The following is a 72,089-nucleotide window of genomic DNA, read 5'->3' on the forward strand; positions in this document are numbered from 1 at the left end:
TTTTGAACTCTTCCATTTATATGCAAAATTGAAGAGAGTCTTACGACTTAAATTGGACTGCTGTATCATGGGGAGATAAGTCAAAAAGAGTAATACTACACAAATTCATGGGCTAAGTTGAAAATGGCAGAAGACTTAAATCTCGAGAGCAACATATATATTTGTGTCTTAGTTTTTATTTGTGAATCGTATTTGCAATTGATTTGTATTTATATTTATTGTTATGTTTGTTTGCTTAAGATAAACAGTTCAAGAAGACAAATATTTTCATATTGACAATATCAAAATTTTTTAATTCAGTACTTATTAACAGTGAGTCATTTTAAAGTTCTAAACAATCTCTTACTTGGCTATTAGCTAGATGATAATTTGTTTAAGTAATGCTATATTATGCAAAAAATAAATATTAATACACCTTGCAAGGTCTATTCTAGGATTAATTTTAATATTGAAATACATCTACTAAAAATTACAAAAACAAAAAAAAAAAAGGAAATTTGTGGTCAATTTGGCTTAATTACTTAATTTGCCCGGTAGGTAGGTAGACGTTGCCATTTGCAGCCTAGTTTAATTTGAAATTATTAATTGGAAGTACTAATTAATTAATCTAATCACATGATCACATGGCTAATGAAACGGTAATTTAAAAATAATAAAAATAATGCCATCACACATCATATTTTATGCAAAAACGCATTACATACTGCTTGATGGTTAAAATAACTTCCAACATATAATCTTCAATCCTTACTTTCCCTTAGATTTGGACAAAAAACACTTACTTTCCCTAAGATTTGGCAAAAAAAGATATTGACCTCTGTTGAAGTTTCAAAATTTTACGGACATCCCGTGAGATTTTAAGAATTTCAAGAACTTCTTTTGAAGTTTGTCAAAAAGATACGAACTTTATTTTGTGTTTGGTAAAAGACATGTCTTTTAATGAGAGGTTTGCGTCTTTTTTGAGAAATTTTATCATTTTTGAATTTTTAGGAAAGGTCAATAAAATTTTTAAAACCTTTAAAGAGATTTGTTTATTTTTGTCAAATCTCAAAAGAAGTTTATGTCTCAAATTAAAAATTAAAATAAAATCATTCCAATCTTAATTAAATATAAGATCAAATACTACAATATGCCCCGGTGCAGTTTGTCACTTTGCATCTTGACCTAATTAATAATTTTTAAAATGCATGAGATGCTGGCAAGTTCAGAACTAAAAAATAGCAAATTTTTTTTTTTTAAATATTTATGTATTTCCCTCATATTTTACTGTCAAATATTAAATTAAAACAACTAAAATGCATGTCCATATTTTTTTTATATCAATATTGAATGCCCCACACAGAAGGAATTTCCATACCTAACCGTGCAAATGTGAACATGAATTAGTTTAAGTGCCTTAATTAAAATGTGGACCTGTTGAGATATAGAGATGAGGATAATACGGTAAATATTGAATTATTCGAATCATTTTGGTTAGTTTGGTTCAATTAAAATGTAAATTGGTTTGGTTCGACTTTTAATTTCAGTTAAATATTGGTTTTCGGTTTCCGATTTGATTAGAAAATTATTTAATTTTAGTTAATTGAATTAATCGAATTATATATTAATAAAAATTATAAACTAAAAGAATTCTTTTAGTTATCACGTAAAAATAACTCACTAGCTATCCGTGTAGTAAATAAGAATAAAATAATATTTTATTATTTCATTTTATCATATTTTTATTCAAATTTTCATCCTATTTTTTCCCTCTCTTACTAAATAGGACCTAAAAGAAATATTAAAATTAATTTTAAAAAATGGGGGAAAAATTATAATAATCGTAAAAAAAAAAAAAAACAAACAAACAAACTACGGGGCATGCGCACACGATTTCGGTGGGGATGGATGGGAGCAAGGACGGCGGAGCCCGTCAATTCACGGCGTTGATCGCGGCGATCGGCGCTGTCAGCGGCAACTGTGGGCCATGGAATATCCAAACCGCCGTCCTCCCTAATGAGTAATTACAAATCCCGAGTACCGTCATCGGCGTCACGCGTAATAAATAAAATAGATGCCTTGGCCAAAACTCCGTGGGAGCGTGCTTGCACGCGCCACACCCTGAGTTGGAACTTGTAAATTGGCCCATGAGCAAAGTATAATGACTCCCGCCATTTAATATTTTGCCATTTAGTCATTTTCTCGAATTTTTTTTTTAAGTTTGAATAAAAAAAAACCAAAAATCATTTAGAAACTAAAGAAATGATAATTCTTATGATCATACGGTTAGTTTCACGGGAAAAAATAGAATAAGTTATGGTAGTTTTAGAGAACATGCATTTCGGATCTTAGTCTAAATTTATGTAAATTAAAAAAAAAATGTAACACAAAATTGTATCGACTTTCTTACAAATTTATAAAAATTCAAATCTAAATCTTAAAATTTGTTTTCTTAAATTATATTTCATTAAAAATTATAGAAAAAATTTTAATTCAAATCTCAAAATTTATACCTCCAAACAGAAGATTGCCTTGCATATATATATTGACACAAAATTTAGCTAATTTTTTTGCAATTATTTGATATATTAAAATAAAAAATAAAAAAATATCTTTTACAGCTAAACGAATCCTTAGACTTTTTAATTTGTACTATTTTTTGGGATAGTAAGATATTATGGTATAACTAGTAACATTGATGATGATTGTTCTATGGTAGTTAATAATACAATATACCACTACTTATCTTTGTAAACAATTATTAATATTTTTTTAAGAAGAAAAAGAAAAGGATGCCCTTTTCTTAATTGCCTAAATGAATTTTTAACAAAAAAAGAATTGTGTAGATAAAAGAATACACAAATTAAAAAAAAAACATATAAATTCTTGTATTTCAAGTTCTAATTTAGAGAGAAATATGAAAAGATGCGAGATAATAATGAATTAAAATATGGTAGTGATTAAAAGTTTGTCATCTTTTAATTTGTATAATATTCTATGACCATGAGACCTTTTCAAATTTAGCACAATTAATTCTTATCATTTATACTAATTTTAATTTTTTTTTATACATACCATTTTTATCTGAAAGTGTGTCTTGAATTTAATAACATAACGTGCTATCAATTATTAAAAAGCACAAAGCTATATTAGAATAGTGAAGGAGGCTTAAAGGCTAAATTGTAATTGTATCTCTTCCCCCCCCTCCCCCCATTCCAATAATTATTTTGTGATGGATTGTGCCTATATGTCATGGAAGGAGTAGGATTAGAGTTCAAAAGTTCTTCATCTATGCGTGGAATTTTTTTTTCTTTGCAATAATTTAATGTAAACCTTTATTGGTTAAACTAAACCCACCCATGCATTAATAATCATCCAAGTTAAAAAAAAATATTTAGGACTAATACAAGTAAAAATGATATGTTCATTATCTATTAAGAAATACAAATTCAGATGAGTAATTTGACAGAATTTACGAGGTGTAAATCTACATTTTACTATCTGAGAAAAAAAATGGATACATAATTACATTCTATAAGCTATTTGGAATTAGTTGTTTGATCCTCCTCGCTGAATTGCAAAAAAGTACGTTTGAGTAGATGGAGCTGTCTTTTTAGTTTTTATTGGTAAGTTCATTGAATTAATTCTAGTCATTTCTTTAGTGCTGCTTAGATGTGTTACCATATTTGTAGATTCATGTGGAATGAAACAAAGTTCTTATGGTATTATGATTATTCTCTATTGATCATTGTCTTAGAAAACAAATGTTTTTTTTGTTGTCAGTACCTAATTTGCCATGTGCTTATGACTTAGTAGCATGGCCATGAGAAAATTCATTCATGACTTTCAATGATAGCTAACAAAGATATTCTTATGCTATTGGGATTCTTGTGTTTGCCTATTCTAAAGGATAATAGTTTTTATATTTATTTTTTGGCAAGGCTTGTGCTTATGTCTTGGTATTATTCCTATAACATAGTGAAATTTCATTTTTTGAAATTGTTTCTTTTTTTCTCTTAAATCATGTTGGTTAATTTATAATTGATTTTTAGAGTCTTATTCAGATGATCCATGTTATGATTCTATAGCTCTCGATGGTAAAGAGGAAATAAGCTCCCGTATTGTTAGGGATTCCTCTGTGAGGAAGCGAATTTCTTTGTTTAAGATTAATTCGGTTTTACTCATTGAGGTGGGAATACCTTTTTGGTAGTGATACTTGAGCTTTGAATGATAAGCAATCAAATGTTTTTAGAAGGTCATTTTTTTTGGAGAAAAAAAAATTAGAATGTAATAGAAACTCATTTCTCAATTTTTTTTGTCCATCAATCTTTTGCTAATTCCAATAGCTTTTCTTGGAGCCTTATTTAGTTTATGTCTATTGTGATATTTGGGGGCTTGAATGCTAGGAAAAGAAAAAAATTCGAGGGTTTCTTTGCTTGAGAAAAGACTGTTAAGGGTAGGTTGCTTGGGTTTTAGTAAAGAAAACATGTTTTCTTTTTTTTTAGTTTTACAGTGACATTTGATTTTTAAATGATAAACAATAACATGTTCCGCCAGTACTTTTTTTCTTTCCAAGAAAAAATTTATTTTTGATACGTGTGGATTTCTTTGTTTTTCCTTTATATTTTTAAGGTGGGACCTTCTACTTTTTGATGTTTTCTTTGTTCTAATTTCTTTTTTAGATAAAGAGAAACAAAAAAAAAATTCCCTCGCAGGCATGATCGAAAAAAGGCAAGCACAACACAACTGCACAAGTAACTCTTCTTCTTCTTCTTCTTCTTCTTCTTCTTCTTTTGATAGTATCAACTTAAAACAAAGATGATTTCTGTTAATTATCAATGAAGGGTTCATCTTCTTCTTTCATTTATTAAAACATGAATAAGCAAAAGGAAGCTGAAGCAAAATTGATGGATGAAGAGCATAAAGGAGTCAAAAGGAGCATGTGTTTGTGATCGATCTAATAATGCAACAAATCTTCATTTTGACTACCCAAAGGATAAAAATTCCCTAATTATCAAACGTGTGTAGGTTTTAATTAGCCAGGTTTGTTGCTGCCAAAAGTGTCGATTTGACTTCCAGCGAGCTTTTCGATGCCGATCACTTGAAAAGGATGAAAACAAATGCAACTTGGAGGACCCGGGGTGTACTCCGGGGGATATCTCTGATGCCTAAGTAAGAGAGTGCTTTAGAGAGATTGTAAGTAATAGTGAAATTGGGTTAGAATGAGATATCATGGCCTCTCGCCCAAGTCCTTATTTGTAGTGGCAGAAGTTGACCTGAGGATGTATGACCATTTATTAGCGAGTTATGGCGTGGGCGTGAATTGCTCTAGCCTTTAAGGAGCTAACACCAGCTATTTGTGGCGCGAGCGTGGATCGCTTTGGCCTATATAGGGTTGACCCCTTCAGAGCAGCTGTCCTTGAGTGATGATGGTTTTGATTATTGTTGTGCCTTAATGATGCAGATTGACTATTTGACCTTGGTATATTTAAGGTATATTAGTTGCCCTCCCTTTTAGTTTCGAATTTATGGAGCACTGCTTTTGAAATTCGAAAGTTTTTTTTTTTTTGCCTTGAAATGTGCTTGGCTTATCTGAGCAGAAGAGGGGAGCTTGGCTGATTCGAGCTAACATATACCTGCTCGGCCTTTTCGAGCTAACGGGCTACATCATTAATTGTCAAGCCGAACTCGAAGGAGGTCGGTTAGGGACCTTCTTGCCAAGCTGCTCTTTGTGGCTTTTCTTGCCGAGTCATGTATGCCAATCTGCTCTCTTTGGTAATTCTTACCGAGTCGTTCTTGCCTTTGAAATATTTCTTTTTCTTCCCTTTTCCTCTTCTTTATTATTTTTATTAATTAAAATTTTCGGCTTGTTACATGCATTATTACGGACCAAAGATATAAAAAATTAAATGTAATACAATTAAAATCAAAATGTCTTCTTCTTTTGCTCTTCATTTCCCATGGAATTCGCCAAGAGTGTGCTTTATGTCCCTGCTGGCTTCCATTTTCTGGTATCTTATGTTCGTGCTGAAATGAAAATATGTTCACACACTAAACACACACATAAGATACACATGCTTTGTCAGCATCAAAACATGGATCGGACTCAAAAAAGTCAACATGTTCACTATAATCTTACAACAGGAAAGGGATCATAAGGAACCTACTCTCATCCTAACCGAGTAGAACCTGAGTCAATTGAGAAAATTGTAGTTCCCCCAAAAGTCATTGATAGGGCTTCTGATCTAGCAAAGAAGTTGGAGGACGTGAATAACATAGTCGTTTATGAACAACAGTCACACGAATTAGAAGAAAAATTTTTTAAAAATTGATCAATTGGAGAAAATGGTGAAGGAAGCTCGCAGCAACCTTTTCACTAGAGAGTCATTGGTCAAATCTTCAGATCCACCTTTTACTAAAAAGATAATGGATGTTCCCCTACCTAGTAAGTTTAAAATGCAAATATGGAAGGGTGCGATGGCTTGATCAATCCTGTTAATCACATGGACACCTTTAGAGTATTGATACAATTGCAAGGCGCACCAGATGCAATCATGTGCCGAGCATTTGCAGCCACTTTAAAATGGAATGTCAAGGCATGGTATCGAACCTTAAAGCTTGATTCCATTGGATCTTTTTTCGAAATGGAGTAGCAGTTCGCTTGTCACTTCATTAGTAGTCATAAAATAGCAAAAACTTCGGCTTAGCTAATGAGCATTGTTTAAGGAGAAAGGGAAAAGTTAAAGAAATTCATGCATCGTTTCGTCAATACAACCTTGGAGATTTGAAACTTAGATCACGGAGGGCAGTATTAGCCCTGACAATGGCTCTCTAGTTAAGGGATTTCCTAAATTCACTAGAAAAAAAGCCCTTGGTCAATATGGGCAAGTTGATGGCACGTGCCCATAAATACATCAACCTAGAAGAGGTGATGACCACAAGAAGGAGTCGAATCGACTTGAAAAGGAAGGGCCCAATTGATGAGTACAGTTTATGAGACTTGAAGACTGACCCAACAGATGAGGACCGCTCATGATGCCCAAATACTAGTCCATTTGATGAACACAACTCATGAGGCAAAACAAAGACTTAGCACTACTCAATTGTGTGGCCCAACTGATGAGTACAACTCATAAGGCCTGAATATTGACCCAACAGATGAGCACCACTTGTGAGGCATGAAAACCAACCCACTTGACAAACACAACTCATGAGGCAAAACAAAGATAGAGCACTACTCAGTAGAGTGACCCAACTGATGAGCATAACTCATGAGCCCTGAAAACTAGCCCAACAAATGAACACTGCTCATAAGGCCCAAAGTCTAGCCCACTTGATGAGCACAACTCATGAGGCAAAACAAAGACTGAGCATTGCTTAGCAAAGTGGCCCAATTGATGAGCAGAGCTCATGAAACCAGAAGATCAGCCTGCCTGATTTGTCAGGGCATAGCTCGAAAGACCAAAACGACTAGCATGCTTTTGATGAATAGGGCTCAAAGTTTGGAGGAAGTGTTAAAAATTCACACAAGATGCAGTTCAGATTATTCCAACAATAGCAGCAATACTGCTTAGATGAAACCAAACAACAGTGGGATATTGGTCTAAACAAACTAACCAGAGCAGCATGGTGGTTCAGACTAAACTGTCCAGAGCAGCATAAAAGGCTCGAGTGATGTAAAGTGCAATGACGAGTAGCTCAGATTGAGCCGATTTAAGAATGGCTCGAACAGCCAAGTGTCAGCCCTTTGATGGAGCTGAAACATGAAGAATTAGGCTAAAAAAAATGCACATCTAAGATAGCTAACCTCAAGGATTCAAACTTTTGAAACTTGCTTCAAAAATTCGAAACTAATAGGGGGCAATTGATATACCTAAAATCAATACTCATAAAGGGAAAAAGAGTTATGAATCTACCATAAAAACATCTCCATATAACCAACGTGGAAACTTTAATACATATACTTTCATAAGAGAGAACCATTACAAGACTACAGTAAAAACCCCCATATAAATGCCTATAAAACTTTGTAACCCCCATAAGCGCAATAATGCACTCATCAATGCCGGGTCAATGGAGGATCAACCTCCACCACAATAAAAAAGGACTTGGAGAAGAGGTAAGACATCTCACTCATACTCACTCTTTCTATTGTTGTAATTCAGAACCTCCCATTAGTCCCCTACTTAGGCATTAGAGTGATTCCCAGAGTATATCTCGGGTCCTCCAAGCCATCCTTGACTTTTTTCAGGTGGTCGTGATCAGAGAACGATTCACGAAGATTGTTTGATTTTCAGGCAGTAATGGGATTCTTTTGGTGCTAACACAATCCATATCCCTAATCTATCTTAATATAAAAACATAAGACCTTCAATGCATAAATTTTAAGCTTCAAAATTTTGAAATGTCTTGTAGAGGACACTAGTAGCATTAATGTAATAAACTCATAAATACTTTTTCATTACCTTGAATACAAAGCACGCGCATTATTGGACAAAAATAATAACATTTTAAAATTACCTTAAATCACGGCTTTAATGCAACTATAGGTATAAAAGAACAAATATAATATTAGTAATTAAGAAGACCCATAGGTAGTATAATTAGAATATTCAAGTTGCTGGCATATAACTCATCTAGCTCGATATGTCAATATCTTGAACATTCAAGTCGCATGGTATGATGAAATACATTCAAATAGTCTATTGCGAAGACATTGGTCTTGGCTGATAGATTAGGTTTAGTCAACATCTCAAATTTGAAAATATCAATGTATCAGGAGGTGGAAGGATAATTACACATTGTCTAAATAATTAAATATCTAAGTGATTTTATGTAATTTGAAGGCATTTCAATTTACAAAAAAAAAAAAATGAAGTCACTAAACCTTCTTAAATTTTGGCGTACAATGAAAAGTTTAAGTTTTTTTTTCTTGTCCAAATTGAAAGAGAAATATACAAGATACATGTGTTGTTTTAGTTTTCACATTCGATGATAAAGCTTGTTAATTTCTTTTGATTTTAAATGTTGTTCCACAATATCACATGCAAATAGGAAATTTTACGGTTGTAGTTTATTCTACTTGTTAGACAGCAAAATCATTAAGATTTTCTCATGATAATATATGGTGTTTTTAATCTTGAACCCCATTTATAGGCACTTCCATAAGTTAGTCTTATTGGTTGTAGCGTTTAGCTGAAAGAATTTGATATGATATTATTCATAGTAAATGTTGCCTTCTTTTGTCTTTAACTTTTTTATCTAGCGCTACTTTGATTTAGATTAGTTTCCAATATAATGATATTTTAAAATAGAAATAGTAACTGTTATTTAAAGATAATTGTCATATTATACATCTAAAATAGAAAAACAACACCGCGAAAAATATATAATATAACATATATATATATATATATATATATATATATATATATAGGTAACTTGGATGTTTGCTATAATCATGCTTGCTTCATTAATTTAGATTGGTAACAAAAAAAAGTTTCTTATATTGTCAAAATCACACGTATTTTTAATTAGAAATGCTCACTTGAAATTATCTAATAAATAAATTGATGAGGTTATGAGTCACGGTGACAACTACAAATTTTGGTTGACCTATTTAAAATAAAATTCAAAAGTAATTAATGTAGCACTTTTAAAGATTGGAATAAGCAAAATTAAATTAAAATAACCCAAAATTAGAACAGGGGGAAGTGTAATTAAGCACCTCCCCAAAAAGAAAAAAAACAGGGCACAACGGGAAATGCAAAGCTCCCTTCATGAACAGGGTCGAAGGGAAATCCTCAAATCCTGCGATTTGGGCATCCGACCGCACGCGTTTTCATAAATGGACCGAAACACGAAAACCCGCTTTTCATTGGAGTCGGTTGAAACAAGGGCTAAACCCAAAGACCACCCTCCTCCTCCTTTCTTCTCGCAATCCAATCATCTCTGACCTTCTCCGGCAATTCCTATGTTCGTCGCTTCAAGTCCTCTTAATTCCACTCAGTCTCGCCTTCTTCAATTTCATGTCTTTATATTTTCATTCAATTTCTGGGGGAGGATCTAGTATTCTTGAAGTTCACGTAGAAAGAGTGCAATCTAACAGTCTTTCAGCATTGACGCTTTCTCTGTAATTGTTTTTATTATTGTTATTATTTAGATATATTCGGGACAGCCTGTTTCTTGTTTAGGCCGTTGTGCTGATAGTAGGTTGGGTCATCAAAGAGGTTTTGACCTTCTGGGGTTTTTCTGAACTGGGGTTTGATTTTTCTGGTCTGGGTTCTTCTTCTGGGCGATTATTTCTCATGGGTAGACTATGCTGTTCATTTTAAGATCTTGGATAATCGCTGAGCAGATTAGTTGACCTTCAGAGATGTTCTTTATTGAAAGATTTTCAGAAACTTTGCTCGGTATGACTTGAATTATTCGTTCTGTTTTGGCATCAATTACAGCCCATTTTTAAGCTTTTTGGAGTTTTTGTTCTCTGCGTTTGAAACAAGTTTGGATAAAAAAATTAAGAAGTTTGACTTGTGCCCAGAATAGAGTTCGTGGTCTGAGCATCAGATCTTGCTGGTTCTGTCAATTCCATCAACAGATTGCAGTAGATATTTGATGTTAACTTTAACAGGAGAGGGAGTATTTAGAAGGGATTGAGCGGTGAATCAGATGGGGAATACTTGTGCAGGACCAAGCATTTCTAAGAATGGTTTCTTCCAATCTGTGTCTGCTGCAATGTGGCGATCCCGATCGCCGGACCCCTCGGTTTCATTTGCTAATGGAGAAAGCGTCACTGAGGCACAGATGAATGGTAAAGAAGCTGAATCGCATTTACCAGTCCAAGATAAACCTCCAGAACAACTCACGATTCCAAAAACAGAAATTAAAACGGAAGAAGGGGTGAAACCCAAAAAACCCGATCATTTAAAGAGGGTGTCCAGTGCAGGGCTTCGGACAGATTCGGTGTTGCAAACTGAAACAGGCAGTATCAAGGAATTATTCAATTTTGGGAAGAAACTAGGACAGGGACAGTTTGGGACAACGTTTCTTTGCGTTGAGAAAGCCACAGGGAAAGAGTATGCTTGCAAATCTATAGCAAAGAGGAAGTTGATTACAGATGAGGATGTAGAGGATGTGAGAAGGGAAATTCAGATAATGCACCACTTGGCAGGGCACCCAAATGTTATATCCATCAAAGGGGCTTATGAGGATGCCATTGCAGTTCATGTTGTGATGGAGTTGTGTGCTGGAGGTGAGCTCTTCGATCGGATTGTTCAACGCGGCCACTATACTGAGAGAAAGGCGGCTGAGCTGACTAGGACTATAGTTGGGGTTGTGGAAGCTTGTCATTCTCTCGAGGTCATGCATCGGGACCTTAAGCCCGAGAATTTTCTTTTTATCAGCCAGGAGGAGGATTCACCCCTCAAAACAATTGACTTTGGATTATCTGTTTTCTTCAAACCAGGTAAAACAAAACAGAGTTCTTTTTGTATCTATAGAAATACTCAATAGACTGCTCTTATACGTGTTCCTTGATCATCAATGCAGTTAAGATTTAATCATTTGAAATTTGGGGAATAGCTGTCAATGGAGCTTCATGACAGAAACTTGGTATACATAAGCATTTGCAATCAATATACAGCTTGGATATATTATTTCCAAATATGTGATAGCTCATTTAATATTTGCAGTAGTCTCGCATCATCAGTATGGTAAAAATCGGTTTTACCATATCTCTTCCAACCACATTCAATTAGTCAAAACATGGTAGCTAGAGAAAATTTGCTGTTCAATGTTAACTTTTGTTTACAAGAAAGGTTCATAAATTTTATTTATTAAGTAGGTTACAAGAATGTCAGCAGTATAGGCCTTAGAATGTGTGGGAAATGCTTAGATTGACTGTAACTCATTGTTTGATTAGTATTCTTACTTTTTACATGATTTTCTATATTTATGTGGAGTTTATATGAATTTTATGCCATATTCATATATAAAAATAGCAATTGTGCTGCCTAGTTGGGTTGTAAAGTACATATGTGTCTGTGTGCGTGTGCATGCATGTGTAAGTGATTCTACTCACCACATATGAGACCCATAAGCATGATCTCATCTTAAAGAACCATGTGGTGGGCAATCCTAGGGTTATTGCACATGACTCAAACCCAGGCATCCCAGCTGGAATGCACTGTCCCTGATATCAAGCTACAAAGGCCTGGATAAACTATGACATCATTTTTCATTCCAAGAATCATTTCCTATATTGTAGTATCATATAAGAAATGTAATGGGTTTTGTTTATTATTTTTATGCCATTTTGTGAGCATGTCTTTGCCGTGCGTTGTCTTTGTATCTTGAAAGTAGCAATAATTGAAAATTATTGGCTTCTAGGCTTCCAAGTTCCAAGTAAATTGACCTTGCAATAGCATAAGTAGCTCTCATGCAACCATTTATGGATTTGAAGACCTATAAATGAATGGTGCATTGCTTCTTGAACTAGCATTGAGAAATGGCATGCACACAAAATTTCTCTGGTATTTCACTAAAGAGAAGTGTCGTCTTTCTTCAGTTTATGTGCATATAAGCTGCCTGGGTTTCCAACTTAAACCTAAGTGGTAGGTAAACCAGTAGAATTGCCATCCTTTAGTCCCAAGAGTCTCCATGCTAGGTACCATGCATGCAACAGTGCCTCAAATCTCTGTTTCCTACTTGAAACCTTGTAGATTTTATGATCTCTTTATCTTAAGATCAGTTCATCAATCTTTCATGAGATTGTGCGAAATTTAAAATTCTCAATTTATGAAATAGTTTGTGATATCAAAAGTGTATCCCTCTGCCAATGCTGAAGTGAGAAGTTTAAGAGAAGTAATAATGAATAAGTGTATTCTTGTCAACTATTTCAATTTTAAAGGAAAGAATTGTTATTTATTATTTTTCATACAAAAGGAGGTTATTCTTCATTAATAAATAATAATATTGCCGGTTATGTTCATATATTCCTTGCCATTAATATTATTGCTTAATTTGAAAGCTACTTCAGTAAAATAGTAAATTGTAACAGTTAAGAATTACATCTTGTTAACTTTTTTGGATATCAGTTTATTTTATTTTCACAATGAGTCATCTAACTTGTTTAGATGGTCAAATTGTTTTCCTTACAGATCATTGTATTTATATGTTGGAGAATGATGTAAGCTTGAAATTTTGGATGTTACCTTTTCATAATTAAAGTTTTTATATAGGCCTCATCATTCTAAATATGTGAATTGTGTGGTACGGTTGTTCCTCAAAATAAGTTTGTCAGTTATTCAATACTTGTTATTTACTCATCGACAAAGCATGATATTCACCAGTACAGTCGTTGGCATATGAGATTATTGTTTCAAGTATAACATGTATATTCATGTGCTAAAATTAATTCCAGTTAATTAGATGTAACCCCGCATGTTTATAACTTTTTATCAGATAGATTTGGAATGTTGAAAATAATAACCTTCTGGGGATCTTGGTAGCTAAAAATTTTTGTTATCAAAGTCAATTAGTTAGGTTCTCTGGTGAAATATTTTTTGTATTTAATGGGCCCATCTACAGTATGACTCAGTCTTATTTAGTACAAATATTTATCATTTTATCCACTAAAATGGTTGCTTTCAATTATCCCACTGCGTCTATGGTGCTGGCCATTTAAATTTTGTTTGAATTATATATATAGTTGTTCCAATCAATTGGGGTTTATAACTAGTTTTCTCTTTGATATTGTATGGTCCTATATCCAAATGGAACTTGGAGAAGTAAATGACCTTGAAAAATAATGCTTCACGTGGTTTATGCACGGTTCACTCTTTTTGCAACTTAAAAATTGGGTGCTTTCCTTTTCATGTAAAAATGTTTGTGTTTCATGAATTGGCCTAGAGTACACTGGATTCCAATCTATAAATGGCCCAATTGTTCCAACTTCCAGTATGCACAACCACCTGGTTCTTTATGGTTTTTTGCCAGTAATGACGGTTATTATATATCAAGAATAGGCTTTTGTTGTTGTCATTTATAAGTATTGTGGACTATTAATATTTTATCTTTTACTTCTTTTAAAGCATTTTATTGACCTGTTTTGACTGTTTGGGTTTTGTCAAAACCCATTAGGGATTTAAGTTCATAACATGTCCATTTATTATTGGGTTAAGTTTGATTGGTGGTTTATAACCTGCTAGGGATTTACAGAGATATCTCTGTTTTAGTGTTGCTTAGGATCTTTTTATCTGTTCTGTTTGTGTCATGGTTTATGACCTGGCTGAATTACTATTTAGTGTCTGTACTTGCAATCATCGTTGACATTATAGTAGAAAGTCTTGTGCCCAAGTAATATATGTTTGCTTTTTAACTTTCTGTGTCATTACAACGTTTGATTCTTTTTGATCGAATATTATAAGCAAGGGCCAAGGCAACAAATTCACCAGAGGAAGACCAAGATGGAAGAAATTTGGTTGAGAGGGTTTGAACTTGTAGAGAGTTGAACAATAGATGCATCAGTAAGAAAGAGTGATTTGATTGAGGCAGAGGGAACTATTAGGAAAGAGGAAGGTTAAAGAAAACAGGAATTGAGTTGGTAAAAAAATATTCAGTTCAATAGAGAAAAAGGAATCTGCAGAGTGATTGCATATAGATAGGGTTAATGGTGAGTTGAAATTTTTGTTGTTGTCATTGTCATTGTCAATGTTTTTCGTGGTGGTAGTGGAGTTATTACGGCAAGGCATTTATGAACTTACAGGATGCATGTGTTTGCACGTGCACGCAAACATTCATGTGTGCGCATGTGGTGTTGCTTAAATGGGTCTACTCTCTGTGCCCTCTTTAGTGTTTAGTGTCTCTGTGGGTCTCTCTCTTTAGTGTTTCTAATCAGGAACTTATCTCTTTTCAGGTGAAAAATTCTCTGATGTGGTTGGCAGCCCGTATTATGTTGCACCCGAAGTTCTGCGAAAAAGATATGGTCCTGAAGTAGATGTCTGGAGTGCTGGGGTGATCCTTTACATCCTCTTAAGTGGAGTGCCTCCTTTTTGGGCTGGTTAGAAATTTTGGAATCTATTGATGAAAATTATTTCTGCCTTGTCTTTATATGTCTAGATGTTATATTTTCTGATTATGATCATCTTTCCCCCTTTTTCTTGTTCTTCCTTTCCCTTTTCATGATCATATAGAAACTGAGCAAGGGATTTTTGAAGAAGTGCTGCGTGGTGATCTTGATTTCTCATCACACCCATGGCCTAGTATCTCAGAAAGTGCAAAAGATTTAGTGAGAGGAATGCTTGCTCGAGACCCCAGAAAGCGGCTATCTGCACATCAAGTCTTGTGTGAGTGATTTCATTATTGATTATGGCTTTTAATGATCCTTGATTCATGGTTGGGATCTGGTTAGTGGAATTCAGCTCCTCTTTTAACGCTTGGGGTGCTAAAATGGGCCATTGGTCTGTCCCACCCATTCTGGAATTCGTTTGGGGTCATTGCAAAGAAAGATGTAGATCCTGGTGGCTCATAGTATTGTGTGTCTGTAATTTAAAAGCTTTCCCTTATGTTTTAGTTTGTGATGTAGTTAGATGCCCTATGTTTTGCTTGAAATCTCAACTACCTTGTTTTCTGGTTCTTCAGGGCCAGACAGGTTGGATGTGCCTGTGTTCTTGTTGTCGCCATCACTGCTCTCATTTTATTCTATCATAAAATGGTTTCAGGCAGGATATTTTGCTACATTAATGACATGCATTTAAATTATTTGCAGGCCATCCTTGGGTTCAGGTTGATGGTGTCGCTCCAGACAAACCTCTTGATTCTGCAGTTCTAAGTCGCATGAAGCAATTTTCTGCCATGAACAAGCTTAAGAAAATGGCTCTGAGAGTATGTGTCTATTTGCACTGAACATGATCCAAAAGGCTGTGTGAAAGCTTCTCGCTATTAAAACATCAGAAAGCTCAATTTTTGAAGTCAATACATGGATTATTTGTCTAGACAGTTTTCTTTTGCTGCTGCTTTTTTGTTGTAGAAAATTGAGTTACTTTTGTTTTTTAAATGCATAAGAATATTCATGTCCATGTGTCTTTTTTGCAGGTCATTGCAGAGAGCCTATCTGAGGAAGAAATAGCTGGCCTAAAAGAAATTTTCAAGATGATTGACACAGACAACAGTGGCCAAATCACTTTTGAAGAACTAAAAGCTGGGTTGAAAAGCTTTGGTGCTAATCTTAAGGAGTCTGAAATTTATGATCTCATGCACGCTGTATGTATCAGATCAAATATCTCCCTTTTTCGCAAAGTTATACTGGCTAAGATTTAGTATTGATTATACCGCTCTAAATATGTTAGAATAAGAAGTTAAGAACATGGATTTATGGAGAACGTTGCATCTTTAGAGAAAACTTGTGTGTTTAATGACAGAATTGTTCCAACCCCACTGTTGATGTTATGTCTGATTTAATGAGAGCATTCTCAAAACTAAAGTGAATATGAATGTCCCCAATTGCAGGCGGATATTGATAACAGTGGAACGATCGATTATGGGGAGTTCATAGCTGCAACGCTACATTTAAACAAAATTGAGAGACAGGACCATCTATTTGCGGCTTTCTCCTACTTCGATAAGGATGGAAGTGGCTATATCACACCAGATGAGCTCCAGCAAGCCTGTGAGGAGTTTGGCCTCGAGGATGTCCGCATTGAGGAAATGATCCAAGAAGTTGATCAGGACAATGTAAGTAAATTTTGATGTTCGAGCGGCCTCACTGTCACCTTTTGATGCCCCTTTTGATGTTCCACATTTGAACATCTTGATTTCTTGAACATGTGAGGTTATATTGTCTTTTGCACTGAAATTTTCAGGATGGACGCATCGACTACAATGAGTTTGTCGCCATGATGCAGAAAGGAAATGCTGGTGTTGGTAAGAAAGGTCTGCAGAACAGTTTCCGCATCGGGTTTCTGGAGGCTGTAAAACTTTAACAGCATGCGCAATGGCGAAGCTGTTGTTATGCATCATTTCTTTCTTCTTTTGTTATGATTTTAAATTTTTTATTTTTTTGGGGTTCTGAGTCCAGGCTAACTGTATAGTAAGGAAGGAGTGCGAGTGCTCATCTGAGCCATCTATTGGCATTTTCAGTTTATGCTTAATTAAGTATAGTTCACTCTCTGATCTTATTTTTAGTCATCTCTGTATTTTAGACTGGATCTCTGGAATTCCATAAACGTTAAATCAGTAATTTTGCATGTCCAAGAAAGAATTGTTGATGAAAGTCTACCAAACATAGATGCAACGAACTAAATTTCAATTCAACTGGAGGAGAGCTGCTGTGGCTTTGTGCATATTTTTCCCTTCAGATCAGCACAATCTATTGCAATGCACTGGTTATACTTTGTAATTCTTTTTTCAATTTTTGTGTGGGATTTTCAAGCAAAGAACTTTTCATTTTTAATTTTGTTTGGTTCTCTTTTACTCGATGTTTGGTAGGCTAGAATGGAATAACTTAAAAGTGGAGTAGAATGAGAAATTGTATGCAAGTGTGTAGATTCAGAGTAATTTCATCTTATTCTATTCTATCAAACAAGTCATTACAATATAATTAATGAATCTTCATGAACTTTAAGTAACGAATTAATAGAAAAAAAAAAAACTCCACAATCATTCAAACAGCTAGAAATTGCAATTATACAGAAAGATTATTAAAAGATTTTGAATACTTTATTTTTTGTGAGATTGATGCAATTTAATTAATGGGAACAAATTTTGTTTTGGGTTGAAATTATTTTTATGTATCAAATATTAAAAAGTATGATATGTCTATATATATATATATATATATATATATATATATATATATATATATATATAATGTGTGTGTGTGTGTGTATTTTCCGCGACTAAAAATGGGTCATAATTATTTTTGAAAAACATAATTATAGGGTTGCAAAGGATGGTGAGGGGAAATGTGATGAAAAGGGGCTTGACATTGTTGACTAAAGAGGGAGAAATCATGTGAAAAATGAGGAAAGAGTAGGAGGATCATGGAATAGGTGGAGAAACCAGAAAGATGAATTAGGAATTAAACAGATTAGAATGAAGACAAAGGGTGAGAAAATGGTAGCCAGTCATTTACTTTTAATAGAAAAAAATTAAAATAAAAAAAATCTCTTTAAAACCTAGTTTTTTTTAATAAAAAAAAATATCTATACCCTTTTTTCTAAAATTTTTTAATCTTTTATTTTTCTAAAAGCAATTTTCACGCATCTCGATATTTATAAAATAATCTCTGTTAAAATAAGATAAATTTTTTTTTTTTGAAAAAAGTTTGAAACATGTGCATATGGGTTCTAATGCTCCTATGACAATGACAATGCCATTTACAAACACGTGTGACGTGTAATAGAATTTTCACTTTAAAAAATGAATTCACATGTGAATTTTCGCTTTGCGACATCATAAGTGTGCATAATAATTATTTAGATTTATATTAAAAAATAAGAAAAATGTTCGGTGCGATACTGTCGATTAATCAAAGTGAAAATTGAAAATTTTTTTTTAACCATAAGATTTTGTAATTAGAAAAAGTCATCGTATGACATCCTGCTTCATAAAATTGCACAATTCAAATGTGTTATAGACAAGTTATGATCATAATCTTTTAAATCATATATTTTTGGTGGATTAAATTAAATATAATTTATTTAAATATGATCTCTAAAATTGAAAGAATCATCGTAGATGTGATACTTCTAAAATTTTATAAAATTTAGTAAAACATGTTTGTATTTGAAATCTTACCCATTGACATTTTTATTTATTTATTTTTATTACGTTGGGTTCCTTTCATCCCCATCACCACGAGCGGACACTCCCCTTTGGGGCACACAACCTGACGGGATTGACGAGAGAGACTAATCCCACGCCTGCACACATGACGCCGTCCACACATGCAGGGGTAAATCGCGGATGTGCACTCGGAATGACAGGATTCGAACTCTCAACCTCTCCGTTAAGCGGCCTGCGAGACTCCGTCCTTACCACCCGAGCTTATGCCTAGGGGCACAAAAAAATTTTACCCATTGACATTTTTTGTTCTATTTGGGGTAAACTTTTAAAAATAATTAAGAGTTATGAAAAAAAATATTTTCAAATTAATTGCCCCCTAATTTTATCAATTTCATGCCTTATTAAGTAATAATTATTCCCTCCAAAAAAATTTGAAAAATCAATTTTTCACTAAGGATAAATTAAGACTATACCTAAAAATACATCACCAATTTATTATTCCATTTATCTGTAATTTTTTCTCTTTTGTCGATTTAAAGACAAATAATAAAAAACATTTCATTTGGTTTTTTTTAGTTTACTTTATAATTTAATATTTATTATATTTTAGAGTATATGAATGTGACATATTATGAAACTTAAATAATTAAGTATTGAATGATGCAACTCATTAATGCACAAAGCGCCTGTACACAACTAAAATAAAATTTAATTTTTATCATAGAATGTGACTTGCTATGACGTACATTCGCTATTATGAAGTAAGTTATTAAAGTGTATTTTAACATTTAATCAGATTTTAAAATTTATGATGATCGTAAGTTTGACTCGAATCGATAACCATGGGTCAAAAACTAACCAGCATTCAAAATTTTAATTAATTATATAAAATATAATGTAATTTTCTAATTTTTTTTCTCTCTTGGTTTGAAGAAGGGCCTCAAAATTTGGTTATGTTGGGTACAAATTTCTTTGATAAAAATATTCCAATGAATTATTTCAGGATTAAGATCGATCTTTACTTTTTTCCTTTATTGAATTGACCCCAGAAGTATGCTCTACTTTGGATTTGTGCACGCCCGAGATCCTCCTTCAGAAAGCATAAAATTTCTCGAAGTCGATTCAATGAACATGCTAGCTTATAACGGAATTTGTGCTAGACTAAAGAAGATACAATTTAATTGCATATTTACTCTTTAAGCTGCACTCGTAATAAGAAATACAAGTATGTTTTAGAAATACAATAAAAATTTTAGAAATGTAAATAACAGTTATTTTTTGTATGTTTTTTTATTATTACAATTAAAATGTAATAAGAAATGAATTGAGATTTCCAAGATAAGATTTAGAAATAATTATTCCTTAGTGATTACTTATTAGGTCTTATAAAAAATTTCACATTATTATTTATTTTACAGTATCAACATATTTGTTCACATAGAATTTTTTGAAAGTATTTTATTCCTAGTAATAGATATCCTATTAATTAAACTTAGGGTAAGAATTCTAGTTTGAAAATGACATCACGAGCAAATGTATGGACGACGTGTGTATTTATTTTTTCTTTTAGTACAAAAAAACTCAGAATTAAGTGCATGTACATTTAGGATCTGTTTGGATCAAAGATTTTATCTGAGAAAAGAAAATGAAAGGAAAATAAGTAGAAAATTCATTATTTTATATTTTCTTTTTTTATTAATATAATTAAAAATAAAAATTTATTTTAATATGATTAAAAATTAAGAAAAAGCTAAACATTAATGATTTGTAAAATCGAATTTTTTTTATGGATTTGATAATTTTTTTTTCTAGATAATCTAATACGAAAATATAGATTCTTTGATTATTTTAAAAAGTTAAAGTTTAAATATATATAATAAATTAACGAGCAAACATATTATTCAACACATGATTAAAATTTGGTTTATCTTAAATTGTAATCATTCTAGATTTTTTTATTTTTATTAATAGGAAATTAATCAAAATAATGTAAATTTTTTTCTCTCCCAAACAAAATCCATCCATAATCCAATAAGCTCTATTCATTGAACTGTCAGAAATTTAAAGCAATGCCTAGATGCACACTCTTTGACAGTCGAGGACTTCGTGTCGAGAACGTTAAGTGACAGCACAGGCGTGACAGTCGAATCAGGGCAACTCATCTCACAGAAATATTCACTTTTTTACTTTGACCCGCCGCAATTGAGCGGTCCTCGATGCACGATGTTTATACATGCCTGCTTGTTACTTTTCCGAAATCACAGTGAGAGAACTCTAGCTCCCCTCAAGATAACTAAAAATATTCAAAAAATACGGTCCCCTCAGATATACGAATACGTACATATCATCTCTCTCTCTCTCTCTCTCTCTCTCTCTCTCTCTCACAACACTCGTTTTTTTAATCTCTCTCTCTCTCTCTGCAATAAAAACCCTAATTTGCACTGTCTTTACCTTTTTTCTCTCATTTGTGCTTCGTTTTTTCCACACTGAATCTGAGAGCTGTAGCGTTCATGGCGACGGCGGCTGAAGGAGGTGCAGGGGGCAAGTTCCGTAAGAGGCCTTCCCGGCGTACCCATACGACGCCGTATGACCGACCCCCAACCGCTCTCCGCCCCATCGGCAACGGTAGTTGGATTTCGAAGCTTGTTGATCCCGCCTCCAAACTCATCACTTCCGGCGCTAATCGCCTATTCTCCTCCGTCTTCCGCAAGCGCCTTCCTGCGCCTCCCCTTGCTCTTCCTCCCGCCCAAGGTTTTGTTTTTCTCTTTAATCTTTTTGTTGTTCCCACTTCTGCCTTTTTTGATTTCGTTGGTTTTTGAAATTATCTTTCTTAATATTTTTTTTTTGGGTTTTAGGTTCACCTTTTGGGGTTTGATTTTGGGGATTAGGGTTTCTTTGTGCTGGATTCGGGTTTTTTGTTTACTTTAGGGTTTTATTGGTAGGGAATTACATATGCAAGCAACTGGAGGATGGATGTTCATTCTGTTGATTGGATTTGAGAATGTTTGGGAACTTGGGAAACACTTGATACAAACTAAGAAGTTGAATGCGCCATTTTGCTTTTTTTTGCCCTTTTCTTGCTAGGGTTTGAGTGTGGTGATTGTCTGCCCAGTAATTTCTTGCTCTGATTCTTATGAGAATGATGGGTTTAGCTCTACTAACATTTTAACTGGCTTTCTAACTTCTGAGTGATTAGTTCACCATGTTTAGACTTCTATATTATAATATTATTTTATTGGATTTAACATAATTACTTACTCAAACTATTGGATATTTGAAGTTAAACACAAATGATAGATAAAACTATCGCATAAGATTCCTATGATTAACTGTATTCCACTAATAGTTCTACTTCTAGCTATGCACTGTTGATTATTTTTAATATATCTCACACCGCACTTATTCAACATGTGATCAGAGACAAACCAGGATTCAAGGGACAACCGGCAGGAGGCAATTACAACTGTAAGTGTGAACAATTTGCTTTTAGTTCTTGAATGAAAACGGCTGTCATTTTGTAAGTGGTTTTAGATATATCTCTTATATTATTAATTTCGTTACTTGCTAATTAGTTCTAATTATAGTTTATATTCTAGTGAGGGATGCAGTAGCACAGAGCTGCAAACACAAGGTCATTAAAACTGCTGGTTCTTGTAGTTTTACATTTTCATATTGAAATTACTTTAATTCTTTTTCTTTTTCTTCTTTGAGAAATTTGAGTTGAGTTAAGATGTCCCATGATAACATACTTTATCTTGATGAAGTTCTTAGCCTAATAACTAATTTTCTTCTGATTTATATCTTTTATTTTTGGAAACACGCCATTTTGATGAACCACCAAACATGAAGTGTTGGAACAGAATCTAATATTTCACGGAATAGCATTCTGTGTTTGTTGGACATTCTTTTATACCACTTTCTTTCTTAAGAAAACTCAGTTTACTAGCAAAAAGTAGTCTTGAATATAATTTTCACTGGGACCCAGCTTATTTTCTGTGATTTTCTTCAAATAGACTTGGCAAAATTTTTTTGTAAGATAGTAAAGTTATGCAGGGTCCCTATTTTTGCTTCATAGATGGGCATGGTCGCAAATTGTAAGGAACTGTAGCACTAGTAAGATGAGATTGCATTTAGCTAAAGAAAAATAGAGTGAGGAAGTGGATTAGAGAAGAGTATTTACAAGAATAAACCCCTGAATTTCTAAGGCCTAAGCTCTGCAACACCCCAACCCCCTCTGCGAGAAGAACTGAAGAAGGAAATCCGGTGAAAAAAATTAACAAAAGAAGATTCATATATGTTCTTCTGGTTTCTTATCTCTAAGATTTTGAAATAAAAAAAGAGTAGAAATTCCAAGAAAGGGCTTACTGTCAAAAGAGCTAGTAATAGGAGCACTACGCAGGCCATAGAAGTTATTAAAAAAAATGAGGAAAAGCTATCAAAGGAACACAAGTGTACTGGAATGATTGTACTGTTACGCAATTTTTGGATTCATAAATTAGATAGTTTGTATTTATATTTACTCGGAAAAAAAGTCAAGTTTGGAAAGTAATTCTTTAGTGGTCCATCATATCTTGCACTTGTTTGGCGTGGTACTTGCGTGCCTTTGGTTGGAGTGACTTATTATTTTGTTTCTTTGAATAAAGGCTGGGATTAGAATTATGTGCTTTGGATTTGAGAGGGCATGTACTAAAATTGCTTTCAAAACCAAGGACACATTTGGAGAGTGTCTGACACATGTTAGAAAGTATTGTTGCTTGTTGGGAATGTTTGTGCTATCCTTGTGTTAGCACTAATGTGTGTGTGTGTGTGTGTGTGTTTTTTTTTTTCCCCCGGTTAAATAATATGGGTCTGAAGTATAAATTTGGATCTAAATAATTTGATGCAACCAATGCTTTATATGCTATTATATGATTGTTGACGAAATAGTCAAATTTGATGTCTGGGAGTATTGAGTTCTTTATTTTGGATTGACCAGAAAATAAGAATAAAAAACAATCACACTATTTCTTAGTGTTGATTTAATTGTGAGTTTAAAAATTTAACTTCTTTGACATGGAAAGAGAGATGAAGGTAGAGTTTCAGTTACGCTCTGTGAGCACAGTTCTTAACAACCGTGGTTGTGTCAACTGATTGATTTATTGTTAGAAAGATAATGAGAAGTTGCAACAATCTTCTGAATTTTTGTTGAGGGTGACACAAGTGTTGGTTCAATTTTGTGATTCAGGTCTTGATAATGCTTTTTTCTCTATGACAATTTACTTTAGTGTGTTAACACCCATAAGTTATATTCCTTATCAATATCATTTGTTTGGATGATGCAGTCTTATTATGTTCTTTTTTCGTTGTCATACTGTGGTCTATAAGGCTGAAACATGTGCATATTTGGCTGTAAAGGATCCTCAGGTACAAGAAGCAGCCATTATTGAATATAGCAATGCAAGTAAAAGTTCTGATGGTGGCAGCTTTGCTGAGCTTGAGCAAATTTTAAAGCTGAAAACCTTTACTAGGTAAGTAGCAGCTGGATTGTATTTTTATTGGATTAACGTGAATGGTAGGACTGATATTTAGGGCAATTTTGTGTACCTGTATGCATATATTCTCTGCATGGTTGTTATTTTGCTTTTTCTCTGGATGGGAAGCCTTCTACTTTGGCCTCATGGCTTTAATCACAATGAGAAACTGAGTCTCTACTAGATGGTTACCACAAGGTTCATGCTATTTCTGATGCGGTGTTGATTTACTATTCTGTTGTGTGTAAATTCTTAACTCTTCTTCTGGTGATGACTTTATTAGTTGTGAAGTGTGAACTCCTGATCCCACCTGCCATTAAATGGAAAACTTAGTGAGTGCACATTTGCTTGAATAGCATTAGGTTTCCTATTTTGCTTTTCTACCTGCTCAATCATTATGGATATTTAGTCATGGATACTTAGGCCAGCACATGCCTAATAATTCAATTGGCTGTTCTATTTAGATGCCTATAATGAGTTATTTTCCATGTTTTACGAGCTTTTAACTCCAGTGATGTATGGGTTTCCTGTATGTATATCAAATTGAGGGATTTAACAGCCTGCAGGTTCATTTGTGGTGATTAGGCAGTCTTAATTTAATGTTCTTAATCGCTAATTTCTGCAAGATTTTGCTTTTTGCCAATATGTAGGCCAAAGGTAAGTGGCATTTTTAAACTTGGTCATTTAATGAATATAATGAACCTTGGTTGCTATGCAGATCTGAGATTGATCATCTAACAGAACTCTTGCGTGCAAGAACCCAAGATTTACCTGTTGGGGAGTCGGAGAAAAGGCCTGAAGCCAATTGTTCAAATCTCGTAGCTGATCATGACAGACAGCAGAATTTTGCACATAATCCAGTGCATGAAAATGGGATTCAGAGCCATAAATTTTTTGGAGCTACTTCAACACCTGTTGTCAGTCCAAGAGTAGGATAACTTGCTCATTCTTTAATTCTTTAAATTTACACTTTTGAGTGATTGTGCATGTTATTTCATCAGAATAATTACGGAGATACACTCTAGGGCTTATTTTCACATTTATTAGCTGGAAATATTTAGGTTTCCGAAGAGGATGTTGCTTCGCCTGCAGAGCTTGCAAAAGCTTACATGGGCAGTAGGCCTTCAAAAGTTTCACCCTCAATGTTGGGTTTCCGCAGTCAAGCATTCAAGGAAGAGGGAACTTTGCCAAGTAATCCAGTATTTACTCCAAAGCCATCCATTACGTCACTTGTACAAAGATCCTCACTCTGCAATGGGATTCCCGATAACAGTTTTAGGACTCTTCGATCTCGAGGCAGATCTGCAATATACAGTATGGCTCGTACACCATATTCCAGAGCTCCTCCGATTGTGGCTCAGAAGGTTTGTGGGCTGGGAGATATATATATGAATATAGATATATTCCTTCTTGTTATCTCTCTGATTCAAAATTTTATTTACTTCTACTTGTATCCAGGGTACTGGATCCACAATTGATGGTTACGGAGGACCCTCATCATCATCTCGGAGTACCTGGGACCAGAATGGAATTCTAGAGTCTAAGCAAGTGGTATATGTTGTGGAGATGCTCTTCCTCTCTTTCTTTGTTTCTGTCTCCGTCTCTGTCTCTGTGTGTGCAAGTGATACATGCTGTGGGGACTCTATGTGCATGTGTGTGTGCATGCACACGCCCACTTTCATATGTTTTTTTGAGTAACCCTTCATAATCATATTACTGGATTTAATTCTTTTTGCTAGCAGGCTCTAAAGCGGAGAAGTTCAGTTTTAGATGAAGATGTTGGGTCTGTTGGTCCCATCCGTAGAATTCGTCAGAAACCTAATCTATTGTCTGCTAAAGGTTTGAGCTTACCATCTTCAGGCACTCCTCTTTCTCGTCGAGGAACAGGTGCTGGTTCTGATGCCACTCAACTATCGGTGTCTGTGGCACCAAAGTCACTCATAGTGGATGAATCCAAGCATAAAACTTCAAAAGTTCTGGCAGAATATGGTGATAACAGCGTTCCTGGTACAAATTTTTCATCTGTTCCTTCTCAGTCCAGTGAGACGGCTGCGAAAATATTGCAGCATCTTGATAAGTTGGTCTCTCCTTTGAAGGAGAAATTGCCAGAGCTGAAGCAAGCTGCTGCAAGGGAGAAATCTCCAGCTAAGTTAACCACAGCTATGTTGCACGGACAGGCTCTGAGAAGCCTGGAGAATGTAGAGACACCGAAGTTTCTGCAGAATATTCAAGATGACAACAGGAAATCTGATAGTCACATTGCCTCTTTGCCTTATGTTCGTGATTTTACTTCGCAAAAGCAAGACAAAGTTGAATCAAATGGTCCAATGAAGACTGTAGCATCTCGAGATAGGGTGGCTCCTGTGATGCAAGATTTAGATACGACATTTTCAATTGAAGATACTGTGCCTATTCAAACTGCAGATTCTGCTACTATGAAATTTATTGCTGATCCATCAAAAAAGAAACGGTCTTTCCAGATGAGTGCGCATGAGGTACGAGATGTATGCTTGTCTAGATGACTGCCTGAAAAGAGTTTGTAGGTTCCCTATAAGCTGCCGTTCTCCTTGTTGTCTTTGAGCCTTGCATTGGTTAATTTATTTGCTTTTTGATTGTAAACATAATTTGAAGTTTTGATGGTGATATATTTACGAGATTATAGGGTATTTTTCTGTCCATTTTATGAGTGGTGTACCAAATGTATTTTAGATTATCCTGGTGGCGATTTGGTTCGTCCTTTTAACTTCATTTCAAATGTGAAGGTTGACATATTCTGGAGATGGTAAGGGTCCTTCATTTCACTTTTATGCAATATATATGGAATGCATTCTAGATTTTCCTAGTGACTATCCCTTCTTATAGTATGAAAATGGAGGTCTAATCCTGATTAAAACTTTTTGGTTATCATGAAGAAGTTGGGAAGTATTAAGAATTTATTTTGAGTCACCAGTGTCATATATCAGAATGAGGCATCATGTGACTATTCTTTTGTGAATTCTAATGGTTCTAATTGATGTTAGTGGTGGGTTGAAATTCCTGTTTCCACTCTTTCCTCTACAATGGAGGGGCCAGCGAAGATGGCATTAGCTGCGATCTCATATAAAATGTCTACTCTATTCAATTTTTGCTCGCATGTTCCATTTCTGTTGCTTTCAGATGAGTTATGGTTTTGGTTCTTCCTCTGCAGGATTATCTGGACTTGGATGATGATGATGGCTATGGTGCTGCATCTGTTCAGTTAGCTGAAGGGAAAGAAAAAATGGATTCTAATGTGGTGGAAAACAAAGTTGCAGCTGAAGCTGTTGAAGTTGAGAAGCCTTCAGCTTTTTCTGAAGTTAAGCTTCCTACAAATTCTGTATCGAATAGAAGAACTGATCTAGAAACTTCTGATGTGCCTGTGGTTGCTGAAAAGAATACTGGGTTTACCTTTGCTTTGACTACTGCGCCCAGTGCAACTGTCCAGTCAACTTTTCTCACTCCAAAATCAACCTCAACAGTTGATCCTCCTGTTCCTCCAAAGGAATTAAATGTCGTTCCTTTGTTGTTTGGCAATGGCTCTAAAAATGTCGATAAAATCTCACCATTTACATTTTCTGCCTCTTCTGTCAATGAATCTTCAGGCTTGAAATCTGGTGCATGCTCAAATCCAAGTATAGAAAGCTCAAGCAGGTCAGCATTCACTCTTTGATACTTGTCTTAAAGTTTTGTACCAATTTTTTTTTTGTGGATAATGTGGATATCATGATAATAATTTAATTGTTTTTACATTGTTATAAAACAAGTATTATATGTAAGGGGGCAATCGTCAGGCCATTTGGAGAATACAGAGCCAAAATTATCCCAATCCACAACTTCAGAGCAATGCATGGTTATCAAAAATTTAAAATAAGAAGTCTTAGACCAGAAATCTGCAAAAAACAAAAATTCAGCTGTGAACTTTCTAATTTACGTGTTGACTCATTTTTTTTTCCCCAAAGCACACCAGACAAGACAGGTTTCCCTAGGGCAGGGGCACGCCTTTAAGTTAACTATTTTCAATTATCTCCAACTGTGAGATGTTTTGAAAAGCATTAAAGGTGGTTTTAGCAAGAGGTAGGGTTGCACTGCAAATTTTACTTGCTCTTAGCTTGTTGAATTAATTTGTAAGTAACTCAACTATCCTAGCTAGTTGATTGCTAGAAATTTTATACAGAAGCTTTGTTCTAGGCTGAACTTCAAATCCAATCCATTTCATTCTTGATAGGACCTTCCAGGATTTTGAAGAAAAAGGATTTCAAATTTTATTCCCTTCATCCAATGCTTGTATGCCACATTAATTTTTTTTGTCCGGTCTTTGTACTATATTAAAATTACTGATGTCCTATTGCTATGTCATTCAGAAACATCACTTCATGATCAGTGATTTAACTTAATTTACAGACATGTCAAATTTTATGAAGTGCTCATGTTGGGTATGTATAGTGGATATGGGTTTGAACATTCTTTTTTTCAGACATATAGAATAATAGGCTAGAGCAAGTGAGGCTACCTTTTTTTAGCTCATAATATACTTTCAAATCTGTTATTGTGTTTCACTGGCATTTGACTATGGGGAAAAGTACCGGTATCAGGGTAGACTATGTGACTATTTAGTATTTTTTTTTTTTTTTTGTCATCTAAAGGTCTGTGTAAACATCATAGTTGAGATTTGAGAGCTTATGAATTGTATTAATTTTGGGCTCCATAAAATTTTATGGTGTTATACTCCGATTTCATTCATATTCAGTACTCCCTTCAGCCATTGTAATAAGTATGGGCCTTTGGGTTGGAAGTGATGGAATTGTCAAGGGTGGGGGGAACCAATAGACGCATAGGAAATACTGGGATAGGTTGCCCAGACTGTCTGACATCAACACATCATATATATGGATCCTTTTGCATTATTTTTCGTGATTTGTCATGTATAGTTTGTGGGTTCTTTGTTATTGATGGTGCAACTTGAAATATATTTTTTGGAGCGCCATGGAAGCCAAACTAATAAAATTAAATATTTTTTCTAAATTAGAAACCATTATGTTATCCTTGTATAGATATCAAAATTTCATTTCACTTCTCGTGCTACTTCTAATGATCTAGCCTGAAAATATCATATTTACTTATTTCTGGTCATGTTGAAGTGGGGTACCATAGACATGTAAATAAGTTCCAACGTTCTAGAGGTCCATTATCCCCTTGTTCTTCATGAATCTCTGTTCTCTGCCCATGCTTGCTATACTACCCTACCCTCTCTTACCACATATTGGAGATGGCAATCTTTTTGAATTTGACACAGAAATCCTTTATTTGTAATGTTACACTGGGGACCTTTGTTCTTAATACAGATGGCAACATTGTGCTTAATTGTTTGGAATTTGTACCTTTTCAAAACTTAACCTGGTTGCCAATAGGGCTCATAACGTGTATGCTTTGACATTATGGGAAGAGTTTGAATTGATGGTGCTTTAGCATGTTAATAAAGTGTGCAGGATTGTAGTTGACACCTGCTTTCAAAAATTTGCCTGCATTGGGGAATTTTTTTGAGGGGTTTGGGGTTGTTATTTATATTATAGGCAGAGCTAACCTTCCATATGGCCTGTTATAGACTTTGAATTTTAGAAAACCTAAAGAAAAGGATTTGAATCATCACTTGAGGTAAGAATTGGTTTGACGTCAGATTGACGGTGTTTATGATACGAGAAAAGTGTAAACAAACTAGAACTGGAGTTGTGGAGAATGCTCTGTGTTTAGTTAGAGTTTCTTTGATGTAGATTTTATTTTCTTGATAATGTTCTAATGGAAATTTGTGTGAAATTTTTCTTGTAAGTCCAAGAATATTTTTTCTTTACATTCTAGGAATTGAGAACAGAAAAGGGTTATTGCAATTTTCAATCTCTGCTGGAATGCATCCAAGTGTTATTAGTTTTAGAAATGTGTGAGTGGAATGGACAACATAAAATCCGTATCAGTGCAACCAGAGTCATCAGTAATTGGCTCATCTGAGGGATAACTAAAGAAATTAAATTTAAAATATGGATTTTTGTTGTCAAAGTTTATATACTCTTGGGTTCCTTATTTATTTATTTATTTTAAAAAAGAACAATAATCAAAGACAAGAAAGGGATGAGGGAAAAAAAGAAAAGCAAAATAATGAGGGCTCTTTGTTTTGTATTCGTACTGTTATTTTTTTACTCCTATTTACTGTTATTCCCCTTGCTCTGTTTGCAGCTTTGCCAGTGGTGCCATCGGTGCTGTTCCCCCAAAACCTGAATCTGATAAAGGTGAGGGTAAGAGATTGCAGAAAGATGTTGAATTATTTAGAAAGCCAGATCCTGCACCTTTGTTTGTGGCATCAACGTCATCCCCTCCGCTTGCTGTGTCAACAGCAACAGCAACATCAACGTCAACGTCAACATCAACATCAAACAGAGGCATTTTTTCCTTTGGTGTTAATGCCGTCAATCCAAGTTTAAATAATGGGTCTCTTTCTTCAAGTCCTTCCATATTTTCTTCTCAAACTCTATCTCTAGGTTCAAATGGTTCTCCAAGCCAGATTTTCTCTAGTAGCACTCCATTTACTGCTGTATCCACTGGCACAACAGCCATTGCTACCAGTGTTGCACCATCTGCCATTGATGCCTCCAGTAGCGCCCTCTCTACATCATCTGCTGCTCCTTCATTTCCATCAGCGCCCATCTTCAATTTTGGACCTTCTGTGGCTCCAGCTCTGGTTTCACCTGTACTGGCCGCTTCTGGGGGAGAAACTGCGGGTGAAACCAAGAAAACGCAGGAAACCACTACTTTTGGGGGCACATCTACAATTTCAAGCACAGGAAGCAGCGCATTTGGATTTGGTGCTTCCGTCCCCTCATCAACTGCTAAGAACCAACCTCAGGGTTCTACTCTTTTTGGCATTGGCAGTGGATCTTTGGCTACTTCTCAGGTATCTTCTTCTGGAACTGGGGTAGCATCATTTTCTCAGAGCACACCCATTCAGTTTGGTTCATCTGCACCATCTCCAATATTTGGGTCAACTGGGCCTGCACCATTTAGTTCTAGCAGTTCTTTGTTTGGTTCTACTGCTGCTACTAGCTTTGGGTCGAGCTCTTTAGCATCTGCTTCAGAACCCAACTCCATTGGTTCTGGTAGTGGTACTGGTTCTGGCGTATTTGGTTCTAGTTGGCAATCCAACAAATCCCCCATCTTTGGCTCCACGTTTAATTCAACATCTTCAACTGAGTTTTCCTTTGGATCCTCAGCTTCTGTTCCTGTTTCCAGCAGTGCATCAATGTTTTTTGGTTCATCAACAGGTTCCTCCTCAGGTTCATTATTCTCATTTACTTCAGCTGCTGCCACCGCTGCTTCATCATCTCTCTCCCCATCTCAACCTGTGTTTGGTAACAGTAATTCTGTCTTTGCATTTGGTTTGGCTCCCTCTGTCAACAATGATCAGATGAATACGGAAGACAGCATGGCCGAGGACAACGTACAGGTATCCACACCAGCAGTTCCAGCATTTGGTCAACCACCTGTGTCCCCCCCATCTGGCTTTGTGTTCGGTTCATCAGCAGCTCCTTCTGCAGCACCTAGTCCCTTCCAATTTGGTGGCCAACAGAATCAATCCACTCCTCCAAACCCATCTCCTTTTCAAGCATCTGGCAGCCTGGATTTTAATGCTGGCGGGAGCTTCTCATTAGGCACTGGTGGTGGCACAGACAAGTCTAGCAGGAAGATGATTAGAGTGAAACACAAGCAGCGAAGGAAGTGAAAAGAAAAAAGGCATCAAGTATCGCGTTGATTCGTTTCCTCTGGTGAAGGAAGTGAAAAAAGGGAAAGGCATCAAGTATCACGTTGATTTCTTTCCTCTGGTGGAGGATCGCATACATGGGATGGATGTGCAAATTTTTTTTTACGGTGAGAGATTCATGGCGGAAATTTGCTGTTTCTCTTTGTCAGTTTGAATTTCTTGGTACTGGCAAAGGTAAATCAGCCTCTTTAGGCTGTGCAAATCTGGTCTTTTGTTTAGTCCTTCACAAATTTTTTTTTTTCAGCAAAAAATCAGTCTTGTTGAATTGCAGGCATAAAATGTCACAATTTTGAATGTCTTTGTAGTGAATTCAAGAACATTTGCACTGAGTAGTTGTATTACTAGTGCATGGGGCATTGGGTGTTGGGCACTTCTGCCCTCTAAACCTGTCTTTGTGTACTCCTTTGTGTAACATAGTAAAGAATGGGTATGATGATTTGTTTAAGGAAATTTATATGTGGATTGCTGCTATGTCTGATCATTCTCACCCTGTGTTCGCCAGAGATCTCCTTTCTGCAGAGGTCTCTTGCATCTCGCCGCAACTGGCTTTTCTAAGCAAGTAAAATTTGTATGATAGATACACAGCATTTTTTTTTCTCAATTTGCAAAAAACCACAGAAAATTGAGGAGTTATTATCGGAGACATCTTGATATTAGCAAAAGGACAATTTAGTATTTAATACCACAAAATGACAACGATTTTTTTAAATATCATTTTTGGCTTGAAAAACTTTGAATAATGGACACTCTATAAGAATGTAATTGTTTATAAAAATGATACTATTTAAAAGTCAGTGATTGTATTGCTATGAAAAAAAGAAGTAAATGATGGCATAAAAATTGATGTCATTTCCACAAACCTGCTCTAGATAGAAAATAATTATTTATAAATCTCATCATGATAATGCTTATTGTTATATTATTTCATTTTGTTTGAAATAATATAAGCTTTAACAATTATATTGCTGTACATACAACAATTATTTCATTCTTGAACTTATTTTAGTCCTGCAAAACATAACTTGTTTTCCTATATAAAAAGTAAGAAATTATATTGAGGAGAAGACAAAAAAAATATAACAAGTACGTTTTAAAAAATCCTTAAGCCGGAAAAAATGAAAATGATATTGCCAACCATCACATTGAAGATTAAACAAAAAAAAAAGCAATACTTTAAAATGACTATATCGAATTCTATGTCAAAACATGAAGGATGACATTCTATTCCTCGAGAAAAATTAGTTAAACATGACTTTGAAATAAGACAAATGTCCTTTATTCCTCTAAGTATTTTTGCAAATTTAATTTTAAAAATATAATTGTCCTCAATCTTTTATAATTTAGTCCTTACTTTCTTTCTTTCAAATCACTCATTTGGGTTGCATTTTATAAAAATAAACTATAGAAATGAAAATAGTAAAATCCTTTAGTTTTTATTTCTATAATTATTTAAATAGTGTAAAAATGAACAAAAGGTATCGACCTCCCCTTTTGTTTGGTAATAAATACAGTGGTCTCTTTAAGGTTTCAAAAATTTTAGGAATCCCTTGTGAAGTTTTAAAAATTTTAAGAATCTACACTAAGATTTGTCAAAAAAAAAAAAAAAAAATACAAGGGAAGATTTTTATTGTTTTAGTAAATCTTAAGAAAGATTTATTACATTTTTTAAACTTCAAGAGAGTTTATAAAAATTTCAAAACTTCAAAAGAGGTATTCACCTTTTCCTTTCCATTAAAAAAAAAGAACTTCTTTTATTTTCTCTCCATTATCAAACACGGTATAAATGTAACTTAAAATGGAAATGATAAGCATCTGTTTGGTATGTTCCTGTTGTCTGTTTTATATTTCTGTTTCTTCATAATGAAAAAATAGATTATAAAAATACATTTGTTTATGTTGTCAGTTTTCTATTTTTGTTAGCAGTTTTCAACCGTTTGATAAAAAAGTGAATCAAATTTTATGATTTTTAGTTGTTTTGACAATCTATTTTTAAAAATTTTAATATTCAGAAATAATTTTTTAAAAATTAAATCATTAATTGAATTAAGGGACAACTAGTCTACGTCTTTTTTCTTTTTTGCTTCTCTGATTTATTGAAGAAACAGATCTAAGCATACTTAAATAGTTTGAATTATTTAAATAATTTGATTTATCTCTATCAACATCTTAATGCTGTGCAACACAATAATTGTCCTGCGTAGTTCTCTCCCTACACCTGTCGTTTTTAATTTCTTTGTTATTAGTGCTTTTTTTTTTTTGGATTACGAGCAGGTTTGCGAACATAAAATTAAACTACTGCACTATATATGTTTTTATTTACCCTTTTGGATTGTTACGTCTTTTGTAGTTAGCTTTTTTAATAGTCTGTAATATAGCCATTCTTGGAGGATAAATCTTATGTTACCATCTTATTTATTTAAATATTCATTATTTATGTACTTTAGATCATCATTAAGCAAGTGCATGGATCATATCTGATTTGCGTTCTAATGGGACAAACCCTTTTGCAATGGTATTGTTGGCAACATCAAACTACAAAGCAAGGTACAGTATTTATGCAAGGGTTTTCCTTGTAATCAATCCATTCCAGCTTCTCTAGGTTTTTCGTTATCTACGTTCTGAACCCTCCGAACTTCTTGCCTGATGGATCATTGCATATTTTCTCTTTATCCTGAACCTAGTAGCTGGAAAAACTCCTTCTAAACTTCTTGTAGGTGTTGGATCAATGGCAACAGCATCTCGTGATCTACGATCTTATTCCCAGCACACCTTCACTTGTTACTTCTCCAACAAGTCCTTATGTTGTTGCTGGTCGGGCAGTGCAAGGGAAGCTTGGGAGATTTGGTGGTGCAAGGAAGCAAGAGACTGTGTTGGGTGCATGTCAGTGCCCGTGGAGTGTCAATGTTTCCAAGTTTTGCTACAAATTTAGAAGAGCACAAATAACAGTTCTAAACCCAAAAGAGCTTGAAGATGGGCTTTATACCTGGTCAGTTTGTAATCAATGCCATATTTCTTTTTATGGAGACACGCATATGTAATTTGCTACATGCCTCTCCTGGAATCCAAGAATTCCCATAAACAAAAACATTTGATATGTCATTCTCACGAACAAAAAAAAGAAATATACCTTGGACTTGTATGTTGAAGCTAAACTGATTGATACTCCTCTGGATCCCAACAGAAATTTTCTAGGGATTTTGGATAGGACTTGGAAGACAAACATTGATTTAGGTAGTTTGTTGGCAAGTTAATCTACTTTACTATCACCAGACTTGATATATCATTTTTTATAGGGGCGGTGAGTCAGTTTATGGAAGATTCTTAGAATTCTCACTGGTTTGTTGTTTGTAGGATTTTGCAGCATCTCACGAGCTCTTCTCACAGAGTTTTGATATAATGTAATAGAGAAACTGGAGATCAGGGGATACTTTGGTGCATATTTGGGTGGTTTTGTTGAAGATCAAAGGCCTATGACATTGTACATATTGAACATTTGTGGGTGATGACATTGTTATTGTTATATTTGTGTGTGACTCTTATACTTAGTGGGATCACAAATAAAAGAAGAAAAACATGTGAGAGAAGTCTTCTTTTATTGGTAGCAGAAGACTCGTCGACTAGTGCCATGTGCTCGTCGACGAGTAGATACCCAGAGTCAGAAAATCTCAGAGTTAAAGACTCGTCAACAAAAGGTTAGACTCATCGACGAATCCCTTGTTCTCGTTGACGAGCGCGCCTGGGCTGCGAGAAGAAATTTAAATTTTAAATTTGAACTTTGGGGTGGTTGGGTAATTGGAGGGAAACCTCCGAAGGAATGTCTATTTATCTCTATCTGAGGGTATTGTGAGATATGAGAGAAATCTTTGTGAAGTGTATTGTGTATTCTCAAATTTCTTGGTGAAATTTTTGTACCGATTGCTTCTGTGGATGTAAGCTTTGCCGAACCACATACATCTTGTTGTTGCTTGTTATTTCATGTTTTCTGGTTGAGTTTGATTTGGTTGTTGAGTTTTTATTCCGCTGTGCATCCTATATATTCGATCCATTATTTCAACAGTTATGTGACATAGTAGGAAGAAAACCACGGGGGCAAGATTCAGTGTCGAAGTAGAGAGAGGTAATTCTTGGTAATGAAGCCTATAAATATGTTTTGTGATAATCAAGCAACTCATGAGAGAACAAAGCACATTGAAGTCATTTTGTGAGGGAGACTGTTGAAAAAGGTTATGAGGATGCAATTTATGAAATTTGTTGAACAGTTGGGAGATGTTTTTACAAAAGCTTCGTTTAAACCTAACCCATCTAATTGTTGTAAGTTGTACAAGCTGGGGTTAGCTGATAATTATGCAACTCTAGCTAAATCAAGAAGCCTAGAAGAATGTGCAAGCTGGGGGTTGCAACAAATATATTGCTTTGTGTACTAAAGTTCCTCATACATAATATCAATGTGTGATTGATTCGTAATAATAGTAGTAATGATAATAAAATGCACACCAATTTGCCTCCCCAAAAGAAGTCTCCACAATCCAGCTCTCTCTCTCTCTCTGAAATCCCCATAAAAAATTTGTATTCTGACTAGCTCGAGGAATCCCCCCAATCATCAAAATCACTTCACTTCACTAGAAACCATTCAATCTAGAGCCTCTTTGGCACTTCCTCATTCTCCTCTCCTGCCCTGACCAAGAACATCCATTAATTGTGTCAAAGAAAACTCTCATCCCCTTCTAAGAACCCCTACTACTGTACTACAGTATATTAAAGCCTTCTAAATTATTTGTGCTAGCAACATTCTTCTCATGGTCGCCACTACATATGACATTCTCTTTTCAAGTGTAGATTTTTACTATTGGTTTGGTTTTCCTAAGATAACATCAACCCAATTCATGATTCTCTCTCCTCACATCAATTCAAAGGATTTCTTTTAGGATTTCCAATTGGAGCTTCTTGATTTCCCATCTCTATGTTCTTCCTTTGTTCATGGCTCCCCCAAATGATCCTGCTTGCCAAATTGATTTTAGAATTCGGCTAGTTCAGTTTGCTAGCTTGCCTGCGGAGGAACTTTAAGGAGACAAGGTTCGGTTCAATTTGGTTCTTAGAATATCAAACAGTTCGATTTTGAAAGAGAATTGGTTTGGTTTGGTTCATACTCCAAAAAAATTGGAAAAAATCGGGTTCTCACTTTTTTGCTTCCGAATTGATCAAACCGACCAATTGCACAGCCCCAACACCTGCCCTTGGAAACTTCTATGCTTAAATCGAACGTCCCTCTTATTATTTGCCACAAGCTGCATAAGGATTAGATGATCCAAGGCCCTAAAAGGCTTCAACCATGTTCCTCATGTGAACAAGAAATTCTTGAATTTCTAAAATCCAATGGAATCCATTCTCATCTATAGCAAGAAAAGATGACTCCTTGACACTGAACCCTCACAATACAAAGTAATCAAGTGGTACCATTAGCAAGTATAAAATCAAACACCCTTACAATCATCAAGAAAGTTCCATCATTGCCATTAGAGATGGGTATTCATAGTCCAATGAAATAGAATAAAAGTATAAAATCAAACACCCTTACAATCATCAAGAAAGTTCCATCATTGCCATCTACATATGGGGATTCACAGTCCAATGAAATAGAATAACTTAGGCCATGCTTTTCCCCCACTTTATGATAAGAAACCATGCATTTTGATTGTTTCCAATACATTTTTACATTGCAAAGTTAAAATTTGTGTTGGAAAGTTAATGCTTAATTAATTCAAGTCCCCATGGATGGTTGTAAGAAAGCTGCAAAATCTACCCTAATCATTTTGCAATTGATTGTGTCTTGCTCTGCACAGACTAAATGTTGATGTTCGTTCAACTTGAACACACGTAGCGAAAGCACACAATCAAAAATGAAACAATCAACAATCATTAATGCAATTACTCGATGATGAAATATGCTCAAGAAACAATCAAACAATAATAATAAGAAGCAAAAACATAACTACAACGCACAAGATTTACGTGGTTCGACAATAGCCTATGTTCACGGGAGCAACGCTTGGGTTTTCACTATAATCAATGTCTCTCAACCCCAATAAGGTTCATAATGATGTTTATATAACATTTAATGCACATTAGTGTTCTAGTAAACCTAAACTACATCTATAGCAATCCCTCGTAGGAAAATTCTCCAGACAAGCCCAATCTACAAGCCCTCAATTTGAAAATACGTGATCTGCGTTGATGAAAACCGTCGACGGTTTTGTGCTGAGCAAAGGTCCTCCTGCATATTGCTTGAAACCTCTTTTCATGCAATTGTCTCTTGCTTCACGTAGCTCTCTTCTGTACATGTGATCCACTCTAAATATGAGCTGCATCCCTAACAATTTCCACCTTGGCGAATATTCACGACCATGGAAATCTTAAAGTGTGATGCCCCGAACCCGCCAAGTGGGGCCCAGGTGCCACGTGTTCCATTAACCTGTATATGATACTATAACATCAATTATGCAGCGAAAAAATAATCTAACATCTTTTATAACATACTACAGTTCTATATATATATATATATATATATATATATCCCAAAATAGTATTCTCCAACATCCAGTATTCACAAATATATATACATCTCAGAAAATGTAAACGAAACGCAAAAATATACATCAAAAGTCTATACCCTCTCTCTAAAAAAAAAACACTACGCTGGCCCCGAGCTTATCTGAGCTTGATCACGTGGAGGTCCTGAAAAAGATGAAATTCATATCGGGTGAGACACATCTCAGTAAGACGGAATATATTAATAGCAGTGTGTGGCTTTCATGAGGTTTGTGTACAAAATATAATCATCATTTACAAATTAATCCACAATTATGAAATCATTCTCTATCCCTATCCACACACATGCAGCTTATTTTATTAACGAGAGTTTCCTAAGGATTGGGATGATTACCCGCCCATACAAGTAGCACCTCTCTGCTCTGATACCTTATGCAATCGGGTAAGGTTACAACTGATGCTCATTAGGGGCACTTACCTTACTCAGTAAGTCCTCAGGTGGATAGTTTGTCTCGTATTCACACACATTCACACAATTGTTTATCACTGAAGGTTCCCAAGAATAGGGGATATTACACGCCCATACATAGAGCTCCCCTCTGCTTTAATATGTTATGCAACCTAGTATGACTACATTTGACACCTATCAGGGCACTCGCCTTTCTTAGCAAGCCCTCAGACAGAGAGTCTATCTCGCCCCAAGTACATATAATACTAAAATAAATAATACATTTATTCTTTACACTGCATTTGTTATCTTCGTAATACTCATCTCTTTATGTTCTCAGTTCTCACATTTCTCAATATTTCGCATCACATAATCTCATTTCACATTTCTCATCTTCTGTCTTCACATGCTCAGTATTCACAGATATTTCACATACATTGTCGTATAATATTCACTAGTTAAATCAATAATTATGCATTTAGAACTCATTGCCAGATGGATAAACACTGTGATGTTTCCCCCCATGACAGGTTGTGCAGCCTGTAGGTTGGATTTAACCCTGGTCGGCCCATTAGAGTTAAATCAATAACAACATCTTCAGTCTGTGAGTCAGATTGGCTATTCCCATATTAGTCCAAACTCTAGGGGGATTCTACCCTTTTCAGCCCAATCGACCATCCTGTTTCCACACACTCTCTAAGACGTGTAGGTGCACTAGCTCTTTAGAAATCACGTGCAACAGTATTGTGCCTACTATGGTCCACCGGAGTTCTCAAACCATAACTTGCCATATAACATTCACATTTAGCTCTATTTTAAACAATCGCACACAATATATATTCTCAAAGCATTTCAGTATTTCCAACATCTTATAAATATATCATAATTCAACACAGTATATTCACTTTACTCATGCCACACGATTTGAATAATACGCATAATTATATCATCTGAAATAATAAGTCAACCCATGTTCATCATCTATTTTACTGAAAATACACGTTAAATTATCTCCACAATTTATCCAGAAAATCCATTACTTTAATCATTCCATTTTCGCAAATAATAACTAATAACACAGCCCTAAGCTCAAAATCACAATTCAAATGGTTGACTTTCAATACTCGCAGGATAATCATATAAATATGCAAATAATTTTCATTTTAACCGGTGAAATTTACAAAACTACTAGCTTAATCTATTCTCCTTACCTGATTTCTGGAAACGACATCAGTAGTGACCCCGAAACGATGCCTGAGCGCTCACCGGAACCCTGATTCAATAGCCCTAGTTTATCAACTCAAATCCCATATTAACAACTGTTAAACATCCCCAAGCCCATACACCCCATTTAAATAATTATATACTAGACAAACAACTCATTTCTACCCTTACCTCAACTTTGGGGTGATGCCTAGAAAGACCCCGTTCAAAAATCTACTCCACCGAACTTGTAGAGAATTTCCCACAGGTCCTCGTGGTAACTTACCATCGTCGATTTGGGCGACGAATGGCGAGATATCATAGAGAGAGAGTGAAGGGCTCGATTTTAGAGAGAAAGAGAGAGGGTGAAATTTTAGGTTTCTTAATGAAGAAATGAAAATTCCTATTTATAGGTCGTTGACTCGGCCAACCTTGTCGACAAAATGACGTCTTCGTCGACGAGTTGTAGAAGGATGTTTGTCGACGAAAGAAGGGCTTCATTGACGAACCCTAAGCCTGAAATTTTTGTCGTTCAGGATCTCTTCGTCGACAACGCCAGAACTTCGTCGACAAACCACAGAAGGGCATTTGTCGATGAAAATAGGGGATTCGTCGATGAAGCCTACTGTTTTACCCTTTTTAAAATCCATTTCTTCTTTTCTTATTTATTTTTATTATTATTTTGGTTCAGGTTTCTACATTCTCCCCTCCTCATAAAATTTTTTCCTTGAAATTCGCTACCCAATTTTTTTCACATTTCTAAAATTTATTAACTCACTATATCTCATAAATTTCAATATATGCTAGCATATGAACTTCTGCATCATCTATAATTAAATAAAACTACTATTTATATCAATCATACACACGCACCTGCGCCTCTAGCAATATCTGCCTCAATCAGGATCATCGTGTACACACATGCTGGACTAACTCCACCTTGAGGTAAGTGCTGGTTTCCTCGGATTTGATTAGGTGCAGGTGCATTGGATAGTAGTTCATGATAATTCCTTGCAATGTGCCTTGGTTTACCACACCTATAGCAGCTAGGGCCCCCAATTCGGCAGTCACCCCTATGCCTCCTGTTACATCTACGACATACAGGGTAAGATGAATCATCCCGATAAATAGGATAACCCCGATCCCTCGTCTCCTACCTCATGCACATAGTATCCCTTTCTCTCTTCCATGATCCCTGACTAGCCTTAACTTGAAAACTGGGAGGTGCAGACCTCTTTCTCTGCTCTAATGGCTCTATACTGCCTTGCAAACTCTTCTCTAGTACCACAACCTTATCCACCAAGTTTGAGAAATTTTGGACCTAGAATCCCACTACGAGTTCATAGATCTTTCGTCTCAAGCCTTTTTTTGAACATTCTAGCGTTTCTCACCTCATTCTGGATCATAAATGGTGCGAAGCGAGATAGCTCCACAAATTTCGCTGCTTACTCCCCAACAGTCATATTCCCCTATGTCAGGTTGGTAAACTCCTCAACCTTTTCTTCTCTAGTGGACGAGGGGAAGCACCTATCAAAGAACATCTCATTGAATCGTTCCCAGGTCAGTGCCACTTTCACTAACCTCTGTCCCTCTAGCAGCTTTACGAAAGCCACCAATGTTTCACATCACCTGTGTAAAGCTTCGAACCCGAAACTAGGGTCCAGAGTGTTATTTGAAATATAGTTCTAATATCACCTTGTGACACCTCGAACCTACCAAGTGGGGCCTGGATGTCACGTGTTCCATTCACCTGTATATGATATTCTCATATCAATTACGCAATAGAAATAATGACAACTCCTCAATAATATACCAGAGTTTCTATATATCTATAATCTCAAAAGGTATTTTCCAATATCCAGTATTCACAAACATATATACATCCCAGAAAACTTAAATAAACCCAAAATTATATATACATCCAAAAGTCTATACCCTTTCTTTCTAAAAAATGCTACACCAACCCCGAGCTCACTAAGTTTAATCACGTGAAGGTCCTGAAAAAGATGAAATTCATATCGGGTGAGACACATCTCAGTAAGTCAAAATAGATTAGCACCAGTGCGTGACTATCATGAGGTTTGTGTACAAATATATAATCATCATTTACAAATTATTTCACAATTATGAAACCATTCTTTGTCCCTACTCACACACATGCAGCATATTTTACCAACGAGAGTTCCCAAGGATTGGGGTAATAACCTGCCCATACAAGTAGCACCCCTCTACTCTGATACCTTATGCAACCTATAGCTACAATTGAAGCATATTAGGGCACTTACCTTACTCAGTAAGCCCTCGGGTGGTTAGTTTATCTCGTACTCACACACCTTCACACAAATGTTTACTGGCAGGAGTTCCTAAGAATAGGGAAGATTACCCACACATGCAAGTAGCTTCCCTCTGCCCTAATATGTTATGCAGCCCAGTATGGCCACATATGATACCTATTAGGACACTCGCCTTTCTCAGCAAGCTCTCGGGCGGAGTGTATACTTCACCCAAAATAAATATAATACTATAATATATAATACATATTTACTTTACTCTGTATCTGTCATCTCTATATTGCTCATATTTTCATGTTCTCAGTATTTCATATCACATAATTCACTTTCACATTTCACATCAGGTGAATCTCACTTCCACATTTCACATTCACATTTCACATTACTCTGATTTCATGCTACTCTATATTCACATCTGCATTCACATGTTCTGTTCTCATATTATTCACTAGTTAAATTAAAAAATTATGCATTTAGAACTCACTATTAGTGTAACGACCCGAATTTAAAAATGAAATTTAAATAATAAGGAAAGGGAAATGGAAACCGGAAACAGAAGGAAGCCGTAGCGTTCGTCGACGACATTGCATTTCAGAAGAGAAAAACAAAAAGGGGGAGTTTCAGGGCTTCGTCGACGAATCCCCTGTATTCGTCGACGAAGGCTTAAGAGAATTCGTCGACGAACATAGAGAGCTCGTCGACGAGAAAATACCGAGAGAGTTTCAGAGGTAGCCTGAATTTCGTCGACAAACACAGGGCCTCGTCGACGAAATTTGTGAAGGACTCGCCGAAGAAGGTCGGGCTCGTCGACGAAATCCTGTTTTATAAAGGGGGAAAAATCCGAGGAAAAATATCATTTTTGACGAAACCTCTCTCTCTCTCCTCTCTCTCTCTACGATTCTCTCTCCCTTCTCTCTACGTTTCCGGCCACACCAGTTGTTAGATCGACGATCCGAAGCTACCACAACGATCCTGGCAGAGTTCTCCATAAGTCTGCCGGGCTAGATCGTTAAGGAAGTGAAGTTGGATTCCATCCCAAATCCAGGGTAAGCCTTTTTACTCAATTTTTGGATTTGTGATAGTTGAGAAAAGTGTTTTATACGTTAAAATACTGAAGTTTAATACTGGGGGTTTTTGTTTCCAGAAGTGTTGGTTGGAAATGTTAGGAATTATCCCTAAGTTGAGGGGAGGCTTTTAAGCCAAATTTGACTTAATGGTAGTTATAAGAAATGTTATACACATTGAAATACTAGAGTTTAATTCTGTGAATTTTCATTTTTCAGGGTGTTGATTTAGGAACCCTGCGGGGGGGGGGGGGAAGATTTTCTTAGGGGCCATTCAGGAATCAGGTAAGGGGATAAACTAAGCTAGTTCTTTTTGTAATATGTATGTATATATTTATGACACTCGTTTTCAAGAAAAATACATATGTTTATGTATATGTTTTATACTTGAGAAAACCCTGTTGAAAATAATGATATGTTGTATACGTGGAAAACTGGTTTAGTGTGGCATGAGTAGTAATGATTGTGACATACTATTGTTCTGGGAATGTGGTGATATGGTTATTATGATGGGAAAACCGGCTTATGGGCCGAGATTTTTATGATGAGATTTTGTGTGATTTGCCGGCGTACGGGTTGTGCCATGTGATGTGAGTTGCCGACGTATAGGCCGTGTTATGTGATAAGATTTTCCGGCGTACGGGCTGTGCGATGTGATGTGATTTGCCGGCGTACGGGCCGAGCTATGTGATGTGATGTGCCAGCGTACAGGCTGTGCTATGTGTAGCTGGTGTACGGGCTGAGCTATGATATAATGTGTAATACCGGCGTACGGGCCAATGATTTTCATGATACACTTATATATGTAAAATGATATGATTAATGTGAAAATGAAAGATATGATATATCTCTGTATCACAATTTCAGTATATGTATATGATATCAGAACCTGGTTGGCTTGGTTTAGGCTAGCACTTGCACGGTACCGTTGCTATGTGTCCATGGTCCTCGTGATCATGATATCTGTGTTAACGCCGCTGTACAGAGTGGTGTGAGATTGGATGGTCGATGTGGTTATGTTTGAGGAGTGTGCTGTTATCGCCCCTGGTGTACGGACCAGTCTGGGTAGACCCATCGGACCTACAGACTAGACTATCGACTTGACAATGGTCGGCCAACCATTGTCAGGTCCCGCCTTCGGATCACACAATCCAGTCATATGGGGGTAATACATGACAACAGTCAGCTAACCTACCAGGATGTTTTTATGTTATTATTATGATATGAGATGAGTTATGTTATGAAATGCAGTATGTTCTACCATGTTGATATATATATATATATATATATATATATATATATATATATATATATCTATATGTTTTCCCATATTTGTTAAACAGTATTGGGTATGATATGTATGTTTTATGTAGAACATAGATTACTCATGTTGCTACACACTAGTATTAGTTTATTTCCCTTACTGAGAGGTGTCTCACCCCTAAATTTCATACATTTTTCAGGAGCCCCTGATAGGAGAGCGGGAAAGGCCCTGCTGAACTAGATTAGTTGTTTGCCCTCTTTGGAAGGGTAAGTTTTGGTAGGGATAGTATGGTTTTGTGGGAATTGTCCCTAGATTTCATTTTTGAGATGTATATATGGGACAGTAACTCTGGTACATTGTGATGTATGTTATGATGAAATGAATATGATTGTATATTTTCTAGGCTTCTGTTGTATGTTGTGCTTTATCCCTGGTACCCATGGGTCCAGGTGAATGGTGACCTGCTGAGTTGGATGTGGCATTTGTGTTATTGATATAAAAAAAAAAAATGTGTAAAATGAGCAAGTCGTGACAATTAGATGGATAATCACTGTCATGCTTCCCCCCATGAAGAGTTGTGTGACTCGAAGGCTGGACTTAACCCTGGTTGGCCCACCAAAGTTAAATTAGAAAAAAAACCTCTTTAGTCTGTAAGTTATATTGGCTTTCCCACATTGGTCTATGCTCCAGGGGGAATCTCTACCCTACATAGCACAATCGACCATCCTGTCTCCACACTTTCCACAGACGTGTGGGTGCACTAATCTCTGCCAAAAATCACATGCAACAGTATTGTGTCTCACTATGGTCCACTGAAGTTCTCAAATCATACATTGCAATTTAACATTCACATCCTGCTCTAATTAACAATACACATGTAGTATAATCCCAATACATTTCAGTATTTCCAACATGTCATACATATATATATATATATATCACAACTCAACTCAGTATTTTCATTTTACTCATGCCACACATGTCAAATAATACGCATAATTATATCTCATTAAAATAGTAAGCCAAAGCCAACTCATATTCATCATCCATTTTACTGACATCAAATTATCTCCACAATTTCCAGAAAACACATTACTTTAATCATTTCATTTTCACAAATAATAACTATAGCCCTGGGTTCAAAAATCGCAATTCAAACAATTGACTTTTCTTTTAAAACTCACATGATAATCATATATATATATATATATATATATATATATATATATATATACACATATAATTTCCAATTAAACCGGTAAATTCATAAAAACTACTCGCTTAATATATTCCCCTTACCTAATTTTCTGAATTACGTCTACAGGGACCCCAAAACGATGCCTGCGGCGCTCACCTCGAACCCTGATTCAATAACCCAAGTTTATCAACTCAAATCTCATAACAACACTCATTTAACACTTCCTAGGTTCCGTATACTTCAATTTAACAATAAAACTCTAAAATATCTCACTTACCCTGATTTTGGGATGGTGCCCCGGAATCCCAACTCAATGATTCACTCCGTTTACTTTGTAGAGAATGATCCCATAAACCTCTTGGTAGTTCTGGATCGTCAAGACAGACCTTTATGGAGCGAGAATCGAAGAAAATAGAGAGAAGAATCATAGGGTTTTGTGAGAGAAGATAGAATAAATTTTAATTTTGTTTGCAAACACTCGAAGGACTTTCTTTATAGCCGATACTACAGAGAAAATCGTCGCTGGTTTTTCTCAAGCCTTCAAAAATCCATTGTCGATTTTCTCTTTAACTGGCCCAATTTTACTGTTTAACCCGTTACCAGCCCGCAGTAAAACCATATAACCATCGACAATTTTCTTATTACTCCAGAAAACCGTCGTCGATTTTCTTGTCTCCTAGCCAAAAATCCTCTTTTTCTCAATTTATTTTATTATTATTATATTTTTTCGAGTCTCTACAACCTACCATCTTAAACGTGGCATAACAGACCTTTTGCTCGTCCATGTAGCCGAGTACTTCCATTATCTCCTCAATTTCCTAAACCCAGTTCTCTGCAACCACTAGATCAGTTCGTCCCGCAAAAGTCGGAGGGTTCAATCTAATGAACTCCTTGATGTTACAGCCCTGATCTACAGATGGAAAGTTCTACTCTCTAGGATTCCGCCTCATCTCTGCCTCGACCTGATGGGTTATACCCCGCAGCATAGTGGAAGTATCAAAGTCCTCCTCACTTGAAGCCACCAAGTCATAAGTTCCTTCTCTAATATCTACATTCTTACCCCTAGGATCCATCCTGAAAATAGGACAAAAAGGAGTTAAGAATTTTCAGTATCATAACCTACACAACACAATCATTAAACTAAAATTCGATATACTTCCAAATTCTCAACTTAAGGACGAGTCCCATAGATCAAAAATGAAATCATCTAAGGTTTTCCGTGATTTTTCTTAAACCATCATCTGCTTTAGAAAAATCACAGAAAGTCGTTGACGTACTTCCACCTCTAGGCTACAAGACAAAATCTTATAACTCTCAATACCTAACCTACCCATTTCCTATCCTCCCCATCATCGGTTCCTATACTTTGGTATTAATCATCCCTAAGTCCACAGAATCTAAAACCTAATGCTCAGATACCACCTTGTGACTCCCTGAACCCGCCAAGTGGGGCCCAGGTGCCACGTGTTCCATTTACCTGTATCTGATACTATAACATCAATTACACAGCGAAAAAAAATAATCTAACATCCTTTATAACATACTAGAGTTATATATATATATATATATATATCCCAAAGTAGTATTCTCCAATATCTAGTATTCACAAATATATATACATCTTAGAAAACTTAAACGAAACCCAAAAATATACATCAAAAGTCTATACCCTCTCTCTAAAAAAAAGATGCTACGCCGACCTCGAGCTAATTGAGCTCGATTACGCGGAGGTCCTGAAAAAGATGAAATTCATATCGGGTGAGTAAAACGGAATAGATTAATACTAGTGTGTGATTATCATGAGGTTTGTGTATAAAATATAATTATCATTTACAAATTAATCCACAATTATGAAATCATTCTCTGTCCCTACCCACACACATGCAACGTATTTATTAAAGAGAGTTTTGTAAGGATTGAGGTGATTACCTGCCTAAATAAGTAGCACCCCTCTTCTCTGATACCTTATGCAACTGGGTATGGCTACAACTTCATCAGGGCACTTACCTTACTCAGTAAGCCCTCAGGTGGATAGTTTGTCTCCTATTCACACACATTCACATAATTATTTATCAGCGAAGGTTCCTGAGAATAGGAGAGATTACACACCCATACATGTAGCTTTCCTGTGCTCTAATACGTTATGTCATCTAGTGTGGCTACATTTGATACCTATCAGGGCACTCGCCTTTCTCAGCAAACCCTCGGGCGGAGAGTCTACCTCACCCCAAGTACATATAATACTACAATATATAATACATTTATTCTTTACTCTGTATTTGTTATCTCCGTAATACTCATCTCTTTATGTTCTCAATTCTCACATTTCTCAATATTTCGCATCACATAATCTCATTTCACATTTCTCATCTTCTGTCTTCACATGCTCAATATCCACAGATATTTCACATACATTGTCATATAATATTCACTGGTTAAATCAACAATTATGCATTTAGAACTCATTGCCAGATGGATAAACACTGTGATGTTTCCCCCCATGACAGGTTGTGCAGCCTGTAGGCTGGATTTACCCTAGTCGGCCCACTAGAGTTAAATCAATAACAACATCTTCAGTCTGTGAGTCGGATTGGCTATTTCCATATTGGTCTAGACTCCAGGGGGATTCTACCCTTTTCAGCCCATTTGACCATCCCGTCTCTACACACTCTCTGAGACGTGTAGGTGCACTAGCTTTTCAAAAATCACGCGCAACAGTACTGTGCCTACTATGGTCCACCGGAGTTCTCAAACCATAACTTGCAATTTAACATTCATATTTAGCTCTGTTTTAAACAATCGCACACAATATATATTCTCAACGCATTTCAGTATTTCCAACATCTTATAAATATATCATAATTTAACACAGTATACTCACTTTACTTATGCCACACGATTTGAATAATACGCATAATTATATCATCTGAAATAATAAGTCAACCCATGTTCATCATCTATTTTACTAAAAATACACCTTAAATTATCTCCACAATTTATCTAGAAAATCCATTACATTAATCGTTCCATTTTCGCAAATAATAACTAATAACACAGCCCTAGGTTCAAAATTACAATTCAAACGGTTGGCTTTCAATACTCGTAGGATAATCATATAAATACGCAAATAATTTCCATTTTAACCGGTGAAATTTACAAAACTACTGGCTTAATCTATTCCCCTTACTTGATTTCCAGAAACTACGCCATAAAGGACCCCAAAATGATGCATGCGGCACTCACCCAAACCCTGATTCAGTAACCCTAGTTTATCAACTCAAATCCCATATTAACAACTATTAAACATCCCCAAGCCCATACACCCCATTTAAATAATTATATACTAGACAAACAACTCATCTCTACCCTTACCTCAACTTTGGGGTGATGCCTGTAAAGACCCCATTCAAAAGTTCACTCCGCTGGACTTGTAGAGAATTTCCCCCAGATCCTCGTGGGAACTTCCGATCGTCGATTTGGGGGATGAACAGCGAGATATCATAGTGAGTGAGTGAAGGGCGTGGTTTTAGAGAGAGAGAGAGAGAGAGAGAGAGGGAAAAATTTTAAGTTTCTTAATGAAGAAGAAATGAGAAATCCTATTTATAGGTCGTTGACTTGACCAACCTCGTCGATGAAATGAAGTCTTCATCGACGAGTTGCGGAAGGACATTCATCGATGAATGAAGGGCTTCATCGACGAATCCTAAGCCTGAAATTTTTGTCGTTCGGGATCTCTTCGTTGACGATGCCTGAATTTTTTCTACGAATCACAGAAGGGCATTTGTTGACAAAAATTGTGGATTTATTGACAAAACCTACTGTTTTGCCCTTTTTAAATTGTAAGAACCTGAACCGTGATATATGGATTAATTATGTAAAAGAAGGATAAAATGATAAATTGAGCAGAGTTCGTCGACGAGACTAGGGTTCGTCGACAAAGTTTCTTCTGTTCTCGTCGACGAAATTCAGAGGCTCGTCAACGAGGGGCTGCTGAGAGGTTTGGAAAAATTTGAAATATCCGACTCATCGAGAAGGCTACTGTCTCGTCGACGAAGGTAATGGCGGACTCGTCGACGAGGACGCCAATTCGTCGACGAATCCACCCGAGTCAAAGGCCTTTAAAAGAGATTTTGGGGTTGCTTCTTGGTTAAGATTTGGAATTTCTCTCTCTCTCTAGAATTCGGAGCTCTCTCTCTCTCTCTCCTCGATTTCCTCGCCATTCGTTGCTTGAATCGTAAATCCAACATTACCACTAAGATCAGGGGAGGATTCTCTTTGAGAATAGTGGTTCAGAATGTCGTTTCAAGCAGTTTCGGGTTTTGGGCTAAAATCAAGATAAGGCTCGGTTTTCGTTTCTAATTCAATATGGGTAGTAGCACGGATTGTAAGCATGTATTGTACTGTGGTTTGTAGGTTTTGGAGTCTCGATTCGTAGTTGGAATTCGAGTTAAGGTAAGGGAATTCAGTTTATATCAATTTAATTTCGAAATCAGGATCGGTAAGCTTGTAAGCTACGATCGTATGTATGTTTTGGTAACTTATTTGGGGAAATCTATCAGGTAAAAATACGGGATTTTTGGGTTATAATTTTTGAGAAAATTTAGGGATTTCGTGTATCATCTATGCTTTATTTGGAAAATTGTTCATTTTGTTTAAACTGTATTATTGAGATGACTGTTATCTATATTTGCATAAACTATATACTTGAAATGGAAAATGATATGTTTTGTCATAAACCAAATAAGTGTGGTATGTATGGTTGTATGTAATTGTTCTAGGTATGTTGTAAAATAGCTATGTGGCGGCTTATTACCGTACGCTGATATGTATAGGAGTATGAGCTCCAAAATGATTCTGGGTTTTGTGAAATCTGCTAGTGGCGGCTAATTACCGTACGCTGCGCCATGTACCGGTGTGAAAACTGTGGGCAAGAGTGTCCGGCTCTATATCCGAGGGTGTGAAATATCACTACATATCCCGGAAGGTCACCGAGGGGTGTGAGCTACACTGTATGGCAATGTAATCACTGTGAAGTTCGGGTTTCATGGAGTAGTTGCGTGTTGGCAATGTAATCACTGTGAAACTTTGAATTCATAGAGTAGTTGCGTACTGTTGTGAGCTACATCGTATTGGCAATGTAATCGCTTGAAGCTTCGGGTTTCATAGCGTAGTTGTGTATTAGTGTGACGACACTGACCGTATGTTTTGGGTATCATATGTACTGGAACGCATTTGTGAAAATACTAGAACTGTATGGAATTGTATGGAAATGTTTTCGAACTGTATCCTATTATATAGTGTTATGTTTTGCGTAAAATAACACTGATATGCCACATACTGATATAACCTGCTTTCTTCTTTACTGAGAGGTGTCTCATTCCGAATGTACGTACAATGTTTTCAGGTCCATCAGGTAGCCGTATTTAGCATCCTAGCAATCGAAAGCAGGGGTGTCTTTAGCTGCTGTTAGTACTTGTTTAGGTACGAGTTTTTGTAACCGGGTTGTCATGATGGTTTTGTAGACACCTGGAGTATGTACGATATTTATGGGAATGTAAACCTTAGTATTGTATAGGCATGTGTATCCTAGTGTTGTACAAACTCTGGTATGATATGGTATATAGATAGATGAAACATTTTCCACTGTGTAACTGATGAGTATAGATGTATATGTGTATGTGTATAGGGCATTCGTGTACCCCACGAGGTTGGACCCTCTTATTGTATTGTATTATGTATAATTGAATTGATACAGAGACAGCTTAGGTTACTATATTCACACCTAGGACCCACCTGCGGGCTCGGGGTGTGACATAAATTCTCTTTATTCTTTTCTTATTTATTTCTTTTATTTTTTGGGTTCGGGTTTCTACATAAAGCATAACCATTGCTCCACCCGAGCCTATAGAACGAGACCTTACTCCCCTCTAACACTTGGAGACGTAAGCCAAGTCCAAGCCATGCTTGAACTTGATTGTGGTAATAGGAACTCCACCTTATTGAACACCCAACTCCTTGAATGATCCTTCGAACCACAATGCTACCTTGGCAACCTTAACCTTTGCCAAGAACTCCAATCCAATTGTAACCAGCGCACCCTGAGACTGTACCCTAGACTTCCAACAATTAGGCCTTCTCACAACGTACCCCATTGCAAGCCTCTTGTCATCTAAGCCCCCTGTGTAGTCTTCATTTGCGAACCTCACAACTGATGGAACCCTCTATTGCCCGTTAATGTACCCAACTGTACTAGCGTAGGAAACCTTTGACACGACCCAAACATCACCATTCGTATTTGAGTATGCGGTAGACTATTTGCTTAAATTCACCAACGGTATACCGGTGTTTGGTTTAACATCAACCATGCTTAACCTCACCAACACATGATCCCCAAAACCACCCTGAAATAACCACAATCTCCATGTAGTTTTGTCCATATAGCCGCCTTGAGATAACATCAATCTCCCTGTAGCTACAAAGTCACCCTGAGATAATCTCAATCTCTCTGTAACTTTTACCTTACGAATCTCTAACCCAAGAACACTCTCAGCATCACCCAACACCTTCATGTCAACTTCCTTTCTCAACAGAGTCCCTAACTGATTTACCTCAGTTGGAACCTTTCCAGAAATCGATATGTCACTCACATAAAACAACATAATACTTGCCCACTTGCAACCTATCTCCCTCTCCCCCTTTGGGGGCTCCACCAACCCCCATGTCTGATTCTTATACAATACCTCCATCTCCTCCACCATGGCACCTATCCACCTACCCTTCTCCTGGTTATGCACTGCCTTATGAAAGATAGTAGGATCCTTCCTGGTAGTAATGGTTGTATAAGACATCAGATCACACCTGGGTGGTGGCCTGATAGTGCCTCTGAGCCCATTGTGATCCTGTTGGTCTCTCGAGTTTGAACTCCCTACATTTCTACCCTGAGTCTGAAACTCCACTTGCATCACAATCTCTTTTCTACTCCAGTTTATCTTGTGATACTGCAAGTTTCCCGAGTTGGAACTCTATGTACTTTTGCCTTGAGTTTCCAACTCCACCTGCACAACATGCTCATTGCTACTACTGTAGCTTTCTAGCACTCGTTTCTCTTCATCTACCTAAGTACATTGTCCCATTGTTTTAACATCTAAAATCATGTCTCCACCAATCGCCACCCTGTTTGCCATTGGATCACCCAACTTGAACCCATCTTTCTTATACCAGAAAGATGCATTGTCCAGACATAACACCAAGCCTAGATCCCACCTCACTAGAATCGAGCATAGCTGGACCTCCAAAGTCTACCGCATAACCAGTCCAAGCCTCTCTCGTAACTCTCCTATCTAGTGATATCTTTGGCAATCAATTAACTGAGAAACACGTCATACTCGCTGACTTCACCAAGAAGTCCCTTGCAAGCCCTACATAATCCATGCCCTGCTCACAAAACTCCTTGAACATCAGCGTACTTAGTAACAATATCTGACCTGAGGAACTCTCTCTCGATCTGGTACTCCACCTTAACCACAAGTTACACTTGGAAAATAACTCCAATTTGTGTCATATGAGATACCCCCACACCTTTCATGATAACCTCACGAAATACCCATGTCCAACCTATGATGTTTCCCTCACCGGTCCCTAAACATTCACACTAATGTAGTTAATAATACCCACCGTTTTGTGTGTGGTTACATTACACAAAATAATATTTCTTGACTTAGAACTCTCAATTGTAGCTCCATATACAACTGTGTTACCCTGCAGTGCATAAAGATTCCCTACTATCCTCTGTCCCTTCATCACCATTAATACACCATCACACACTATCATCGTCCCTGTGATACCTCGTGGAAGAAAGGCTTAAAAGGATTAGATGTTACTACCCATATCAACAAGGTGCACTTTTTTTTTCGGGACCCTTCCCATAAGAACTCTACGGTTAAGTGTGTTTGGCTTGGAGTAATCTTGGGATGGGTGACCTTTTGGGAAGTTTTCTTAAGAAGTGTGTGAGTGAAGACAAAACACACTGAAAATGACATGTGTTGGTTTGTGGGGTCAATCATTAGTCCAATAAGGCCCGCCCCCTATTGTTTGGTCCCGGTGGAGGAGGAGAGACGCAGTGCTCCCTGGCAGACCCAAGTTCGGGCATTACCAAATGGTATCAGAGCAATTACCTAACTAGAAGTGTGATGAGATTCACATCCCCTGGGTTTGGAAATGTGGGTTCGCAACGAGGACGTTGAGTTTTGTAAGAATGTAGTAACCTGAACCTAAAAAATTAAATAAAAATGAATAAAAGAAAAGGGAAATAAATAAAGGAAAGGAAAAATAAGAAAAAGGATGAAGATGGCTTGGTTCAGCACCAAACTGTTGATGGTTTGAGGATCTCTTAGAAAATCATCGATGGTTTTGTCTTCAATGGGCATATTAACAGTCAAATCATTGACGGTTTTGTCAAGTGCAAGAAAACCGTCGATGGTTTTCTACGAGGACATCATATCTATAAATAGATCCTAGTTCATTTTTTTTTAGAAAATTTCTCTTCTCCTTCTCTCTCTCAACTAGGGTTTCAGGTCTTTGGGGGGTTTTAGAGCATAGCAAGCATTTATAAGCCTATTCGGGGGTTCGTGATCGCTCCTGGACATAAGTTCATGTTGTAGCTCATCGGCTTCTGTTCGTCGGCAAGTTTGGAGCCTAGGGTTTCGAGTTTCCTGTTTATTTTAGGTGGCTTCTTTAGGAATCAAGTAAGGGGAATTATTATTATTATAGATTTTTATTAAGTTTGAACCGGTTATTTTCGAGTAAATGGTCCGTTTATATATAGTATGATTTTCTGAATAGTTTAGGCATTTGAAAAGGATAATTTTGTTTATGATTCATATCTAGGGAAAAATCAACGTGAGTAGGTTATATTATTTATTAATAGTGTACAACAGTATGGATTACTTTTAAATTATGTGGCAGGGATATAACTCTTCATAATTTAACTAGTTGCGAATACTGGCTATTGTGAATACTAATTGGTGATAAATACTGACTATTCATGAATATTGGCTGGTTGTGGATACAGTTTATTTGTGAACATTGATTGGTTGCGAATATTGGCTACTTGTGATTACTGTGTGGTGAATAATTTGATGTGTGTGAATGGGTCATTTTGTGTGGTTATTCGTGTGTATCACGATATAACATTGGCAGGCTTGAGGAGTTCGTTATATTGCCTATATATAATCACAATATAATGTTGGCAGGCTTGAGGAGTTCGTTATATTGTCATTATATATTGGGGTAGAACATTGGTAGGCCTGAGGAGGTTATTCTAATGATATACTATGGATAGGTCATTGTGAAGGTGTGACAGTGATGGTTGGCGGGGAAGAACTTGTGCAAAATCCTGTGTGGATATGAGTCATGTGCGGACTGTATTTCCTGTGTGGATGTGAGTCCTGTGTGGACTTTATTTCTTGTGTGGATAATTGATGTGGAATGTGTTCTGTTAGGATATATGGTATGTGAATTTAATTGCATGAATATTTATGACAAAGTAAAGCTCTCAACCCGAGGGCTTGCTGAGAAAGGCGAGTGCCCTGTTAATTTCAGTCTAGTACCAAAGCAGAGGGAAGTTACATATATGGGTGTGTAATATTCCCTATTCTCGAAGACTTCGCCTATATACATAACTCGAGGGCTTACTGAGTAAGGTGAGTGTCCTAGTAGTGGGAATGGTATTAGAGTAGAGGTACGATACATGTATGGGCGTGTAATCTTTCCTATCCTCAGAAACTTTCACTATAAATAATTGTGTATGTGTGAGTGTAATGTGTATGTGCTTCCTCTACTGATGTTGAATAACAAATGATTATATTTTGTATTTATTAAACTCTTTACCACACACTATTATAGTTTATTCTTCCTTACTGAGATGTGTCTCATCTTAGCGAATGATTACATTTTCAGGTCCTTCGAGTGATCGAGCTTAGAGCTCTAGGTAGGGTATTATTTTTGGTAAATTTTGGAGTGATTGTAAGAACAGTTTATGTATAGTTTATGTTTTTAAATACTGGGATGTAATATAAACAGATGGATGCTGTTGTTTTTGGGATTTATAGATATACTTTGGTATTTAAATTGAGATTGTTTATTTATTTCCGCTGCGTGAATGACGTTTATGGTATCAAAAATAGGTGGATGAAACACGAACCTTCGGGCCCCAGTCGGTGGGTTTAGGGCATTCCACATTCTCTAGTGATAATCCACTTGTCCCTTTAATGTGTTGGATTATAGTTCTTAACCATACACATTCACGACTTGCTTCGTGAATTGCCAATATTTTTGAATGATTTGAAGAGGTAGCGATGATCATTTGCTTTACAGATTCCCATGAGATAGCAGTATCACCACATGTAAAGATATAGCCTATTTGTGATCGAGCTTTGTGAGGATTAGAAAGATATCCAACATCAGCATATCCTTTCAACTCTAACTTTACTCCTTTTGGGTAAAACAAACTCAAATCAGATGTGCCATGGAGATAACGAAGGACATGTTTCACTCCATTCCAATGTCTCTGAGTTAGCATAAAACTAAACCTTGCCAACAAATCTACCGCAAAAGCTATATTTGGCCTAGTGCAATTTGCAAGATACAAGAGTGTTTCAATTGCACTAAGATAGGGTAATTCAGGACCAAGGATTTCTTCATCATCTTCTCGAGGACAAAAAAAGATCCTTTTTCACATCAAGTGAACGAACAACCATTGGGGAGCTTAATGGATAAGATTTATCCATATAAAATTGTTTCAAGATTTTTTCTATATAAGATGATTGATGAATAAGAATTCCACTTGTTAAATGTTCAACTTGAAAACCAAAACAAAATTTTATCTTCCCAAGATCCTTCATTTCAAATTCTTTCATTAAGTAGTCAGCAGTCGTTGAGATCTCTTCTGGAGTTCTTACTATGTTTATGTCATCAACATAAACTGCGACTATAGCAAATCCAAAATTTATTTTCTTAATGAAAACACAAGGATAGATAAGATTATTTTCATATCCAATTTTCAACAAATATTCACTTAGACGATTGTACCACATTCGTCCATATTGCTTCAATCCATACAAAGATCTTTGTAATTTAACATAATACATTTGCCGTTGTTTTGGATTATATGCTTTAGGCATTTTAAATCCTTCAAGGATTTTTATATATATGTCATTATCCTATAAGCCATACAAGTAAGTTGTTACTACGTCCATGAGACGTATGTCGAGTCCTTTAGAAACTGTTAACTAATAAAAAATCTGAAAGTAACTGCATCCATAACAGGGGAATATGCCTTATTATAATCTATACCAGGCCTTTGGGAGAAACCTGTGCTACAAGATGCGCCTTGTATCTCAAAATTTCATTCATTTCATTTCTTTTACGTATAAAAACTCATTTATACCCAACAGGTTTAACATTCTCAGGTATTTGGACTACTGGTCCAAATACCTTACGCTTAGTTAATGAGTCTAGCTCAGCCTGTATTGCTTCTTTCCATTAATCATTTTGATATCGACATTCTTCTACAGTTTGAGGCTCAGGTTTATTATCATTAATAATTTCTGAAGCAGTCGCATATGCAAACACTTTGTCAACAACAACTTCATTTCTTCTTCGCATATTTCCAAATTTTAATGAGATCTCATAATTTTCTCGTATTAGAAACACTTCTAGTGTTGCTTCTATAGAAATATGGGATTGTTGATCTATATTTCTTTTAACCTCTTCTTGAGTGTTAATGAACTCTTTTAGAGTGTCACTTTTATTCTTTTTCTTTTTCTTTCGAGGAACAATATCCTTTGCACCAATTGGTCTATCACATTCTGACGCACTTTAGATTCATTAGCTGCTATTCCCATTGGGTGTTTTTCAGGAACAATCAATCTAGCAAGAATATTTGCTGTCGGAACATGTGATTGAGTGACCCTTTTGGCGTCTATAAAAACATATGACAATTGATTTACAGCATTCTGCAAATGAATTATTCTTTGAACTTCAAGTTCACATTGATTTGTGTGTGTATCAAGATTAGACAAAGTCAGTGTGTCCCAAAAAATATCTTGTGTTTTTAATCCTTTACCTTTTCCTTCTCCTAATGACGGAAAAATTGATTCATCAAATTGACAATCTAGAAATCTTGCTCTAAAAAGATCACCTGTTAGTGGTTCAAGATATCTAATGATAAAAGGAGAATCAAAACTAACATAAATACCAAGAAGACGTTGTGGTCCCATCTTACTTTGTTGTGTAGGTGTAATAGGAACATATACAACACAACCAAAAACTATAAGATGAGATATATTATGTTGGTGGTTGAACACAAGCTGTGAAGGTGAAAACTTGTGATATGCATTTGGTCTAATTCTAATCAAAGGCGCAGTATGCACTATATCATGACTCCAAGCAGATGCAGGAAGCTTTGATAGCATAAGCATAAGTCTAGCAATAAATTATAAACGCTTAATGAAGGATTCCTCTAAACCATTGTGTATGAACATGTGCAATAGAATGTTCAACACTTATTCCTATTGACATGCAATAGTCATAAAATTCTTTTGAAGAAAATTCACCTACATTATCTAAACAGACAGTCTGAGTGGGATGATCAGGAAAACTTGATCTTAATTTTATTATTTGAGCAAGAAATTTAGCAAAAGTAACATTATGAGTTGAAAGTAGACAAACATGTGACCATCGAATGAAAGCATCAATTAAAACCATGAAATATCGAAATGGTCCGCAAGATGGATGGATTGGGCCACAAATATCTCCTTGTATTCTTTGTAGAAAAGATGGAGACTCTAAAGATAATTTAGATGGAGAAGGTCTAACAAATAGTTTTCCTTGAGCACAAGAAATACAAAAATAATCACCAAGTAAAAGAACTTTTGATCCTTTAATAAATGTCTATATGTATTTTCAATGATTCGTCACATCATAGTTGAACTAGGATGGCCAAGACGATCATGTCAAAGTATAAAACTTCTAGGTTTGGAGCACTTCCAGTGCATAAAGTTTGATTCAACAATCCTTATTTTTGTGAAATATAGGCCAGATGAAAAACTTGAAAATTTTTCCAATATAATCTTCTGGTTTGAAACTGTAGATGTCCTTCATTTTCGGTTTCAACATGATATCCATTGCGATGTATATCTTTAAAACTTAGTAGATTTCTTCGAGATCTACTAGAATACAACGCATCATCAATACACAATTCTGTCCCATTTGGAAACATAATATGAACTCTTCCATAGCTCTCTATTACATTTGCAGAGTCAAATATTATGTTAACATTAATTTCAACTAATGTTATTTACAAGAAATATTTTTTAACACGAAGAATTGTGAGTCGTGTCACTGTCCACCAAACATATGTCATCCTCCATTTTATCAAGTTAATTTTGTATGATCTAGTAAATGAAAAATAAAATTTAAGAATCAAGAAAGATAACAAAATATTACCAAGCATATTATATGTAAAATTTTTAAAAATTACATAAATTAATTTTTTTCAAAATAACATAAACATGAAGATAATTTAATAGTAGACATTTCCATCCCCAATCAAATGATCAATTTTGCCACTAGGATCCTCAAAAAAATCAGAAACATCAAAATCTACATCCAAATGAGACTCATACTTAGCATTAATGGGTTTAGACAAACTCACTTCAACATTTTTCCCTTTTCCTTTTAACAATGTTTTGTAAAAGTCAACTAGGTGTTTAGGAGTGCAACATATTCGAGACCAATGACTTTTTGTTTCACATCTAAAGCAAATATTGTCATTATTTTGCACTTTGTTATTTTATTCAGAACTTTATTTATTCTTTACCCATTTCCTTTGAGTCTTTTGAGCACCTTTGCTTTCAAACTTTAAAGGATGATCATCACGAGTCAAATAATTTTTCCTACCACGACCCCTTTTACCACCATTACCTCGTCCATGACCTTGAGGAAAATCCACATTCACTTCAGGGAATGGTGTTGAGTCAATTTGACGAGATTGATAATTTTTCAACAAAAACTCATTATTTTGTTCAACCACCAGTAAACAAGAAATTAGCTCAAAAGTATTTTATAAATCTACGCTCTCGATATTGCTACTGCAAGAGCACATTCGAGGCATGAAAAGTTAAATATATTTTTTCTAACATATCATCATTAGTAATTTTTTCTCCACATAACTTCAATTGAGAGCTAATTTTAAACGAGACTGAATTATATTCACTTACAGTTTTAAAATCTTACAGTCGCAAGTGTATCCAATCATATCGAGCTTTTGGAAGAATTATCGTTTTTTGGTGTTCATATATTTCCTTCAAATTGTTCCAAAGGACTAATGGGTCATTAATAGTAAGGTACTCAATTTTCAATTTTTTGTGTAAATGGTGTCGAAGGAAAATTATTGTCTTTGCGCGATCCTGCAGGGATGCTTGATTTCCTTCTTCAATTGTACTACCACGATTCATAACATTAAGGTGAATCTCAGCATCAAGTACCCATGGTAGATAATTTCTTCTAAAAATATCAAGGGCAACGAATTCAAGCTTTATGAGGTTTGACATCATAAAGTCACTTTGAAAACAAATAAAAATTCAAAGTTAGGTAAATATTCAAATATAAATGTTATTCTCACATATATCCCAACATAAAAATATTTAAGGACACATACTCAAGATAAGAAATATAGTTAACATATAAATATAGTTTGAAAAAAAATTGAAGTTATATAGATAACAAATATTAAAGGAAACAAGATTCTTACCTTAAAATAATACCAACGAAACTTGCTATACCATTAGAGATGTAATCGTACTGATAATGTATTGTAAATGAAATAAAAAAAAAAGGAATACAAAAAAGTTTGGAGTTATAGAAATTCAACAGTCTAGTTCTTTAGGAACTAGATATTACTAATCATCTTATTATCTCATTTTATTATAAATTATGTACTTATATAGACAAATACATTGACATCCCACAGGTTAACCACATAATGAACCATTATGTGGGCATACCAAAAATTGTAACTTATTATCTAAATAGTCATCCATATAAATAAACATATTTTATATGTTAGTTTATTTCTCACGTGCCCCTAATGATACCTTAACCTCCTAATTTGAATAAAATAAGGAAACCCCTTATTTCAATAATATAATAAAATATTATTAACAAAAAGGAATAATGATAAGGCTGCTTGCCGATTTGCATGACATGCAAAAAATGCTACTTCAACCAATATTTTTTTAGCTAAAAAGGCTACTTGGTGCAGCATCTTTTATTAGTCATGTGTCATTCGTGCTATTATGCTATGACTGAAAAATGTCGTCTGGTTCATCATCTTTTGTTTAAAAAAAAGCTAGATCATCTAGCATTTTTGTGAGACACATCAATTTTGAATATAAAGTTCTATCCAAACTGTTATCAAATAATTTTAATTAAAACCGAAAAAAACACTAAGTAAGTGATGGAAAATGGGAAAAGGGTTAGTTCAGTGATTTATGATTATTTGTTGCTATGCAAATGCAGAACTCTTCTTTTAAATTTTTATCTACTAGAGAAAGAGTTTTGATTTGATGCTTAATGCAAATTATTTAGCCTGCAGCTTTGGCATATTCTATTCTCTGATTTGTGTGTGAATTTATATGCTGATTGTATTTTTTATCTGATTTTGTAACCTCTATCAATCTGTCCCGTCCTTTCTAATGTTACAATTGAATTTTTTTTTTTGTTTCCGGAAATGGATGCTTCATACTTCCGTTGAATAAAACAAGGGGAAGAGGATCAGTTGAGATTGAGAATACTGACGGAGAGCAAGAAGCGTTCTTAAATTTTTGTTTAATATTCGACTCATTTTGTGATTTTCCGATGGAATTTTTGTTGGATAATTTGCCAATTAATCTTAATTGTTTAATTTTCTAATGAGTCAAAAGAACTTTTTCTTTGCTGAATATATTTTTTTGAATTTCATCTCTTCCCTCCTCCCCCCCACCCTCCTTTTCTGCAGAAGTCGAAGTTTCTAGTTTCAACTCTAGAGTATTCATATGCTATGCCTTTTGATGGGGTTTTCAAGAAAAGTTCGTTTAAGTTAAATGACTTAAATCCACTACTTAAATGATACCAGAAACTCTTGGCTCACTTCTGCACCATTGCTCCAAATCCAAGGCATTCCGACATGGTCTTTCGCTTCATGCTGCGATCTTTAAGATGGGCATGCAATCTGATGTTTTTGTATCTAACCACCTGCTCAACATGTATGCCAAATGTGGCAACACCACCTTTGCCCGCTGTGTGTTTGATGAAATGGTTGAGAGAAACCTTGTGTCCTGGTCAGCCATGATCTCTGGTTATGACCAGGCAAGAGAGCCATTACTAGCAATTGATCTGTTCTCCCAAATGCGACTGGCGCCGAATGAATACATCTTTGCCAGTGCCATCAGTGCTTGTGCTAGTCTCTCAGCACTAATACAAGGGCAGCAGATACACTCCCAGGCCCTGAAGTTTGGCTATGCATTCATTTCATTTGTTTCCAATTCACTTATCTCAATGTATATGAAATGTGGTTATTGTAGGGATGCCATGTTGCTCTTTGCCAATATGTATGAACCAACTTGTGTCTCCTTTAATGCAATAATTTCTGGGTTTTTGGAAAATCAGCAATCAGAAAGAGGGATTGAAGTATTCAAGCTTATGTACCAACAAGGACTTATTCCTGATTGTTTTACTTTTGTTGGGGTGTTGAGGATTTTCATGAACATGGATGATTTGCGGAGAGGAATGGAATTGCATTGCCACTTGGTCAAGCTCAAATTTGACACCACTCTTTTTGTTGGCAATGTGATAATAACAATGTATTCAAAGTTCAATTTGATAGAAGAAGCAGAGAAAGCTTTCAGATTTATCAAAGAGAAAGATGTTGTTTCATGGAACACTCTTATTGCAGCTTGCTCTCATTGTGTTAATCATGCTAAGGGTTTGAGAGTTTTCAAAGAGATGATAAAGGAAATTAGTGTGAGGCCTGATGACTTCACTTTTGCAAGTGCCCTTGCTGCATGTGCCGGCCTTGCCTCAATGCGCTACGGTCGGCAGATTCATGCTCATCTAATCAGAACAAGGCTGGATGAGGATGTGGGTGTTGGTAATGCACTTGTAAATATGTATGCTAAATGTGGTTGCATTGGAAATGCATACACTGTGTTTAACCAGATGGGCTGTCGTAATGTAGTCTCATGGAACAGCATCATAGCAGGGTATGGGAATCATGGGTTTGGGGAGAAAGCTGTAGAATTGTTTGAGCAGATGGAGAAAATTGGGGTGAAGCCAGATTCTCGTACTTTTGTTGGACTTCTAACAGCCTGCAATCATTCAGGACTAGTGGATAAGGGCCGATATTATTTCAATTCTATGCAAGGACATTATGGGATTTTCCCTGATATTGAGCATTTCTCTTGCCTCATTGATTTATTGGGACGGGCTGGTAGATTGTATGAGGCTGAAGAATGCTTACAAAAGTCTCCATTTGGGCATGACCTAGTTGTTTTAGGGAGCTTGCTTTCTGCTTGTCGGTTGCATGGTAATGTTGTCATTGGTGAACGCTTGGCTAGACAGCTTCTGAAAGTTCAGCCTGTGACTACTTCACCCTATGTTTTGCTGTCGAATTTATATGCTTTGGATGGGATGTGGCATGGGGCTGCTGAGGCAAGGAAGATGCTGAAGGGTAGTGGGTTGAAGAAGGATCCTGGTCAGAGTCTCATTGAAGTGAAGGGCATTATAGAGAAGTTCACAATAGGTGACTTTTCTCACCCAAGACTTGAAGAGATAAAGGATGTACTCAGAACTTCAAGTTGGATGGATGATGAGAGTTGTGTACCATTAATTTAATTCCTCCAAAAAAGGGTATGTTAATTTTTATTTGCATTTACCCCTTTTCATAGCATGTCAGGCCATAATCTAGCAAGAGATCTAAAAGAAAGGATATCAATCGTCTATATGTGTTGAGTTTTAATGGTTCACCTAGTCTCCCTATAAATCATTGGTCTTGATTCTTTTTAGTGACCAGTTTTGTTGAATGACTAGTTTAAAAAAACATGAGTGTCATAGTAGCTAATAATTCTATACGAAATGTAAGGCACATTTCGTTTTGGTAGGAGGGTAATTTTGGCTGAGATGAGAGGGAAAGCTAGGAGATTTTTATTGCAAGGGCAAATTGTTTGATCCTTGAGGGAGAGACAGGGTATGTATTTGGCATTTCAGAGAATAGGAGAAATGCGAGAAACCCATTCTATTTGGAACTGAAGTGCTTAGGTGGCTGCAGGTGAAGGGGGAACCTTGGTGGCCCAAAAAAGGTGAATCTTGGTTCAGAAAACTTCAAAAGGGGCATCAATATTTGATCTCACTTGTAGAAGAAGAGGAAAGTGTTGGCCCAAAGGCAACCCAAGGAAAAGAGGGGAGTGAATTGGGTTATTTAAAAAAAAAAAATTTTAATATGCACTAGATTAATACACAAGCAATCAACACAAATACTCAAAAAATTAGAGAGATAGGGAGAAGGGGAAAAAATGCAAAGGCTTTTATAGTGGACTTGCTGAGTTTCGGCTTGTTCCAAATTTGAATAAACAACCTCACATATGGAGGAATATGTCATATGGGTAAAACTAACAAATTTACACCAACCTTGAGCCTCAAATAGTCCTTTTACTTTGAAATATTTTTTCTCAAAATTCAAAATCAACTACCCTAGGTTGTAAAATATCCCTTTGAACAAACTTCTAGAAAGATCTCAACTTACCTCTTGGAGTAAGAAGTTAGCATTTCTACCTTTCAATGTAGAAGAGGGAAATCTTGCAGTCCTTTTTTCACTGTCGCCATAATCACTCTCTGTAGGTTTCTTCTCTTTGCTTTCAGTCAGTGCTTGAGATTGGACTTGCTGAGTTTCCAGAGTATCAAAAGGGTGTTCTCCTTTTTCCATTTGAGAGTCGTCTGGTATTTCACAGTAGTTCTCTTGGGCCTTTTGGAAGATCCTTCTCTGGGAAATCTGCTTCTCAAGCTATACGTTCTTCCCCCTCTCACTTTTGGAGTAATTTCAAACTCAGATTTTGAAGAGAAGTTGAAAATAACCACTAATGCGTAACCTTTTTCATTTATCTCATTTCCAAAAAAATTATATTTAATTAATATAACACACTCCATGATCACCAAGAATTTTTGTGAATCTTTCTTCTAATAATGTTCTAGTAAAATTATCAACCAATTGATTTTCAGTATTCACATACTCTAGTATGATATTCATATTAGAAACATGTTCCCTCAAAAAATGATGTCTAGCATCAACCATAATATTTCAATTAATTAATCATGTAGACACCCCATTTTGTCCCGGGTGCAAGAAGGGGTGGTAAAACAGGTCAAAACCCAATGGTGACCCATGGCCCGCCCATTTAAAATGGGTTCAGGTTTTATACAAGTTGACCCGTTTATAAATGGGTCAATCCGAAACCAACCCGTTTATAAACGGGTCAACTTGAGTTCGGGTCGGGGGTGGGTGACGCGTTTATTTGCCTGACCCTGCTATATAAACACTCCTTACACATAAAACCCTAAATCCTAATTGCTAATTTGCTATCCCGCCGGCTGCCTATGAGCCTATCCACTATTCCACATTTCCACTCCTCCCCTATCCACTACCGTGTGTCCTTGCCTGTTTGCCCAACACGTCGCACGCCAAGTCGCCAACGCCATCTTCCAATGCCCTTGCCTAGTCGCCTATCTACCCAGCTGAAGCTTGCCATCTCCCTCAGTGCCTTGCGATGCTCGAACAGTCGAATGGTGGTCATTCTAAAGATGCAGAGGTGAGTTACGATTTTTTGATTTTTTGGGTTCTCTGCTACATTTCTGGGTTGTTTATTCAGGGATCCGTTGGTGAGTCATGATGTGTTCCAAGGATCAAGCTCCCTTACGACGCTCAGATGGTGGTTGCTTGGTCGGTGGATATCTATAATTCTGTCCGGCGTTCGTTTTGGCCTTCGGGTCCTAGACTCCCAGAGACACAAATCTACCGTACAGGTGGAGGTAAGTTATGATTTTTTGATTTTTTGGGTTCTCTGTTACGTTTATGGGTTGTTTATTCACGAATCCATTGATGAATCATGGTGTGTTCCAAGGTGAAGAGTTTCACTGTTCCATCGCTGAAATAATGAAACTCTTCGCCCTGGAACACACCATGATTCATCAACGAATCTGTGAATAAACAACCCATAAATGGATCTATGAATAAACAACCCATAAACGTAACAGAGAACGCAAAAAATCAAAAAAATATAACTTACCTCCACCTTTACGGTAGATCTGCGTCTCTAGGTGTCTAGGACCTGAAGGCCGAAACAAATGCCGAACAAAACTACAGATATCCACCAACCAGGCGATCATCGTCCAAGGGTTGTGAGGGAGCTTGATCCCTGGAGCACATCATGATTCACCATTGGATCTGTGAATAAACAACCCAGAAACGTAACTAAGAACCCAAAAAATCACCATACCCTGATGGGATTTCTTCTGAAAAGTTCGACATTGTCAAGTTTGACGGATTAGGAAATTTTGGACTATGGCAGAGTAGGGTCAACGATTTGTTAGTGCAACAGGGTATGGTGAAGGCGTTATACGGAAGGCATCGATGACATGAGTTGGAAGGAACTAGAAGCAAAGGTTGTGGCGATTAGCAGACTTTGTTTGGCTGATGACGTGATGTATCATGTCATGGATGAGGAATCACTGACGGCAGTTTGGCTGAAACTATAAAGTCGGCACATGTTCAAGTTGTTAACGAACAAGCTTTATCTTAAGCAGAAATTGTATGGGCTTAAGATGACAGAGGGTTCAGATATGAACCAACACATCAACGTGTTCAATTAGATCATCAGTGATTTGAAGCGAGTTGATGTGAAGTTCGAAGACGAAGACAAGACGTTGATGTTGTTGAATTCCCTAACTGCGTCTCCTACGTATGAAATTTTGGTTACAACTCTGATGTGGGGAAAGGAAACTCTCGAATTGGAGGATGTCACAAGTGTTCTTTTAGGTTTTCACCAGAGGAAGAAAACTAGCAATGAGAATCTACAAGGTGAAAGGCTTGTGGTGAAGGGTAACTAGGAACGTGAGAGAAGCAACTTCCGGAGCGGAGCGAGTAACAATAAATCTTGGTCAAATTCCAGGAAGAGGAAGGACATACGGTGTTTTAAATGCAGGAAAAAGGGGCACATAAAACTAGATTGTCCAGAGAAAAAGAAGGGGAATGTAGAAAATAAAGAGAGTTCATAACAATCTATGAATGTAGTGGAAGAAGGAGACTTAGAGAGCGGTGATGGGGATATGTTTTTGGTTTCATCTGGTTCAGATTGTCGCATGGATTCTTGGATCCTGGATTCAGCGTGCTCTTATCACATGACACCTGTAATGCCTCGAACCCTTAAACCCGGGTCCGACGCGTTATACTTGATAAAATCCTTGATAATCCATAATCAACATATACGCAGCGGAAAACATAAATATAATCTCCACAAATATAATACCAGAGTTTTCTAAAGTCTATCTACATACCATAATAAACCATTCTTCCGCCTGTATTCAACATATATACATATCCCAAAAAAAAAACATCCAGTATTCACAATCATTCTTTTCTTACCATCCTTAAAACATAAGACATAAACTATAAAATATTTACATTCCCTAAAATTAGCATAGAAATACCATTTTCTTTTTCTATTTCCCAATAATGTTATAAAAACCTCGAGCTCTAGGAAATCCTGAAAAAAGATAAATTTATATTCGAGTGAGACACATCTCAGTAAGAAAAGAAACCATATATTAAACACAATGTGTGACTAATATGAGGTATATAACAACATAATATTTAACATTTAAAAATCGTTTATACAATTTTTGAAACCATTCTCTGATCCTAATCAAACACATGCAAAAGATTTAACCCACGAGATTACTTGAGGATAGGGGTGATTACCTGCTCATACAAGTAGCACCTCTCTATTATGATATTTAGGTAACCCTAAGGTCACTAATAAAGCATACCAGGGCACTCACCCTACTCAGTAAGCCCTCAAGTGTTAGATTGATCTCGTACTCACACCGTTCAACAATAGCTTATCGGCAAAGGCCCTAAGGATAGGGAAATCTACCCGCCCATACAAGTAGGTTCCCTCTGCTCTAGTATGTTATGCAGTTACTGCCACATCTGAAACTATTAGTACACTCGCCTTACTCAACAAGCACTCAGGCGAAGAGTACACCCCGCCCAAGCGTAACATGTTCTACATACATAAATGCTTCTAATATCATAATACATTATTCTTTTTTGTCATTATTCAATCATACACATCCGTTCATGTTCATAGCTTAAACATTGCATTTCATTTCACTTTAAGTGACTCTTTCCCATTTTACATTGTTCACATTTCACATTTCATCTCCATTCCATTCATTTCCCTTTTCATTTCATTTCATTTCATACCCAACATCTTTCAGCTGTTTTACCCAGCATTTTTTAACTGTTTTACCCAACATTTTTTAGCTGTCATACATTTACCCAACATCTTTCAGCTATTTTACCCAACATTTTTTAGCTGTTACGCATTTACCCAACATCTTTCAACTGTTTTACCCAACATTTTTCAACTGTTTACCCAACATTTTTTAGCTGTTTACATGATTGCATTAATGCACACAAGCAGCATAGTCCATATCATGTTTTATTTACAATGCATTACTTACTTAACCTGCATCTCATACATTTAACATATATTTGCACAGAATCTCATGCCACACAGTTTAGCAATAAAATTCATACATTGCCTATAAAATAAGTCAACTAATATTTAATGTTTATATACTGAAAATACCTTTCATTTTTTACATAATTATCCTGAAAATATTTCTCACTTTCATCAATTCATTTTTGCATATACATATCTAATAAACAACTCTAAACTTGAAAAAATATAATTTAAACAGTTGGCATTTTACCCATACCAAAACATATACACGTATATATAACACAATTTATTTTTCCATTAAAATTCATAAAAATTCTGGTTTAATATATATTTTTTCCCTTACCTGGTTTCTTGAACTACGCCAACAGGAACCCCAAAAAGATGCAGCGACACTCACCCGGACCTTGAAATTAAAAATTCTAATTCCATTAAATTAATCTTAAATAAAATATCATTTTAATATTTCCTAAATTCATAAATTCTAAATAAATAAATATACCCTTAAATTTAACTAAATTACCAAATTTCCCAAATCTCACTCTCGCTTTGGAGTAGGGCCTAGAAAACTCCAATTGAAACTTTACTTATGTCAAAATGACGACGATCACGACTAAGACCCCATGATGGTGCCTGATCGTCGATTCAACAACAAATTTAACGAGAAATTGAGAAATTATGAAAAATATATTTTTTTTTTCAGGAATGGTGCGTACGCCGTTTCCACGATAAATCCGCTTCAGTAGAAATTGGTGGAGCTATGAATCTAATGACACATTCCATTTCCCGATCGGTCGAATGTTCGTCAAGAAATTGAGAGAAAAAGAAAGAGAGACGAAGACGGAGAGAAAAAAAAACACGCAGGAACTCACCTGGGTGTCCCTTCTGCAATTCAGACTTCCTAAAGAAAGATCCTTCAGGAAGGTTAAATTAAAGTCACTTTAATATATTATATTATAATAATATTATATTATATACTTATATATATTTTATCCTTATATATTCATATATATAATCATCATTTTACTTAACTTAATTAATTCAAGTTAATAATGTTTAACTAATTAATTACTAATACATAATTCTAATTTAATTTAATTCTTTTTTTTTACTATTCTCTTTATTTGTTTATTTAATACGTTAATTTAATAATGTTTAACTAATTAATTGATTAATAATTTTAATTATTTAATTTTAAAAAAAAATTTCGGGTTATTACAACACCCAATAAAGATTGGTTCACCACCTACAGGTTAGTAAATTTTGGTTCTGTTCTGATGGGTAATGATGCATCATGCAAAGTTGTCAGAATAAGGAATATTATAATTAAAATATTTGATGGTGTTGTTAGAACGTTGTGTGATCTTAGGCATATATCGGATTTAAGGAAGAATCTAATTTCATTAGGCACTTTAGATTGTAATGGGTTTAATTACAAGTATGCAAGTGGAGTAATGAAGGCGAATAAAGGTGTCTTAACCGCGATGTCTATAAGAAATTAGCAGGAAATATCTATACACTGTTAGGTACCACAGTTGTAGGTGGAGCTGCAGAGTCTAAGTCGGATAGTACTATCTTGTGGCATATGCAGTTAGGGCATATGGGTGAGCGTGGAATGATGGAGCTTCATATGAGAAATCTTTTGAAGGGTGTTAAAACATGCAAGCTAAATTTCTGCAGGTATTGTGTTCTTGGGAAATAGAATAGGGTGCAGTTCAAGACAGCCCCACACACAAGATGGAGGGAATTCTTGACTACATTCATAAAGATGTTTGGGGGCCGGTAAGGGTAGCATCATAGGGAGGACATATGTATTTTTTGAGTTTTATTGATGATTACTCACGAAAGATCTAGGTGTACTTCATGCAACACAAGTCAGAGACATTTGCCAAGTTCAAGTTGTGGAAAGTTGAAGTGGAAAATCAGATAGGGATGAAAATTAAATGCCTTAGGTCTGAAAATGATACTGAGTACACAAATTCAAAGTTCATGGAGTTGTGTGAGTAGTGTGGCATTAAGAGACACTTCACAGTACGCAAGACACCACAATAGAATGGTGTGGCGGAAGGATGAACAGAACAATAACTGAAAGAGCTCAGTGCCTCAGGTTGAATGTAGGGCTTACAAAGAATTTTTGGGCAGAGGCAGTGAATATGGCGTCTTTCTTGATTAACAGATCACCAAGGGCAGCTCTAAATGGGAAAGTAACGGAGGAGGTGTGGACAGGCAGCGTGGTAGACTACTCTAGTTTGAGAGTGTTTGGATGTCCAGCCTACGTGCATGTTTCTTGTGACGCCCCGATTTTTCATACCATTGTTTTTTACATCATATTTATCGGACACGTCAACACCTTGATACCATACATATTACCTGACCTGCATTGGGCACCAGTATACCGGTCACATTATATTTCAAATACTTATCAGCAGAAGACAATATATACATACACCACAACGAATATACATATTAGAGTATAACCCATCCAAAAATACATACATCAACAATTACCAATTTTGTGCCACTTCATAAGCTACAAGCACATAATGGATACATACACAAGTGCATCCTTCACCTGAGTTTTGTGAGCCTCACAGGTTTGTTCCTCGAGTTAGCAGCCCCTGCTCTGATTGGCTGTTTAACTTCTATTTCCACCTAGTATACTTGCTGTCGTGAGATTTTTTATAGTAATTCTTGTTTTAATTGTTTTTTCTAGATACCTGACCACTGCATCTTCTGATCATACTATCAAGATATTGAATGTTGATGGTTTTATCTAGAGAAAGTTTTAACCAGTATCTAAGAAAGCCACTAAGTTGTAGTGCTCATTTTCTTTGCATAAAATTAAACAAAGGACTAGATGATCTTCCCCAAGCTAATTGTAACATTATTTTTTTACGTTCTCCAGGCCACCAATGTTAGGTGTGGGACTGTGTCTTCTCCATTGATGGTGCCTATCTTAGTTCAGGTACTTGAATGTTGATGCATGCCCAAGCAGGAAATATTGATGATAATAATGTTGCAATTTAAAAAATGTAGTTATCTTGGTTGCAAGATTAATATTGATAGAGATTCAAAATGGTGAAATGAATATTTTAGAGAAATGAGTGTTTGAAAATTTTCATCTTTACCTGTACATATTGGAGAATATC

General features: G+C 35.9%; 3 protein-coding genes across 5 annotated transcripts; all 3 read left to right on the top strand.

Annotated features, from left to right (window-relative positions):
• Nucleotides 1-9,727: 9,727 nt before the first annotated feature.
• LOC131166310 (calcium-dependent protein kinase 1-like) lies at nucleotides 9,728-17,233 on the top strand. Of its 2 annotated transcripts, XM_058124746.1 has the most exons (8): nucleotides 9,753-10,391; nucleotides 10,525-11,443; nucleotides 14,894-15,037; nucleotides 15,171-15,323; nucleotides 15,746-15,861; nucleotides 16,072-16,239; nucleotides 16,486-16,710; nucleotides 16,839-17,233. In XM_058124746.1, exons 2-8 carry the CDS (start codon nucleotides 10,648-10,650, stop codon nucleotides 16,956-16,958), a joined length of 1,722 nt encoding a protein of 573 aa, XP_057980729.1. In that variant the 5' UTR covers nucleotides 9,753-10,391; nucleotides 10,525-10,647; the 3' UTR covers nucleotides 16,959-17,233. The 2 variants fall into 2 exon arrangements, with proteins under 2 accessions (XP_057980730.1, XP_057980729.1); XM_058124747.1 differs by having other exon boundaries at nucleotides 9,728-11,443.
• Nucleotides 17,234-21,094: 3,861 nt separating this feature from the next.
• On the top strand, nucleotides 21,095-32,544 carry LOC131166312 (nuclear pore complex protein NUP1). Of its 2 annotated transcripts, none has more exons than XM_058124749.1 (9): nucleotides 21,095-21,513; nucleotides 22,181-22,227; nucleotides 24,166-24,269; nucleotides 24,991-25,201; nucleotides 25,334-25,636; nucleotides 25,731-25,823; nucleotides 26,015-26,767; nucleotides 27,460-27,941; nucleotides 30,516-32,544. In XM_058124749.1, the coding sequence occupies exons 1-9, from the start codon at nucleotides 21,273-21,275 to the stop codon at nucleotides 32,053-32,055; spliced, it is 3,774 nt and encodes a 1,257-aa protein (XP_057980732.1). In that variant the 5' UTR covers nucleotides 21,095-21,272; the 3' UTR covers nucleotides 32,056-32,544. The 2 variants fall into 2 exon arrangements, with proteins under 2 accessions (XP_057980732.1, XP_057980731.1); XM_058124748.1 differs by having other exon boundaries at nucleotides 21,106-21,513; nucleotides 24,157-24,269.
• Nucleotides 32,545-61,425: 28,881 nt separating this feature from the next.
• On the top strand, nucleotides 61,426-64,170 carry LOC131166313 (pentatricopeptide repeat-containing protein At5g16860-like). The gene has a single exon (XM_058124750.1). It carries the CDS (start codon nucleotides 62,273-62,275, stop codon nucleotides 64,037-64,039), a length of 1,767 nt encoding a protein of 588 aa, XP_057980733.1. The 5' UTR covers nucleotides 61,426-62,272; the 3' UTR covers nucleotides 64,040-64,170.
• Nucleotides 64,171-72,089: the final 7,919 nt, after the last annotated feature.

Source organism: Malania oleifera, chromosome 10, assembly GCF_029873635.1.
Source record: "Malania oleifera isolate guangnan ecotype guangnan chromosome 10, ASM2987363v1, whole genome shotgun sequence".
In the NCBI taxonomy this organism is placed as follows: Eukaryota; Viridiplantae; Streptophyta; class Magnoliopsida; order Santalales; family Ximeniaceae; genus Malania; species Malania oleifera.

Coding starts and splice junctions, on each gene's coding strand:
- LOC131166310 (XM_058124747.1), top strand. CDS start 10,648: ATGGGGAATACTTGTGCAGGACCAAGCATTTCTAAGAATGGTTTCTTC. Junction 15,324..15,745: donor ATCTGCACATCAAGTCTTGT/GTGAGTGATTTC, acceptor AATTATTTGCAG/GCCATCCTTGGGTTCAGGTT. Junction 16,240..16,485: donor TTTATGATCTCATGCACGCT/GTATGTATCAGA, acceptor CCCCAATTGCAG/GCGGATATTGATAACAGTGG.
- LOC131166312 (XM_058124748.1), top strand. CDS start 21,273: ATGGCGACGGCGGCTGAAGGAGGTGCAGGGGGCAAGTTCCGTAAGAGG. Junction 25,202..25,333: donor CACCTGTTGTCAGTCCAAGA/GTAGGATAACTT, acceptor GGAAATATTTAG/GTTTCCGAAGAGGATGTTGC. Junction 27,942..30,515: donor AGTATAGAAAGCTCAAGCAG/GTCAGCATTCAC, acceptor CTCTGTTTGCAG/CTTTGCCAGTGGTGCCATCG.
- LOC131166313 (XM_058124750.1), top strand. CDS start 62,273: ATGATACCAGAAACTCTTGGCTCACTTCTGCACCATTGCTCCAAATCC.